The 70048-nt window shown below is 48.9% G+C and overlaps 1 protein-coding gene, 1 long non-coding RNA gene and 1 other non-coding gene across 9 annotated transcripts; 2 read left to right on the forward strand and 1 right to left on the reverse strand.

The window, feature by feature from the left end:
• The first annotated feature begins 4298 nt into the window (after positions 1–4298).
• TRNAM-CAU (transfer RNA methionine (anticodon CAU)) lies at positions 4299–4371 on the forward strand. Its single transcript has one exon. It is a non-coding gene; the product is annotated as a tRNA-Met (tRNA).
• Positions 4372–9805: 5434 nt separating this feature from the next.
• Positions 9806–58473, forward strand: CEP250 (centrosomal protein 250). Of its 7 annotated transcripts, none has more exons than XM_060397028.1 (33): positions 9806–9873; positions 18201–18489; positions 18949–19005; positions 20847–20929; positions 21151–21321; positions 22337–22443; positions 22691–22945; positions 24400–24496; positions 27231–27332; positions 27823–27984; positions 28508–28686; positions 29272–29454; positions 31389–31533; positions 32348–32494; positions 33604–33834; positions 34857–35050; positions 35272–35399; positions 35836–36005; positions 38325–38492; positions 38889–39023; positions 40786–40929; positions 41754–41887; positions 43005–43143; positions 44250–44592; positions 45295–45416; positions 46596–46716; positions 47945–48066; positions 48515–51100; positions 54398–54550; positions 54743–54898; positions 55346–55447; positions 56467–56529; positions 57865–58473. In XM_060397028.1, the coding sequence occupies exons 2-33, from the start codon at positions 18417–18419 to the stop codon at positions 58126–58128; spliced, it is 7236 nt and encodes a 2411-aa protein (XP_060253011.1). In that variant the 5' UTR covers positions 9806–9873; positions 18201–18416; the 3' UTR covers positions 58129–58473. The 7 variants fall into 7 exon arrangements, with proteins under 7 accessions (XP_060253011.1, XP_060253007.1, XP_027832924.1 ...); XM_060397024.1 differs by having other exon boundaries at positions 21156–21321; XM_027977123.2 differs by having other exon boundaries at positions 21156–21321; positions 54437–54550.
• Positions 29140–38659, reverse strand: LOC121816214 (uncharacterized). Its single transcript, XR_006055688.2, has 5 exons — positions 38589–38659; positions 38181–38375; positions 37346–37459; positions 32334–32628; positions 29140–29387 (listed from the first exon to the last, which is right to left on the reverse strand). It is a non-coding gene; the product is annotated as an uncharacterized LOC121816214 (long non-coding RNA).
• Positions 58474–70048: the final 11575 nt, after the last annotated feature.

The raw sequence follows: 70048 nt of genomic DNA on the forward strand, positions 1-70048 counted from the left end.
TGAATCATCAGCATTATCATCATCATCTTTTCCTTTCTTCATACACTTAGCAATTTGCAAAGTTGCTTTGTATTCTTTAAGCAATCTCTCTCTCTCTCTTTTGAGGGGAGGGGAGTATAGTTGCTTTACAACGTTCTATTATTTTCTGCTATACAGCAAAGTGAATCAGCTATGTGTATACATATATCCCCTCTTCCTGGATTTCCTTCCCACTTAGGTCACCGCAGAGCCTTGAGTAGAGATCCTAGTGCTATACAGTCGGTTCTCATTAGTTATCTATTTTATACTAAACTATCTGAATCTCTTATTTCTTGGAGTCAGTCAGTTCAGCACAGCTCAGTGGCTAAAATCTTGGGTTACTGGATCAGATAACTCAGTTTACATCCTGGCTCTGCCATGAACCAATTGGATGACCTTGGGTTTTCATTCATTTATGTACTCCTGGGCCTGAGCACTGGATATTTAACAAAGGACAAGACTACCAAGTCTGTGCTCACATTCTGGTGGAAGAGACAGAAAAACAAGCAAACAAATGTATAGCTGCAGAAAACTCTAGTGCTTTGGAGAAAAATTAGGCAGAGTCAAAGAGATGTCTATTTTATTGTGTTATTATTATTATTTTTGACTGCACTGGGTCTTTGTTGCTGTGAATGGGCTTTCTCTAGCTTCTAATTGTGGTGAATGAGGGCTACTCTCTAGTATTGGTGCATGGGCTTCTCACTGAGGTGGCTTCTCTTGTTGCAGAGCATGGGCTTCAGGCACGTGGGCTTAGCTGTGGTGCCCAGGCTTAGTTGCTCCGCAGTACATGGGATCTTCCTGGACCAGGGATTGAACCCATGTCCCCTGCATTGGCAGGTGGATTCTTAACCACTGGACCACCAGGGAAGTCCGAGAGGTCTATTTTGGGAATGTCTCTTTGAGGGGGTGATATGTGAGCAGAGATCCAGATTTAGTGAGGGAATGAGCAGTACAAAGGGAGATCTTCTGGGAGAAGGTCGTTTCTGGTGGAAAGAACAGCAGATGCAAAGGCCCTGGGGCATGAATATGCTTGGCATATCAGAGGAACCAGGAGAAGCCAGTGCTGCTGAAACAGAGTGCCGAGGTACTGATAGGAGATGAGGTCAGATCACGCCAGGGCCACAATAAGTATGGCCTCACGAGCCAGAGAAAAGAGACTGGATTTTCTTTCTAGTGCAGTGGGGATTTGGGTGCACAGTGTTCAGCAGGAAATTCGTCTAACATAACAATTAAGAGCTGGACTACCTACAATCAAATCCTGGCTCCCTAATTTACCAGCAGTGTAATCTCAAGCCAGTTATTTAATCTTTCTGTGCCTCAGTTTCCTCATATATAAATGAGGCTAATGATAATATACTTGCCTCAGAGTTATTACAGATTTTTGTTGTAAGTTCTTAGAACAGTGTCTCGTGCATAGTAAGCACTACATAAATGTTACCTATAATTACTGTCTTTTTTTAAAAAAAAATCACTTCTTTAAATCTGTTTCTTTGCCTGTAAAAATTAGTATAAAAATATCTTCTTCAGCCTCTCTTGCCTTTCTGAGATGGCCCACACTTTGCGGAGTGTATTTCTCTCTAAATAAATCCACTTCTTACTTTAAAAAAAAAGAAAGTAAAGAAAATCTGCTCCACAGACAGCTTATAAGAACGAAATGTATTTACACATGTAGAGCACCTTTCTTTCAGCCACCTGCATATAGTAGGTGCACCATAAATCATGGTTTAAAAAAAAAAGAGTTGTTAGTATTTTCCTTCTTTACAAAAAAGAAAACTGAGTCTCAGAGGAGTTAAGTAATTGACACAAGGTCACACAGCCCAAAATGATCAACTCAAACTCATGACTCTGAATCCAGTGCTCTTCCCCACAGCAAACAAGAATTGATTTTTCCTGGCATCACTCTACGAGAAAAGGATTGGTTGGGAGAAGGGCCCTGGGCCCCGGGCCCTCCATCTGTGCTTCTTATAGTCTGTGGGACCTGGGTCATCCCCATCCAGGGAGCCCAGAGAGCCCCAGCAGGTGCAGAGCCACTTAATCCTCCCTGCAATCATCATTCTGGTTTGTGTTGTTTCAACTTCCCTGGAGCTGCCACTCCTGTGGGCTCTTCTCCACTGAGTTCTCAATGGCTCCCCCCGCTGAGCTCCTCAGGAACTGCACCTTGTCAGAGTACTGTGGGCCCTTTAGCCAGATCAGTTCATCCCACTCCCTGAAGATACTATAATCTGGAAACAGGTCAGTTCATCCCACTCCCTGCAGGGTGTTAATCTGGGTGTATGCGTATTTTACCTGTTATTGGTGTGGTCCCCAAAATAACCATACACTTTCAATTTTATTCTTTATTTAAAATATTTTATTTTAAAACTTTTATTTTTATTTTTACTTTATTTTACTTTATAATACTGTACTGGTTTTGCCATACATTGACATGAGTCCGCCACGAGTGTACATGACTTCCCAAACATGAACCCCTCTCCCACCTCCCACCCCATATTATCTCTCTGGATCATCCCCGTGCACAAGCCCCAAGCATCCTGTATCCTGCATCACAACATAGATTGGCAATTCGTTTCTTACATGATAGTATACATGTTTCAATGCCATTCTCCCAAATCATCCCACCCTCTCCCTCTCCCTCAGAGTCCAAAAGTCCGCTCTACACATCTATGTCTCTTTTGCTGTCTCACATACAGGGTCATCATTGCCATCTTTCTAAATTCCATATATATGTGTTAGTATACTGTATTGGTGTTTTTCTTTCTGGCTTACTTCACTCTGTATAATAGGCTCCAGTTTCATCCATCTCATTAGAACTGATTCAAATGTATTCTTTTTAATGTCTGAGTAATACTCCGTTGTGTATATGTATCACAGCTTTATTATCCATTCATCTGCTGATGGGCATCTAGGTTGTTTCCATGTCCTGGCTATTATAAACAGTGCTGCGATGAACATTGGGGTACATGTGTCTCTTTCAGTTCTGGTTTCCTCGGTGTGTTTCCTCGGTGTTTCCAGCAGTGGGATTGCTGGGTCATAAGGCAGTTCTATTTGCAATTTTTTAAGGAATCTCCACACTGTTCTCCATACTTTTTAATATTTAAAAATATTTTTAGAAATTTAAAAACTAATGCATAATAGAAAGAAAGGTAACACAAACTCATGATGAAAAAAATTCAAATAGTATGAGGGAGTACACAGGAAGTCCTCCTCCCACCTCAGACCCCCAGTTTTTCATTCCTTCTCGGAAACAACCACTTTTATTATTCTCTTGGATGACTTTGTTTCTTTCTTTTTAAATTAAAAAAAAAAATCTTTATTGAATTTGTTACAATATTGCTTCTGTTTTATGTTTGGGTTTTTTGGCCTCGAGCCACATGGGATTTTATCTCCCTGAACAGAGATCAAATCCATATCCCATGCGTTGGAAGGCAGTCTTAACCACTGGACCACCAGGGAAGTCCCTCCTGGATGACTTTCTGTGCAATATAAGCTTTGAAAAAACCTTTTTATTGAAGAATAACACCTGTACTGAATATATATTTAATTACAAACTTGAATCATGCTCTTTGTAAAAAAAGAAAATTGAGACAACACCAAAGTTTGTTAAATTGAAAGAGGCCGCTCTCCAATCTCTCTGCCTAGAGGTAACCACTATTAATAGTTAGGGACCTGGAAACCCATTGCCATTCTTGAGCTCAGAAACCTTGGATTCTTGCTAGACTCTCCTCACTCCTCCTTCCCTTTGTCTACTTATATCTCCCACTTTTCACTCTAATAGTTAAGTGTTATTATCCCCATTGCCAGCAAAGGAACTTGAGACTCAGAGAGGGAAGGTGGGTTGCTCCAGACACAAGGCAGAGCCCGAAAATTCAAACCCAGGGGAGAGTGTCTGCCTCCAAGTCCGGTGTTCTTCCTGCCGTGTTCCTCTTGGTTCCTGTCCAGATTCTTAGAGTTTTAATTGCTGTATCACCTGAAGCAGCAGATAGAGTCTCAGGTTAGAATATAATTACGGGCTCATTTAAATTTTTATTTATTTACTTTTGGCTGCACTGGGTCTTCACTGCTGTGTGCAAGCTTTCTCTAGTTGTGGCATGTGCGCTCAGTAGATGTGGCACGTGGGCTTGGTCACCCTGTGGCTTGTGGCATCTTCTCGGACCAGGGATTGAACCCATGTCCCCTGCAAAGGACCTATGGGAGCTGTCCCTGCACATGCTTTTACTGCCCAAGCTCTGAATGATGGTGAGCAGATGGCTCTCACATCAAGAAATGTCAAGCTTGGGACTTCCCTGGTGGTCCAGTGGCTAAGACTCTGCACTCATAATGCAGGAGGCCCCGGTTCGAGCCCTGGTCAGGGAAATAGATCCCACATGCTGCAACTAAAGCATTCTGTATGCTGCAAAGAACACTGAAGATCCCACATGCTGCAGTTGAGACCTGGTGCAGCCAAATAAATAAACAAATATTTTTTAAAAAAGAAAGAAACGTCAAGCTTGAGTGAGTGGGTACATAGAGCTTGACTTGGTCAGTGAAAAGGGAAAGGACTGTAGTGAGACCTGCCCACTGAGACAGGGTCAGGACCAAGGGGAAGATCCCCACCTGATGAAGAGGACTGTATTATCTAATTATAAATCCAAGGAGACTCTTAAGATCCAACCTAGTGGCAGAATCAGCCAGAGGCGTGCCCATAGGAAACCCCAGTATTCCCCAATAATCCCATGATCTTGCATGTCACTGTTTCATGCAATTACCTGGAACACCCTTCCTATCTTTGTCTGCTCAGCAGATTTATCCTTCACAATCAAATTACAATGTCACCACCTCTACAAAGTCAGCCACTCCATTTTTGTAGAATTTACCACCCTGTAGGTTGTGAAATATACATTACCCACCAGCCCTCACATGAGTCCGTGGACTGAAGCTTTAGGCAGAGTCTATGTGTGATTATTCTTTCAGTCTCTCCCAGAGTCTAGCATAGGATTTGACACATTGTAGGTGTTTAATCAATATTTTGTTTAATGACAAATGAATGGACTCTGATGAAAAGCAGCAAGTTGTTCACAAGCTACACAAGATGCAATATTCTTCTTTAAAAATTATTTATTTTGGTTCTGCTGGGTCTTCGTTGCTTTGCCCAGGCTTTCTCTGTTGCGGAGAGCAGGGGCTCCTCTTCGTTTCGATGCTCAGGCCTCTCATTGTGGTGGCTTCTCTTGTTGCAGAGCACAGGCTCTGGGCGCATAGGCTCAGTAGATGTGGTGCACAGGCTTAGCTGCTCTGCAGCGTGTGGGATCTTCCTGGACCAGGGATCGAACCTGTGTCCCCTGCATTGGCAGGTGGATTCCAACCCACTGCACCATCGGGGAAGTCCCACAGATGTTATTTTCCTTTGGTGCCCCCAGCGCTGCTTCAGGCAGTTAGGTTGCAGTGAGAAAGAGGGGAATTATTGAGAGTTGGTTAGTTTTTGTTTTATTTTTTAACTTTTCCCCTCTGCTATCCTCAGCCTTAGTCACTCAGGCTGTTGACATGGAGAGGAAAATGGAGAAAGGGGTGGGAAAAGTCTTATTTGAATTAGTGTCGTAGCTGACTTTGTGTTTTCTGGATTTGGCAGATGTTTCCACTCCATGGGGTCACTAAGAGTCGGATATGACTGAGCGACTTCACTTTCACTTTTCACTTTCATGCATTGGAGAAGGAAATGGCAACCCACTCCAGTGTTCTTGCCTAGAGAATCCCAGGGATAGGGGGAGCCTGGTGGGCTGCCGTCTGTGGGGTCGCACAGAGTCGGACATGACTGAAGTGACTTAGCATAGCTATTCCTGTCCATCAACAAAGCATCATGGGGAGCTTTTATGAGTCTTCCAGGGGTTCCCTGCTGGACCCCTCTCCTGCACTCCTCTTAGCAAAGTCATCTCTACCTGTCAGTGGTCATTTGTCTTCCTACGTCTGGAGTCCCTTTATTCCTCTAGGAGGCTCTGCTGAAGAGGACCCAGGATAGGCCTATCGAGGCTCTCTTTTACTTAGTCCACATCTGGCATTCTGGGAGAGCAGGATAACCCCAATATAGCAGCACCCTCCTGGGTCTGCTGCCAAAGCAGTTAGCAGGCTTGTCTCTTGTTGATAGATTTCCTGAGCAGGAGATGGATCCAGTCATTATGCTCCCCAGTTGCAATGGGTTGGATGTGGTATCTCAAACCCTCCTAGAACTCCTCTCTTTCAATCACTTGTTTTGAGCATTACAGCTTCCCTAAGAAGGGTGAGGACTCACAGCCAGAAATGTTTCCACACAAATTCTCTATCCTCCATTCTCTTGACACCTTAGATAAAGGATTTAAGAACTTTGAAACAAGGATTTTTCTGGTAGTCCAGTGGCTAAGACTCTGTGCTCCCAATGCAGAGGTGCTGGGTTTGATCCCTTGTCAAGGAACTTGATCCCACATGCCACAACAAAAATCAAAGATTCAATGTGCCCCACCGAGACCCGGTGCAGCCAAATAAATAAATTTTTTTAAAAAGAACCATAAAATAGATTTTAGACTATTAGAAAAAAAAATATGTATATGGTTTTTTAACTCCTCACTTTGAAAGTTCACAGATATAATTTTAAAAAGAAAGAAAGTCAATCAGTCCAGACAGCCTCTTAGCATGGGGTAGGGGAATATCTATAATTAATGAGCAAGTCTGGGGTTCAGGACCCACATTATGGCCCTGAAAAAGGGTTACATTATAAAGCATGTCCCCAGAGATGGAATTTAGGGCACAAAGGAAGAACCCAGTTCACTTGGAGGGGACCAGAGTTGTTTTTCTTTCTACTGGTTTGTTATCTCTCTGTCCAATCCAGCCTCCTTTGAGGCCTTCCCCCCACTGTAGTTCATCAGACAGGTTTGAACATGGCCAGGCTCTAATTGTGGCTGGATTAAGTCTTTCCCTACAGGGCTCTTGGATCCCAAGCGATTCAGGTGTTGTAGATGAACAGTTTTTGTGGTTTTTTTTCAGTCTTACTCTGCATCTTGTGGGATCCTAGTTCCTTGATCAGCAGAGAAGGCAGTGGCACCTCACTCCAGTACTCTTGCCTGGAAAATCCCATGGATGAAGGAGCCTGGTAGGCTGCTGTCCATGGGGTTGCTAAGAGTCGGACACGACTGAGTGACTTCACTTTCAGTTTTCACTTTCATGCATTGGAGAAGGAAATGGCAACCCACTCCAGTGTTCTTGCCTGGAGAATCCCAGGGATGGGGGCGCCTGGTGGGCTGCCGTCTATGGGGTGGCACAGAGTCGGACACGACTGAAGTGACTTAGCAGCAGCAGCAGCTCCTTGATCAGAGATCAAACCTAGCCCCCCTGCAGTGGAATTGTGGAATACCAACCACTGGACTACCAAGGAATTCCCTGAACACCTGTTTTTCTGTTCCAAACGTTCCTGGCACTTCATAGGATAGTTGAAGGCTGATGTACTCTCAAAGCCTACAGAATCTCTAAGGGGCATGTAATCCACTCTCATACATCAGCTAATTCCACTTTCTGTTCTGGCCCAGATAAAATACCCACTTGTACTATCTTATTATGTTTTAATACAATTTCCAACTTGCTGTTAATACATTGTATTATTATCCAATGCTAGTACAGAATAGATACTCAGAATGTTTACTGGGTGAATGAATAAATGAATAAGAGAATGAACTAAAGAATTTCCTTTTGCAAAGATCAAAGATTACTGTTTGGTTTTAATCCTGTGTGTGCGTGCTAAATTTGTGTCAGTCGTGTCTGACTCTTTGAGACCATGTGGACCACCCCATGGGATTTTCCAGTCAAGAATACTAGAGTGGGTTTCCACGCCCTCCTCCAGGGAATTTTCCCGACCCAGGGATCCAACCCGCATCTCTTATGTCTCCTGCATTGGCAGGCTGGTTCTTTACCGCTAGCACCACCTGGAAAGCTCTGGTTTTAATATTCTTCTACTCCATTTGTCCTTTATTGTTATGTCTGGATAGTCTGAAACCTATGTTTATTCTTCTTGGGTCTTAAAGTGTATCCTGTGGTTTGTTGATGGTTTTTTTGTCATTTACCTTTGTAACACTGAAGCTGACTTCATTCATTCCATGGATGCTTATTTAGACCTACCATGCGTCAGGCTCTTTGTTAAATGCTAAGAATAAGTCAGTCTCCTAACTCTGATGAAGCTTAAACTTTCAAAGGCGTGTGTGCTAAGTTGCTCCAGTCGTGTTGGACTCTTTGCGACCCTATGAACTGTACCCCAACAGGCTCCTCTGTCCAGGTGATTCTCCAGGCAAGAATACCACTGGAGTGGGTTGCCATGCCCTCCTCCAGGGGATCTTCCCCACCCAGGGATGGAACCCTAGCCTCAAAATCTCCTGCATTGGTGGGCGGGTTCTTTACCACTAGGGCCACATGAGAGAGAAAAATAATAGGTAAACCAAAACAAGTAAAAAGTACTGTGAAAAGAGAACTGCGATAGAAAATGATAGGGTATTACTTTAAACAGCATGATCAGGGAAGATCTAGCTGAAGAATTATCCTTTGAGACCCGAAGGAGGAGAAGTTATCAGCTAATCCAAAAGTTTGGGGTAAACTGATCTAGGAGATGGCAAAGTTATGTGCAAAACCCCTGAAGTTAATGTGTGTAACATTCCAAATATTGTAGTGAACACTTGCATACAACCTCTTAGGGGAATATCTCCCCAGTGTTGATTCCCACACAACTGAATCTTTGGATCTTTTTCTCTGTCAAACGTTTGGGATCTCTTCTTCCCTCACAACACTGACTCTAGTGGTAGAATCTGAGTCTGCATTTGAAGAATTTCCCGTCATTTTTTTAAACTCCAACTAAAAATTTCCAAGTCCTGGTGGCTGAGATGGTAAAGAATCTGCCTGCAATGCGGGAGACCTGGGTTCGATCCCCGGGTAGGGAAGATCTCCTGAAGAAGAGAATGGCAACCCCCCTCCAGTATTCTTGCCTGGAGAATCCCATGATCAGAGGATCCTGGTGGGCTACCACGATTCAGAGTAGGACACGACTGAATTACTAACACACACACACACACACACACACATTTAGAACCACTGAATAGAGAAGAGAGACAAGTAAATGGAATTTTACATTGCTAGAAAAGTGCACTGATTATGCACAAAACTTATGGGAATAACGCTTCTAGAGTCTTCTACAAACTCAGGCTCAGGCAGAAAATCTGCATTTTTCCGAACGGATGCACGATATTCCGGCAAAAAGAAAACCCTATGCAATGCCATGCGTGTTCAAATCACACTGAGCAACTACGGTGTGAATGTTGTGTTGCCTGAAGCTGCTTGGCGCTTCAGGTTCTTAAGGTAAGGTTTCATAGCGACGCAGCAGCGGGTTCGCTTATACTTCACGCACTTGTTAATTACACTCGGGTTCGTGGGAGGAGCAGTGCGCAGGCGCACCTAGAACCGGCGATCTTACACATGCGCACTGTGTACCCCGAAGCCAAAAGGGGTATGATTGAGGGCAAGTTTATTTCTGTTACCAAAACTTCCCTTGCTGGAATCCAGAAACCCTAACTGTCCCCATTTAGGGCGAGGGAATCTTAACATCATCGCTTAATAGGCTCTCCTTTTTCCTTTTGGGCCACTCTTGTAAATCGGCTGCCAGTACTCAACATGGCGGAGGCCCCGACGCGGCTCAGTCCGCTCGTAGGCACGCTTCCCGGCGGGGCGGGGCCCTCCGAAAGGGCGGGAGTTTGGGGGGCGGGGCCTACGCCCCAGCCCCTCGGTGGGCCCCCGCCCCCGGCCCGGCCTTAGCTGAGGCTTCGGCGGCTCCGACGCTGAGAAGCACCTTGGGAATCTGCAGGAACCGAGCGTGGTGAGGTGGGGGCCTCAAGGGCAGGCGGGAGGTACCGGGTTAACGGTCCGAGGCCCACTGATCGGCCTGCGCAGGGCGCCTTAAGGAATCTCGTTTGGCCAGCGGCCTCCGATTACCCGGGAGGAACCTGAGGGCCCACAGAGGGGCTGGGACCTGTCCTAGGCGGGTGCGTCCGCGTCCTGTTGCCGCCACCACTTTGGGCTCCAGTGCGCGCAGAAAGGGATCTTCCCGAGCCCGAAGTGGTCAGACAAGGCGCTGCGCTCTCCTGCGCTTCCCGCTGGCGGATCCCAGAATTTCGCGGCTTCCTCTGCACTTGGGCTTTGCATGTGATCTGTCCGAAAGTCCAGTCCTACCTGGCAGCTCCACTCTGGAACTCTCATTCTTAGCGACCCAACTTAAATACCACTTCCCTGGAAATCTTTCTAACCGCTTTCTGCAGTCGCAGTAAGCTCGCTGCTGGGTTCTTGGACACATCGCACCGAGTTAGCTTTTCCTGGTCCTCTTTCACAGCCGTTCACTTGGGGCGTTTTGCCTTGCCTTTTTCAGCTGTATCCTAGGGTCTAGCACGTGATGATCATAATAATAGCTAATATTTACCGAATAGTCACAAAGGTGCTACTAAATGTATTACCTGTAAAGGCCCATTCAATCGTCAGAGCAATTCCATAAGGTGGGTTCTATAGCTTCACATCTTATGCATGACGAAACCAAGGTCCTGTTACATCAATTTGCCTAGAATCCCACAAAGAATAAAGTGAATGTAGCTGGGATATGAATTCTAGGCTATCCCTACCCAGAGCATGTGATAATTCCTAGACTGTGTTTGGGTTTGGTAAATGTCTGTCAAATTGGTGTTTACATTAGGCCCATGAATTATGGAGACCAGAGTTATGATGCACATGAGAAGACTTAGAAAGAAGAATTGACTGAGTTCATGACCAAACCAATGCCAGAAACTGCTGCTGGACTTTCTGCCTTTCGTTGGTCCTTTTCCATCAAAGAGCTGAAGGCCTAAGACTCATTGTTTCACATCCTTTAGAAAGTGTCCCTCACAGAATTGTGATTTCATATTTCATGACTTAGGGGAAGCATGGTGTAAGGGAAGGGCATAGAGTTGGAAGCAGATTGCCTGCATGCGTGCGTGCTCAGTTGTGCCTGACTCTTTGCCACCCCATGGACTGTAGCCCGCCAGGCTCCTCTGCCCATGGAATTCTCCAGGCAAGAATACTGGAGTGGGTTGCCATTTCCTCCTCCAAGGGATCTTCCTGACCCAGGGATCAAACCTGTGTCTCTTCCGTGTCCTGTCTTGGCAGTGGATCCTTTACTGCTCCACCTGGGAAGCCTATGGAAGAGGATTGGGGTTCAATATCTCCTCTGTCACTGACCAGTTATATTCCTTCTGTGTTTCAAGCCTAGTTTTCTTGTCCATAAAATGAAGGCACTAATTTCTTCTCAAAGGGTTTCTTTTTTTATGAAGATTACAAACAATTGTTGTGAGGGAGTAAAGTGCTATACAAACTACATGATCTCTTTCTTTTTTGTTGTTCATTTTTTCCTTTTAGAAGGTTATAGAACTATCAGCATTTTGAAAGACCTTTGATATGAATCGTGTTGCCTAGAGTTCCTATATTCATTCATTTGGTCAAATGCTTAAAGAGTACCTGCTATATACCAGGAGCTGAGAATATAGCAATCAATAAAACAATATTCTTGCTCTTGGGAAATTTGCATTGTGTTAGCTATATTACACATAATACTCAGATAGGGACACGTAAAGCACGGTAAGCTAAGTAGAAAAATACCAGGGACTTTCCTGATAGTCCAGTGTTCAAGACTCCGAGTTTTCACTGAAGGGGCCACAGGTTCCTTTACCTGATCCGGGTACTAAGAGATTCCCACATGGCACATAGTATGACAATTTAAAAGAAAGAAAAACACCTGTGTGTGTGTGTGTGGAGGAGTGGTGGTATTTTATATTGGGCGGCTAGGGAATACCTTCCTGAGAAGGTGACATTTGAACAGAGACCTGAAGGTGCAAAGGAGCCAATCATGAGAATAACGAGAAGACGCCCCAGATGAGTGTGTGGCTTGGTGTGTTCCAAGCAGGTACAGCAAGGAGGGCTGTGTGGCTGGAGGGATGTGAGCAAAGGGGAGAGGAGTAAGAAATGGAATTAAAACAATTGGAGGCAGGGATCAAATACTTAGGATGAGGTAAGCCGATATAATGATTGCGGTTTTTACTCTTGATTAGCCACTGGAGGGTTCTGAATGGCCTAATCAGTCACTATGTCAGTTTTTATTTGTTTATTTATTTTGTTTCACTTTTTTGGCCATGCCACATGGCATGTGGCCTCCAGCCTTTAGATAGTGGGGAGATGAGGAGGAACCAGCAGAAGAGACTAAAGGAAAAGCCTTAGAGGTGGGAAGAGGACAGAGAGAGAGCCCCCACATATGCGATTTATATAAGGAGCTGTATGCTAATTTTCTTTTTCTGGGATAAGAAACAAATTGTCTGTGCAGACAAATATATATCGTTTATTTGCTCAGGAAATAAAACGTCCATGCCTCAAGTGTTTTTACTTTTTTGCTCTAAGTGACAAATCCTGTTTAATACCAGTCCTCAACTTAGTCCTCCTAACATTTACATCTGTATTCCAAGTTTAGGTGGCACTGCCTCTATTTCAAGTTTATTTAAATCACTTTTTGAAAGAATCTAGATGAGAGAAGACAAAATATAATTTATGTTACTCTTCACCCTAGGTTCAGAGGTCACTGCCCTTCCCCGTCTGGTTCCTAGCAAAAGTTGGAAGTTAGCCATATTTATTTCTGTATCACTGTGGCCAGTTATCTGATACTAAGCTGGAATTCATGAGTGTTTATAGGATAACTTAATTTATGAAAGAAGGGAATCTTTCCTTTACCTACAGTAATGATAACATCATTTACAGTTTACAAAGCACACTGACATCCATTGTCTCATTGAATGCAATTTAGCCAACTACTGACCTTTTCCTTTCCTGAGGGACATTGAAACCTACCTTTTTTTTGGAGCTATGCTAGTTTTCTTACTCACTGGCTGATCTGGCAGTGTGTTAATGAAACGTGCTGAACTGTGTCTTGAGGAAGCTCTGAACTAAATCTCAATTTCAGAAAAATTCCTGATGTAGTTTTTCTCTGTTCCCTCCATCTTTTTACTCTTGTTTTAGTGGGGGAAAAAAATTGGTGGTGGTGGAGTTAATCATAAAATTGTTCATTTTTAAAATAAACTTTATTTGGGGGAAACAGTTTTATTTATTTGTGTGTGTGTGTGTATTCCAATAAGTCTTTATTTGTAAAAGCCGACAGTGAGCTGAATTTAACCAACTCCCAATATAATACATTATCCATGACCCACAAGAAGCCTGGGCAGTACTTGAGTCTTTTTTTTTTTTTTTTTAACTTGACAATATTGTATTGGTTTTGCCATACATCAACATGAATCCGCCATGGGTGTACACCTGTTCCTCATCCTGAACCACCCTCCCATCTCCCTCCCCATCCCATCCCTTTGGGTCATCCCAGTGCACCAGCCCTGAGCATCCTGTATCATGCATCGAACCTAGACTGGCGATTCGTTTCACATGTGATAATATACATGTTTCAATGGCATTCTCCCTAATCATCCCACCCTCGCCCTCTCCCACAGAGTCCGAAAGACTGTTCTATATGTCTGTGTCTCTTTTGCTATCTCGTATACAAGGTTATTGTTAACCATCTTTCTAAATTCCATATATATGTGTTAGTATACTGTATTGGTGTTTTTCTTTCTGGCTTACTTCACTCTGTATAATAGGCTCCAGTTTCATCCACCTCATTAGAACTGATTCAAATGTGTTCTTTTTAATGGCTGAGTAATACTCCATTGTGTGTATGTATCACAGCTTTCTTATCCATTCATCTGCTGGTGGACATCTAGGTTGCTTCCATGTCCTGGCTATTATAAACAGTGCTACGATGAACATTGGGGTACACGTGTCTCTTTCAATTCTGGTTTCCTCGGTGTGTATGCCCAGCAGTGGGATTGCTGGGTCATATGGCAGTTCTATTTCCAGTTTTTTAAGGAATCTCCACACTGTTCTCCATAGTGGCTGTACTAGTTTGCATTCCCACCAACAGTGTAAGAGGGTTCCCTTTTCTCCACACCCTCTCCAGCATTTATTGCTTGTAGACTTTTGGATCGCAGCCATTCTGACTGGCGTGAAATGGTACCTCATTGTGATTTGATTTGCATTTCTCTGATAATGAATGATGTTGAGCATCTTTTCATGTGTTTGTTAGCCATCTGTATGTCTTTTTTGGAGAAATGTCTGTTTAGGTCTTTGGCCCATTTTTTGATTGGGCCGTTTATTTTTCTGGAATTGAGCTGCAGGAGTTGCTTGTATATTTTTGAGATTAATTCTTTGTCAGTTGCTTCATTTGCTATTATTTTCTCCCATTCTGAAGGCTGTCTTTTCACCTTGCTTATAGTTTCCTTTGTTGTGCAGATGCTTTTGATTTTAATTAGGTCCTGTTTGTTTATTTTTGCTTTTATTTCCAATATTCTGGGAGGTGGGTCATAGAGGATCCTGCTGTGATTTATGTCAGAGAGTGTTTTGCCTATGTTCTCCTCTAAGAGTTTTATAGTTTCTGGCCTTATGTTTAGATCTTTAATCCATTTTGAGTTTGTTTTTGTGTATGGTGTTAGAAAGTGTTCTAGTTTAATTCTTTTACAAGTGGTTGAGGGAAACAATTTTAGATTTACAGAAAAATTGCATAGTACAGCAAGTTCCTATATACCTTGCACCCAATTTCCTTCATTAGTAACATCTTACATTGGTATGGTATATTTGCTACAATGTCAAGTCATTTTTTGAGGTAAATGGGGCATATAAAGTATGATCAAAAATGAAATCACTTCATCTCCATAAGCCTTAGTTTCCTTATCTGTAAAAGGAGAGGATGGGACTAAATTTTTAAATAGCTGTAAATTTTTAAATTATCTGCTAAAGTAAAATAATCATATAATTCTAATATAATTCCATTTCTTTATTGAAGTGTTACTGTCATTTTCTAAAATAGTGTATATACTTTAACAATAGCCTTATTCTAAAAGAAGATTTAATAGAATTCCAGAAACAATGGGAGGGCTGCTTATAGATTAGGCTTGTATAATATACATAAATATATGATTATAAATATATACAACATAAAATATCACTAGGTTGAATTACATGAAATTATCTTTTATAGGTTAGAAGAGGGCAAATGTTGGCAATTTCATATGGATAAGCTTAATGCTTTGAGGGAAGGGATTCAAAGGAGGAGGGTAAGGGAGTCTTGAGGGCCTCTGAGACTCTGCAGAAGCCTGGCCAAGCCCCCGCAGTGTTAGGAGAGAAAAGGCTCTTCCAGTCCCTTGAAGCAACTCAGAGCTACTCTTGTTGTTGGTAGTGTTGGCAGTAAGAGCTGTTCCCAACAGCTTTGTGCCTCCAACCAGAAGAGACAGGTTGAGTCAGCTTTTCACAGCCATGGTGGGTTGGCAGAAGGGAAGAGCAGAAAGGGAGGACTCAGCTTCCCTGGTGGCTCAGATAGTAAAGAATCTGCCCGCAGTGCAGGAGACCTGGGTTCTATCCCTGGGTTGGGAGGATCCCCTGGAGGAAGGCTTGGCAACCCACTGCAGTATTCTTGCCTGGAGAATCCCCCTGGAGAATCCCCATGTAGCCTGGCGGGCCACAGTCCAGGAGGTTGCTAAGAGTCAGACACGACTGAGAGACTAAGCACAGCACAGCGACCGAGTTGGTCATCCAGGAAGAGGCAGCCTGGGGTGCTGGTGCCCCTAAGCTGTTATTGGTACCACTCTGCTCTTCCTACGTTATGCTGTTTCCTTGCTGTCTAGTAGAATCTCTACAAACTCAGCTGTCTGCAGTAGCTCAGGAGGTGATGTAAATTAGGAAGCTGAGTATTCCTAACTCTGCTGTAAGAAAAACAATAGCACAAGTAGAATGGCATGACAACTGAAATCTGCTATCAGTATATGAGAGAGAGGCAAAGCCAGGCAGGGGCCCAGGACTGAGGAGAACTGAAGAGCATGCCTTATCTAAAGGGGACAGATGCTGTCTCACTGCAACTGGCTGTGGCCTTGTAGGAATGAGAGTCAAGGTTCACTGGATACTCTGATTTTCCAAAGGAACCAGAAATATTAACTTTTGGGTGTATTTTCCCACTGGTAAATGTTGGCATCTAATTTGAATTCTTAAAAATCATTGTACAGGCCACACAGTGATTGAAAAGAACCAACAGTCCACTTTGTAACCTCTAGCTAAGGGTTTAGATCTTCCGGGAGTGAAGCCCACATGCATTTCTTCATTGTGCATTGTTGACAACCTATGTTCGTGCTAAGTCGCTTCAGTAGTATCTGCCTCGGTGTGGCCCTGTTGACTAGCCCGCCAGGCTCCTCTGTCCATGGGGTTCTCCAGGCAACAATACCGAATTCAGTTGCCATGCCCTCCTCCAGAGGATCTTCCCTGGCCCAGGGATTGAACCCATGTCTCTTTTGTCTCCTGCAGTGGCAGGCAGTATTTTTTTACCGCTGGCACTACATGGGGAGCCCTGGTGGCTAAGGACCAAAATGAACTGGTCAGCTCTTGGCTTATCAGGAACTCACAAATTAGTGGAAAAGATAGACAGACAATAAGATATAACATCGATATTCTCTCTGTGTGTTAAATATAAACTTTAAAACGTATAGAAGTGATTAACTATTCCTGAATAAATCTGGAAGGACCTGATAGAAGGTCGCATGTAGGAAATCAGCAGCTTGGGGCATTAAAGGGGCATGGGGCCCTGAAACTCCCACTGTATGTGTGAGTGTTGCATCCGAATTTGCTGTATATGCCATTGTTTTCAGATTAGGAGACTGATGCTGCCAAAAAGGCAGCTCTGATAGGCCTTTTTCTTGATAGGCAGTTAGAAATAGAGATATTCCTCAGCCCTGCTGATGGGTATCTCAGGGCTGATAAAATGAGAGAACTCTATAACCTCCCCGCCAGCCCTAGGTGTTTTAGAGGACTAAGAAACTCCGAGGTCATGGAGCGGGGTGCCTCTTTTTTTCTTTTTTTTTTTTTGCCCTCATTTTTTGATGAGGAACCTTAAAGGGAGCTAGCCTGCTCCAGGTCACAGAGCTCTTTAGAGACAGAACTTGGATGAGCACCCTGGACTCTTCTTGACCATCTTGCCTTCCCCTCTCCTGGCTCTCTCTGAAGTCACTGGTTAGGCTGGCCTCCCCTGCTGGCCCCCATTGCCTGGTCCTGGCCCAGCTCCTGGTGAGTGAGGTGAGTTTGCTCCTCCTCCATCCTCCTGAGGCTGGTTCCTTCTTCCCTCTCTATTTTGGATCTCCTGCCCGAAATGCCTGCTATTCTGTATCAGAGAGTCAGAATTCTTGTTCAAATCCCTAGTCAACCAAACATCAAGTGTACGAAATAGGACAAATTGTTTAATCTTTCTAGTTTCTTAACTAAGGCTTAACCTTTATAAGCCTCAGTGTCCTCATCCACGTATGAAGAGTTAAAGTAGTACCAATGTTTAAGTGTCATAGGAATGTTTTGAGATTCTTGTGATGCCAAAATGACATAGTGTGTGTAAGGCACTTAACAAAGTGACTGACCCATAGAAGCACTTAACAAGTATTAACAATGACTGGGAAGATCTCCTGGAAGAGGGCCTGGCAACCCACTACAGTATTCTTACCTAGAGAATCCCATGGATAGAGGAGTCTGGAGGGCTACAGTCCATGGGGTTGCAAGGAGTCAGACATGATTGAAGTGACTTAGCAGGTACAAAACAATGATGATGATATTCACACCTTCACAGTCCCACCTAGGTTGGGTCACATGCCCATCTGTTGTCTTCCCATACTACCCTGTGATCTATTATTACTGCACAGACCACACTGTATTGTAATTATACCCATCCCCTAAGAGCACCTTTCGTGATTCATTCAGCAAATGTTTATTAGGCACTGCGCCAGGCACAAGGGATGCACTGATAAACTAGGAGCTCTTGGTCGGATGCAGACTTTTGGAAGGCATGCCAGGAAACATGGGTCCCAGTGTCGTGGTCCAATAACTTTGGGGAATGGCCACTCATCCCTGTAGAGATTAGGTCCATCTTAGTATTTTAAAAGCTCTGAGGAGTGCTGTAGTAAAAGAACCTATTTACTTCGTCCAATCCAAGTCTGCCAGACTTAACGAGTATTTGCTGAATACATGTGAGTCGTCTAGACAGTTCTCTCAACTCCAGTGTATGCTTTGGTCCCCAGCTCAAGAGGAGGTCCAAGTGACCCAGCGATGCTCAGAGACTGCTCTGGGAATAAACAGCCTCTGGCTGCTTAGGGGCCGTTGGGCTTGCTTTCGGGGGCCCCCATGGAGACAGGGGGCCCTGGGTTGAACAATATGAAGCCCCGGTCCCTGCAGCTGGTGCTGGAGGAGCAAGTGCTGGCGCTGCAGCAGCAGATGGCCGAGAACCAGGCAGCCTCATGGAGGAAGCTGAAGAGCTCCCAGGAGGCCCAGCAGAGGCAAGCAGCTCTCGTGAGGAAGCTGCAGGCCAAGGTAAGGCGGCCGCTCTCTTAGGAAGGGGAAGGGGAGGACCCCTGGGGCTGGGGGCTGAGATGGACGAGGTTGGCCGGAGCCCAGAGCCACATGGTGGCAACACCTAAACAGCTCTCCTGTGATGCTCCCAACTCCTCCTCCAGCTGCTGACTGTGTCCTTTCAAAGATGCCCTTCACGGGGCTTCCGTCAGCCATCTAGCTTTGCTCTCCTAGAATCGGACCTGACCTTAGGTTTGCCAGTTCCCAAGCCCACAAACTTGTTGCTTCTCCATAACAAAAGCTGCAGAGAATGTATTATTAAATGACCAAACGGAAGCTGTAAGATGTTACGGCCTTACCTCACTCCTGTCACCCAGCCCCTTATTCACCGAGAGGTTTGCCCACGACCCCAAGGGGACCTCTGCTTTGGGCCATGGGTACCAGCCGGCCCATTGCCCGGTCCTGCTGCATTTGCCTCAGGTGTTACAGTACCGGAGCTGGTGCCAGGAGCTGGAGAAGCGGCTGGAAGCCACTGGGGTGAGTAAGGCTGTTTTGTGTTCCTCATGGGCCCTCGGGGAGTATGGTTAGGCCCTGTTTGCTGACTGAAGGAGGCTGGGGAGAGGTAAGGCAGTGTTTGGTAGAAGTGGCTCTTTCAGCAGCTCCTGAGAGCTTTTTTTTGCCTTTTTTTAATATTTAGAAAAAATTTTTAATATTTAATATTTTAATAATAAAAATGTTTTTTAGTATTTATTTGGCTGCACTGGGTTTTAATTGTGGCACATAGGATCTTTTTCTTTTGTTTTTTTAGTTGCAGCGTGGGGAATCTTTAGTTACAGCATGCAGGATCTTTCAGTTGTGGCATGCGAACTCTTAGTTGAGGCATGTGGGATCTAGTTCCCAGAACAGGGATCAAACCTGGGCCCCCTGCATTGGGAGCGTGGAGGCTTAGCCACTGGGCCGCCAGGGAAGTCCCCTGAGAGCTTTATCGGATACCTTCATGGGACCTGGCTATTCCTGCCTCAACAGACTCCAGCCCAGGGCTCGCTAAGAGCAAAACACAGCTTTAAGAAATTTAAGGTTATCAGATTGGAAGTTAAATAAAGTGAAAGTCACTCAGTCGTCTCCGACTCTTTGTGACCCCATGGACTGTAGCCCGCCAGGCTTTTCTGTTCTTGGAATTCTCCAGGCAAGAATACTGGGGCAGGTAGCCATTCCCAGAGGATCTTCCTGATCCAGGGATTAAACCCAGGTTTCCTGCACTGCAGGCGGATTCTTTACCATCTGAACCAGATTGGAAGGAGGGTGGAATCCGAAAGAAGAGATGCATTTTTCCTCCAGAAGGTGTCAGTGTTTATCTGTTGTGGAGAGATGTGTGCCTCAGACTTGGAGGGGTAGCGGGGGAAGATGTGTTTGTGGCAGATGGATTTATTTGTGCTGTGGGCAGGATAGAATTGCCTTTCAAAAACCCAACCTGCCTTTGTTCTAGCTCCCCTCAGCACCATCTTAATGTTACCCTCAGAAGAGGAGAGAAAGGACCCTTAACGTTACCCTTCAGAGGAGAGAAAGGACCGAGACTTAGTATCTACCGATCTGTAGGCATTGTGTAGGCACCCTTAGGCATTGTCGTAGAATTATGTCATTTTACCTGCAAAGCAGTTTTCTCAGGGGAACGATATCACCTTCACTTTGGAGCTGAAAACCTGTGGATCAGAGAAGTTATAACTTCCCAAAGTCTGAAGATTAGTGTAATAGAAGCCAAGGCCATTAGTGAAAGATGTATTTTGTTTATTTTTTTTTAAAGATTAGAAAAAAATTTTTTTAAATCTTTATTGATGTTGTTACAATATTGCTTCCATTTTTAGTTTTTTGGCTGTGAGGTATATGGGATCTTAGCTCCCCAGCCAGAGATTGAACCTGCACCCCCAGCAGTGGAAGGCAAAATCTTAATCACCGGACTGCCAGGGAAATCCCTGGAAGCTGTATCTTATGCTTCTTAACTCAAAAGTTCTTTTCACTACCAAATGCTGTCTTTCATAAGAAGTCAGTGGTTCACATTTGGAGAGAGATATACAGTGGATTTACTTGCAGGATGCAGTGATTGAGAAAAGAGACATATCGCTAACAAAGGGGAGAAAGGATAAAAAGAAAGCAGGGGGATTCCCTGGCAGTCCAGGGGCTAGGATTCCACACTTTCACTACTAAGGGCCCAGATTCTACCCCTAATCTGGGAATTAAGATCCTGCAAGCTGCACGGCACAGCCAAAAGTAAAAATAAAAGTGAGAATTTAGGAAAGTGGGCTGCTGTAGAAGAGGGCATCAGAGACTTGGTCAGGATGTTCTCTGTGGAGGTGAATAAGGCTTGCTTTTATCTGGCTAAGGGACCGATCCCTCAAAGGTGGGAAAGCGTGGAAGAGCCAAACCTGGAACAGCTGCTAATCCGATTGGAAGCGGAACAACAGAGGTGATGGGCCCCAACTTTCTGGCCTGGGTGGTTGGCTGGCGGGCGGAGAAGGCTGATGGAAAACCTCTGTCTCGAGGGCTGACATGGTTTAGAACCAAGGACTTCAGCCTTAGCCCTCCAGCTCCTGGCAGTGGAAAGTTCCAGTGGTTGTCGTCTTACTCCAAGAGGTCCAGGGGTTTGGCTCAGACCTTTGTTTAGTAGTTGCTCCTACCCCTCCCCAGTGCAGGTGTGAGAGTCTAGCAGAGGTGAACACCCAGCTTCGGCTGCACATGGAAAAAGCTGACGTGGTGAATAAAGCGCTTCGGGAAGATGTGGAAAAATTGACAGTCGACTGGAGCCGGGCCCGGGATGAGCTAATGAGGAAGGAGAGCCAGTGGCAGATGGAGCAGGAGGTAAGAGAAACGGGGCAGGAACAGTGAGAGGAGTGCATGTTGGGCACTGCCTGGTCGGTACCAGGAGGAACGGGTTAACTTCAGGACCAGGATGGGAACCCGGCTGTAGTTTAAGTCTCTGGGCGTGTTTAGCACTCATGCTGGCAGCTCAGCCCTGCTCAGGCTGTCAGCTTCATTCTGTCCTTACCTGCCCAGTCCAGGTTTTGCTGGCAGGTAGCGTGGCACCCCACTCCAGTACTCTTGCCTGGAAAATCCCATGGATGGAGGAGCCCGGTGGGCTGCAGTCCATGGGGTCGCTGAGGTGGACACGACTGAGCGACTTCACTTTCACTTTTAACTTTCATGCACTGGAGAAGGAAATGGCAACCCACTCCAGTGTTCTTGCCTGGAGAATCCCAGGGACAGGGGAGCCTGGTGGGCTGCTGTCTATGGGGTCGCACAGAGTCGGACACGACTGCAGCGTCTTAGCAGCAGCAGCAGCAGCAGCATGACACTCAGAGCAGCTCTGTCCCTGCATTAGTGCCTCGGTCAGATTTTAGATGGATCTCAAAGTTTAGACTCCCCTCGTCTGGAAGTCTGCAAGCTAGATGCCAAGGAGGCAGCTATTGAAATTGAATGGGAAGACATTTTCAGATCCTAGTTAAAGGAAACTAATGTTGCCTGAGCTATTGCTCTGTGCCAGGCTTTGTATTAGGTGATTTATATATGTTGTATCATTTAATCCTCATTATAAATCTGTGCAGATGATGGTAATAGCTCTCATTGGTTGAGCAGCTACTGTTTATCACCTTCTAATCTAGCTCAGGGAAGGCTATAGCATCCCAGGCCCTCTTGAATCCCTCTGCTAATTTTATTAAACACCTCAGCATCACCTGAACATAGATACCCATTCGTAAGCTGTCTCCTTTAAGTCCCTCCTTCCCTTCCCTGCAGTGGTCGGGAGGGATCCAGGACTCCTGTGTTGACAAATGATGTCCTCTGCCCTTTGATATGACCTGGGTTTCTGAACACACAGTTCTTCAAGGGCTACCTGAAAGGGGAGCACGGTCGCCTTCTGGGTCTATGGCGGGAGGTGGTGACTTTCCGACGCCACTTCCTGGAAATGAAGTCAGCCACTGACAGGTCAGTGTGGGGATAAGATGGGAGAAGGTTTGCCCCTGCCGACTCCAGATTTGTGACAGTGGGCTGCTTTAGAAGGGAGGGGTCAGGTTGTGGGGGGAGGGCAGGGGTGGAGAGTTGGTGGGGAGGGATGAAATTGTTGGATTCAGATGGTTTTTCCCAGATCCGCTCTTCCTGGGGCCTGACCTCTACCTGCCCATTCCTATCCCTGGTCCCTACCGGAGTCTGCTCTTTCCTTCCTTGGACTCAGAGACCTGACGGAGCTCAAGGCTGAGCACGCAAGGCTTTCGGGGTCCCTGTTGACCTCTTGCCTGAGCCTGACTGTGGGAGTACCACCGTCTCGGGAGTCTGATGGATCTGGGAGACTGAATGGAAACGAGCCATCCCAGTTGATGCTGCTACTAGCCAAGACCCAGGAACTGGAAAGGGAAGCCCATGAAAGGAGCCAGGAGTTAATACAGCTGAAGAGTCAAGGGGATCTGGAGAAGGCGGAGCTTCAGGATCGGTGAGATGGGCTGGGTCCTAAGAGGGGATCGCTTGGGGAAAGTAAGTCGACTGCTTTGGGGAGTCAAGCAGGTGGGGGAGACCTGAAGAGCCCTCCTCCCACGAGAGGGGAAGGAGATGTGCCAGAGGAGGGTCTAGAGTGAAACCCAGGGCCACAGCTGGGGCTATGTCGCTGCCCTCTGCCCTCAGACTATCTCACAGCTCAGTTTCCCTCCTGTTGACTCACAGAGCTGGCGGTGACTCTATACCAAACTACTTGCCATTCCCAGAACAGCCAAGTCCCTCCACGTCCCCTGCCTTTGTAGATGCTGAGCTCGGCCTGGAATGCCTCCCTCCCTCCTCTCTCTGCCTTATCCTTTAAGGCATAGTTCAAATGTCACCTCTTCGATTACCTCAATAGCCTGTTACATTACTGTACCCCACTGTGGTCTTTAGAACTGCTTGTTAGAACACTGATTATTTATTAATAGTTTTTTTACTTTCATTGATTATTTAGTTTTTCTTTTCTTTTGTTTTGGCTATGCTCTTTTATTTTTGGATTATAATAAAATCGATATTAAAAAAAATGAGAAGAGCAGGGACATAAGCAAACAACTCTATTTGAGTCATCTCAGGACAGAGTTCCGTTTATACCCCGTGGCTAGGGTAGTGTCACCATCTATTGGTGGCATATGTAAATTGCAGTTTGTTTTCTTGGGTTGTGAAGGCACTGGAAAGCACAGAGAATATCTTAGTCAAGTTGTGTGACCGAGTGCTTTGCACTTCACCTGCCATATAGTAGACACTCAATAAATGCTTATTTAGTGATACAGTAACTAAATGAGTGACTGTACAGTGAGTTCAGGCTCTTAAAGATGATACAGAATCAAATTATGAAGACTTTGAAACAAAAATTAAACTCCTGGATGAGTTCATTCAAGAAATATTTGTTAAGCTACCCATATAATACCAAGTACTGCACTGCAGGATAAAGGTGATAAAGAGGGCTGGTGATTTCCCTGAACTTTGAGGTTAAGATCAGGGAGGTTGACTGTAATCTCTCCCAAACTGCCCCTCCTTTTTCTCTATCAGAGTTAGAACCTTGGGATGGAGGGACCGTGGAACTATCCCATGTGGCAATTCTGATGTTCTCATTGGCTTCAGGGTGCTTGACCTCAAGATCAAGTGGGGCCTGGAGGGGCCTGGGCCAGGGCTTTCCTTCAGCTCTCGGGCCCCCAGACACGTGTTCCAGCCTTGAGATGTGGTAAATCCCTGCATGTGTCTGAGCGGCATTTGGCTTCCCCTGCTGAGTTCAAGGCTATAGTATCATGTGTTCAGGGAGTACAGGGGCTGGGGGTGCCCAAGGGACTCTGGGGAGCCTGTAGGCGGGGTGTCTCTATTGGATTGGGGGTGTGCTGCATAGCTCTGTCCACATCCATGGATGCCCAGGCGACAGTGCTATGATCTTCTCATCAGGGTGACCGAGCTCTCTGCTCTGCTGACCCAGTCTCAGAAGCAAAATGAAGATTATGAAAAGATGGTGAAGGCTCTGAGAGCGACGATGGAGATCCTGGTATGTGATCTTTTGTTCTGGGAAGGAATTGGGAGTGGGCCTGTGGGTTCCTGTCCTTTATGGACAAGAAGTGCAGGATACCAGTTAAATGTTCCTTGATGAAATCCCCTGAAGCTACAAAATTAATTTTGGTTCCATTTGAAAATTAATTAATTCATTTACCTATTAATAAACATTAGCTCTCTACTCTTTCTACTATGGGCTTCCCAAGTGGCTCAGTGGTAAAGAATCTTCCTGGCAATGCAGGCAGGAGATGTGGGTTTGATCCCGGGGTTAGGAAGATCCCCCTGGAGAAGGAAATGGCAGCCCACTCCAATATCCTTGCTTGGAAAATTCCATGGACGGAGGAGACTGGTGGCTACTGTCCATGAAGTCACAAATAGGTCCTAGACATGACCTAGGAACTTAACAGCAACAGCATCATCAATATTACTTTCTTAGGGGAGCTTTGCAGTGTGTCCTCTTCTGAGAGAGTGGGACACACGTGAAGAGGCACAGTGGCCAAGTAGGAGAGGGTGGAGGGAAATGTGTAGAGAGATTCAAAACCTACTCATTCAAGAAACACCTGAGGAGCACGGCAGTGTGTAGCCTGGCGGAGAAGGGCTTGAAGAAGACATGATGACTGCCTTCACATAGCTGAAGGACTGACACCAGGGAAGAGAGCTGGTTTGTTTTAATATATGCCAGGGGGCCACAAGCCCTGCCAGACTAGAAGTTACCGGGAGGTAGACCTCGGCTGCAGCTAGAGCTGCTCGATAGTTGAACAGTCCGCTTTGGGAAGGAGTGAAGTCCATGATAACATCTGCCAAGGATGTTATCAAAGGGATTCTCTTAAGTTGGACGTCAGAACCTCTGGCTTGGTTCCATGTTTTCTTCCATCTCTAATTTTTGTATCTCTGACTCTAGGCGAATCCTGAACCACCATCGCTATGCATATCCCTAGTCTTCTCATCTAAACTGAGATCAGCTGGGAAGCAAACTTGCTTACGCCTTTTTGCTTCCATTGTGTTCAGGAATGTCCAAATTCAGATGTCCTCATGGCCCAAATACTATAAATGAGTCAAGCAGTTTCAGCTGTAAGAATTCTGATTTTTCTGATACGGTCATATTTAGTACAACAGGGGATACTTGATCTCAGTACACAGGAAAAAAAAGAGGAGAAGTGGGGACTGCAGGACCCTGAGACACATTTGTCCTGTCTGGAGGAGGCATCCACTGTTCAACTTTAAGAAATAATTGCCATGTAGGAATGAGGCCTTAGGTCCATCTTGTCAAAGCTATGGTCTTTCCAATAGTCATGTATGGATGTGAGAGTTGGACCATAAAGAAGGCTGAGCGCTGAAGAATTGATGCTTTTGAACTGTGATGTTGGAGAAGACTCCTGAGAGTCCCTTGAACTGCAAGGAGAGCAAACCAGTCCATCCTAAAGGAAATCAGTCCTGAATATTTATTGAAAGGACTGATACTGAAGCTGAAGCTCCAGTCCTGATCCAAAGAGCCAGCTCATTGGAAAAGACCCTGATGCTGGGAAAGACTGAAGGCAGGAGGAGACGAGAGCAAAAGAGGATGAGATGTTTGGCTGGCATCATTGACTCGATAGACATGAGTTTGAGCAAACTCCAGGAGATAGTGAAGGACAGGGAAGGCTGACCTGCTGCAGTCCATGGGGTCACAGAGTTGGACATGACTGAGCAACTGAACAATAATAGCAACAGGGATGGGGCTGGTGTGGCCCATTTGTTAACTTTTTGAGAGATGCCGGAAATGTAGATTTTTATGAATTTCTCAGCTTATAAAAATCTCCCAATTTACAAATGTTGGTTCAGATTTTGCATAGGCCCCCCCAAAAAAACCCCAAAAAGCCCATAGTTGCAAATCTTTGTCTCTAAGGTCTTCACTAGCACAATAAGGTCAGAGAAGGCAATGGCACCCCACTCCAGTACTCTTGCCTGGAAAATCCCATGGGTGGAGGAGCCTGGTAGGCTGCAGTCCATGGGGTTGCTAAGAGTCGGACACGACTGAGTGACTTCACTTTCACTTTTCACCGCATTGGAGAAGGAAATGGCAACCCACTCCAGTGTTCTTGCCTGGAGAATCCCAGGGACGGGGGAGCCTGGTGGGCTGCCGTCTATGGGGTCGCACAGAGTCGGACACGACTGAAGCGACTTAGCAGCAGCACAATAAGGTAGGAAGAAGGAGGGAAATTTGGAGAGTTCAGATTTACTACTGGCCTTCCTTGGGGCTAGAGGCTCCCCTGGCCCTAGGTCTCACCCGTCCATTTGCTGTCCAGAGACAGCAGCCATCCTTCATCCAATGATGGCTCACGTTTAATGAACATTTGCCTTGTGACAGGTGCTATGTTGAATAACTTACATGCAGTTTTTTCGTTCAAGTCTGGGAACAAATCTATGAAGTAGTTGCTGTTAATTATTCCCGTTTTAAAGAGAAGGAAGCTCAAAGAAGGAGTTGCCTAAGGTTACCAGGCTAGAAAGTGACAGAGAAAGAATGCTAATCTGGACAGCCTACTTCGGAGCCCTTAATCCCTTAATCTGAACCCTTAATCACCACATCACATTGTCCACCGAGTCCTAAGACAGCGTTAGCATTCCAGTGTGGTCAGGGGAAAAGTATGGTTGCAGAAGAGACAGAGGAGACTGGTTGATTTTGGGGGCCTGAAACGATAAATCCTCCTCTGAAAGTTTGGCTCAGAGGCTCCATTTTGTTCCCTGTTCAGGAGGCAAATCATGCAGAATTAATGGAACACGAGGCATCTCTTAGTAGGAACGCCCAAGAGGAGAAGTTGTCTTTACAGCAAGTGATCCAGGATATAACCCAGGTACCAGTCAGCCTCCTGTTCACGATGACATGTCCAGCCTGCCCTTACCCAGGCCTCCCTGTCCTTTCAGGTGCGCCTAGGGGAGTTTGGACTGAGGGTCTTGTGGGGATGAATTCTCTGGGTATGTTTGAAAACTGGAACCCTAAGCTAAGCTTTTGTGGGCTGGCCCTGCCTGCTGAAACAGGCCCGTGTTCTTACTGCCGGCTACAGTTCTCAGACAGCGGCGGGATTCAATAACCTCTTCTTTCATTTATTCATGGAGTGTTCAAGGGGTGCTCCAGGCCTGATGCTCATCCTGGGTTTGGGTGACCAATGGTAAACAGTTGATTTGAAGAATTGAAGGAACCCACCCTTTTTTGCTCTTAGATGCCCTCCTCCCACCCCCCCAGGAGAGAGAAAACATCAGGTTTGTCCAGCTGGAATATGAGTTCTCTGCATGGACTCTAGGCCTTGGTCAGTGGGATGGTGACCCTGCTGTGTTGGGTTTCAGGCCATGGTAGAAGACGAGGACAGTATGGCCCAAGGTTCTAGTCACGAGAGCTCCTTGCAGTTGGACCCTGGTGCCTTCTCCTCCCAGTTTGATTCCCAGCAGCCAGACAAGGCTGTCTCTCTGGTGCGTTCTGTACTGACTCAGAGACGCCAGGCTGTGCAGGTAAGAACCCCACACTCTTCCTCAGCTGTGGGGACTGGTATCTAAACTGATTTGGGCCCCGGGTACCCTCCTAGCCCAGACTGCCCCTTTCTCTACATTGCCCTGAGATGAGGAGTTTTGTCAACACCCCGAAGTGCTCCCCAACATCCCAGCTGTGCTAATGGGAGCCAGCACGCTCCCCATGCCACTGGCATGCTCTGCTTTGATGCACTTTACACTGCACCCTGCAAAGTGGAGCCCTGGGGAGTGGGGGTAAGTGTCCTCCAGTTCTAAGAGTCCCAGCCCTACTCACTGCTGACCCCACCTTCCACATGGTACATTTGAAGATGATGCACTCAGACGCTGAGAGCCACAGAACCCGGTCACCTCTGATGCTCTGTCTCCTCGACTGGTCTCATCTTTATTCACAACTTACCTTGGTCGCACCAGTCCCCACCCCCTTGCCCAGCCCTGCTTCCAGGCTTCTGACATCCGTCTCTACCCTGCCCTCTTGCTCCTCCCTTCTGTCCCTCTCCCTCCGCAGGACCTAAGGCAGCAGCTGTCAGGCTGTCAGGAAGCTGTGAGCTCCTGGCAACAGCAGCATCACCAGTGGGAGGAAGAGGGTGAAGCCCTGAGACAGCGGCTGCAGCAGCTCACGGGGGAGCGGGACACCCTGGCGGGGCAGACGGTGGACCTGCAGGGAGAGGTGGACTCTCTCAGCAGGTGAGTGGGGGCTGTTTGTCCCCCCACTTCCTCCCGGGCTCCGTCCTCACCCGGCCTTTTCCCACTCCCATCTTGTGGTTGGCAGAGCCAGGGCTGTTCAGGACCGCCTGGCCTTGCATTCTGCTGGCTCCTGCTCACTCAGTTTTGGGTCTTTGTGATGATTTAGGAAAGAAAAAAAAAAAACAGTTTTGAGACTTCCCTGGTGGTCCAGTGGTTAAGAATCCACCTTGCAGTGTAAGGGACCAGAGTTTGATCCCTGGTCGGGGAACTAAGATCCCGTATGTTGCAGAGCAACTAAGCCCAAGCACCGAAACTAGAGAACCCACACGCAGCAACCAGAGAGTCCGTGTGCCCCAACAAAAGATCCACATGACACAACAAAGATCCCGTGTGCCACAGCTAAGACCTGTCAGAGCCAAATAAATAGATATTTAAAAAACACAAACAAACCAGTTTCCTTCTCTAAAGGGAAGATGAGATATTTAAAGGAAGAAGATACCCCTCTCCTTTGACCTTCTGCTGTCTGCTTCCAGGAGGGTTTTTAGGTTCCAGGGTTTCTGCTCACGTCTGGCCTCCTTCTTCCAGGGAGCGAGAGCTCCTGCAGAAGACCAGGGAGGAGCTGCAGCAGCAGCTGGAGGTGCTGGAGCAGGAGGCGTGGCGACTGCGGAGGACCAACATGGAGCTCCAGCTGCAGGGCGACTCTGCTCAGGGCGAGAAGGAGGAACAGCAGGAGGAGCTGCACCTGGCCGTCCGAGAGAGGGAGCGTCTGTGCGTGTGACAGTCCCCTCCCTCCCCGGCCCCGTCCCTCCCCACCCTGAGAAAGCAGAGTTAATGGAAGCCTGGCGTGCGGTGGGTTCAGCTTAGCTTACCGCTCCACCCTTGGCAGAAGGATGAATGCAAGAGTTCATCCAGACTTCGCTGAGCACCCAGAGGAACTGAGGCCGTGTGGGGGGAAACAAATAAAGACGCTGACCTCAAGCAGTTTGCAGTGTAATGGGGAAGTCAGACAAGTAAACCGTGGCCAGGTGAAGCATGAGCTAAAAAGAGCTTCAAGCTAGATCCTCTGGGAGAATAGGGGTAACAGTTTGTTACTGAGAGCTGCACAGAGAAGAGGGTCGCTGCTGAGCTGGGCCTTAATGTATTATCATTGGCAGAGAGCAGGACAAGGCCTAAAGGAATAGATTAGCAAAGAAAAGGATTTGGGAAGGTACAATGAATGTTCAGAGGAGACTGGGCTGGCCAAAGAGTAGGACTGATCCTAGGAAGTAATGGGAAATGAGCTGGTCAAGAGAGGGAATTCCAAGGACATTCCTGGTGATCCAGTGGCTAAGACTCCAAGCTCCCAGTGCAGGAGACCCAGTTTGATCCCTGGTCAGAGAACTAGATCCCTCAGCCTGCAACTAAGGATCCAGCATGCTGCAACTAAGACCTGGTACACCCAAATAAATAAATATTGTTTTTTAAAAAAGGACATTCTAGAGTAAAGGGACCCAGCTTCTCTGTGAATTCCCAAATATGATATCATAGAAAAAGCAAGGACTTTAGAGCTGGGCAGAAGCTTGGTTTAAATAATTGCTCTGACCACTTGGATGGATTAATTTATTTGTAAAATAGGAGTGGTAATATTTCCCTTGAAGGATCATTGGGAGGATTAAAACTGTGTTTTACGAAATGCCAGCACAGAGCGTGGCCTGTGGTAGGTCTTCAGTACCTGGTAACGGGTTGGATCGTCTTCATCTTTGGTAGCCCCTCTCCTTTCCTGTTCCCCAGCTCCTTGCGCCTAATGGTCACAAACGATGGAATCCTGAAGGACTACTCTAAGCATCATGACTGGTGCAAGGAAGGGTCTCTCCATACCAAGGCAAAGAACCAACAATCCACAAAGATAGTTTTATGTTTTAAAATTTAAATTGTTTGACTCAGTAATACATTTATTAATATTTCTGTGATTCAAGGGGCTTCCCTGTGGGTCTAGTGTTTAAGAGTCCACGCTGGTACTGCAAGGGGCACAGGTTCGATCTCTGGTTGGGGGGGTAAAGACCATGTATGCCACATAGTGTGGCTAAAAAGAAAATTTTGTATAATTCAAAAGGCAAAACTATTTTAAAAGGTATACACAGAGAGAGTATTTGTCCCTTCTACTTCATCCATCCCATATCTCTTCCTTTTGTGTGTAATCACTTAAATTAATTTCTTATTCATATTTCTAGTGGTGTGTTATGCAAATGTGTGCATATATTTGTATTTCCCCCAGTTTCTTGCATAAAAGACAGTACGCCACATATACTGTTCTGCACCTTGCTTTTTTTCACATTATGTCTTGGAGATCTCTCCTTATCAGTTTTTAGAGACCACCTTCATTCCTTTGTATCACAAAGGCAAATCAGTTCAGTTCAGTCACTCAGTCATGTCCAACTCTTTGCGACCCCATGCACTGCAGCACGCCAGGCCTCCCTCTCTATCACCAACTCCTGGAGTTTACTCAAACTCATGTCCATTGAGTCGGTGATGCCGTCCAACCATCTCACCCTCTGTTGTCCCCTTCTCCTCCCGCCTTCAATCTTTCCCAGCATCAGTGTCTTTTCAAATGAGTCAGTTCTTTGCATCAGGTGGCCAAAGTATTGGAGTTTCAGCTTCAACATCTTTCAGATTACAGCCACTCCCTAAGATTTCCTCTAGCCCTCTTCTCTTTTTCATCTTAGTCAGGAGACACTGGCGGTCCTGGAAGCCAAACAGTCCGAGTCCCTGAGTGAACTGATCTCCCTTCGGGAAGCCCTGGAGTCCAGTCGCCTGGAAGGGGAGCTGCTGAGGCAGGAGCAAACAGAAGTGACTGCCGCGCTGGCCAGAGTGCGTGGGCCTCCCCCTCACCGGCGGGGTGGGGCGGGCGGCTTGGAAAGTTGATTGTCTCTAGGAAAAGGGTGTGCAACCTGCGTCATTCTTCACTTTGTAAGCCATGGCCCTTCCTATTTTGTGCCTCAATTCCTAGTTTCTGTCCCCCCAACAGACTATTGGACTTAGAATGGTTTTCTAAAGTATAAACCTGGTCATGTCAGTCTCTTTTGTAAAACCGTTCAGTGTCTCCCCAGCTCCTTGGTGTCACACTCACAGCCCTCTGCCCCCTGCCATCTTTTCTAGCCTCCTTTTCACCCGAGATCCCTGTCCTCACTTCTCCTATGCCTGTGCTCTACTAAGTGTGTTCTCCGTGGTACCCATTCCCTTGTGACTCTAACTCTGTATGAATTCTTCCCTTTGCCTGAACTGCTTCTTTCCTTCCCCTTTACCTGCAAACGATTCCTCATCTCTCAATGTCCAGCTTCACTGTGAACTCTTCAACCAAGCATTTTCTGACTCTTTCAAATTGAATTAATGTTTCCTTTGAGGTCCCAGAGCACTTTGGGTTTCCATTGTCTGTGGTGTCATCACAGTTGTGGTTGTTTATATGTCCTGATGTCTGTGCCCCTGTTGTGTGAGTTCCTCTTTCACTCTTCAATGAATGCATGGGAGAGTGAATGAATGAATGAAGGGAAAAGTTTAGAAGGTAAGGGAGGGAATGAAGTGTTAACTGCTTTCTGTCCACGGGAAGCAGCAGGTGTTGGGGATGTGAGCTGTTCACTGTTGCAGGAAAACTGGGGGAGAAAGCTCTTTACCTGTCTGTTTTTAGGCAGAACAGTCAATCGTGGAGCTGTCGAGTTCTGAGAACAGCTTGAAGGCTGAGGTCGCTGATCTCCGGGCTGCAGCTGTCAAACTCAGTGCCTTAAACGAGGCTTTGGCCTTAGATAAAGTTGGACTGAACCAGCAGCTTCTCCAGGTGAGCAAAGATCTCTGACATATGGGGTAGGACTGGGCCCCAACCGAGGGCAAGAGACAGACACAGCTGATGGCCAGTGACAAGGAACAGTTCTCGAATGGATCAGCCCAAGACAGATCAGCTCCCTTGTAGTCCTGGAATGAGCAAAAGGAACACTTACAGTGCAGAGGAAAGCAAAGATTATAAGGCCCGGGCTCAACCGTTAAAAGTAGACCCCTCCCACGTCTAGAGCAGGACCACCTTTGGGCTTTACAGTGAAATCACCAGGGCCAGGAAGGAAGTCTGTGCCCTCTAGAAGGAAGACTAGGCTTTAATCCTGTTGTTTGAGATAACAGCAACCACCACAAAAGGATCTGCTGAAGAGCCCAAGCCTCAGAATCTTCTCTAGAGGTTAAAAATTTAACATGTCTCAGACTTCCCTGGTGGTCCAGTGGTTAAGACTCTGAGCTTCCACTGCAGGGGGCATGGGTTCAATCCCTGGTGGAGGTATTAAGATCCTGCATGCTTCATGGTGCTAGAAAAATAAACAGAACAGATTTAACTGTCTCTTCAATCACTCTTGTTCCCTTGAGCCCCAGAAATATTCTGTTCCCTTATTCTGAATTCTTCAAGAGCAGAATTTTGCTTTTTGTTTTTTATTTTGTCTGTTCATTTTTTTTGGCTGTGCTAGGTCTTTGTTGCTGCCCAGGCTTTTCTCTAGCTGCTCTGCAGGGCTTCTGTGGCTTCTGTTGCAGCATGACATGTGAGCTTCGGTAGTTGCAGCTCACGGACACTAGAGCATAAGTTCAATAGTCTTGGCACACAAGCTTAGTTGCTCCAAGACGTGTGGGATCTTCCTGGACCAGGGATCGAACCCATTGGCAGGCGGATTCTTCACTGAGCCGCCAGGGAAGTCCAGGATTTTGCCTTTTTTGTCTCTGTCCCAACATCTAGTACCTGGAGTAAAGGCTCTAGACCCCAAACGTGTGCTTAGTCCTCCTCTCCCATAAGCACTCCTGTGTCCTTCTGTGGAGAAGAGAGTCATATATTTCATGTAGACGTCTGTCTCACCTCTTCACCTCTAAACCATAACCCTTTGTCTCTGATGCCCTTCCCTTTTTGGCCAGTAGTTAGAACAGGAGAACCAGTCTGTGTGCAGACGGATGGAGGCAGCAGAGCAGGCGAGAAGCACTTTGCAGGTGGACCTGGCCGAGGCTGAGAGGAGCAGGGAAGCCCTGTGGGAAAAGAACACCCGCCTGGAGGCCCAGCTGCAGAAAACAGAGGAGACCAGGGCAGAGCTGCAAGCGGACCTCAGGGGCATCCAGGAAGAGAAGGAAGAAATGCAAGAGAAGCTAAGCGAGGTGAGAAGACAAAACTGCTACCATCTCACGAGAGTATATAATACATGCTCACTGTAAAAAAACGAAAACACTACAGAAACTTCAGGAAGGGAAAATCTCATTTCCTAGAAATGACCAGCATTACTATTAATAGTTTGGGGTACATCTTCCAGTTTCTTAAAAGAATTCCTAAAGGAATCCTTCGCTTATGCCCCATTGCTTCACATCCATCGATTTGAGTTAGATGCCTCTCCTGTGTTCTCTGATAATACGTCACGTTTATTCAACCACCACAGCCTTCATACTGTATTATAATAATCTGTTTATGTATCTCCACCAAAAGCTCCTTGAAGCAAGGCTATGTCTTATTTGCTTTTAATCCCTCCAGCTTTTAGCACAGTGTCTAACACATGGCAAGGGGCTCCATTAGTTTTTTCTGAACCAATGACCCAACTCAAAGGTGATCTTTCTTCCCTACCAAACATCTCATTGACCTAATGTGTAATCTCCCCTCTCAGAGGACTTCCCTGGTGGCTCTGATGGTAAAGAATCTACCTGCAATGCAGGAGACGGGGGCTTGATCCCTGGGTCAGGAAGATCCTCTGGAGAGGGGCATGGCAACCCACTCTAGAATTCTTGATGGAAAATCCCATGAACAGAGGAGCCTGGCAGACTACAGTCCGTGGGGTCACAAAGAGTCTGACACAGCTGAGCGACTAACACTTTCGCTTTCCCTTCTCCCTTCTCAGAGTCTCTTTCTCGGGGCGTTGATCACCTTCTTCATGGTAATGTGTGTGTCTTACTTCTTAAGACTAAAAGCTCCTTAGAAGTAGATCTCTTGCTGCCCTAGCACAAGGTCTTACTCAAAGGAGAGCATGTTTCCTGGTCTAGGCACTCTGGGGAGATCAGGGAGATAGATTTATGGCCCTTGGTGTGAGAGGGCACAGCTCACAGAGGTGGGTCCAGTGACCCTAATCTGGTGATAGCAGCCTGGAGTAGGGGGTCCTGCCTCTGCGCCTGTCTCATCAGTTCTGTCCCCCCAGACATATCACCAGCAGGAGGCAGCCTCAGCTCAGCTGGAACAGCTAAAGCAAGAGACAAAGCGCCAGGAGGAAATGCTCGCCCGAGAAGTCCAGGAGAAGGAGGCTCTGGCACGGGAGAAGGCGGCTCTCGAGGTGCGGCTGCAGGCCGTGGAGCGAGACCGGCAGGAGCTCACAGAACAGCTGCTGGGGCTCAGGTAGGGCCCACCCCCAGTTCTACCAGGGGCAGAGAGCTTTGCAAAGCAAGGCGTAGCCAAACTGAATTCCTTGCCCAAAGTGTATGAGGGTTTCAATGAGTTATGAGTTTGTAGTTGCCCCTCTAGCTTCTCTAGGTGGCCAGTAGTTAGAACCCGACTCCTCTTAAGGAAGGGTAAGGGGCTTAATGGGTAAGAACTCTCCTGATTCCTAAACCTGACAGCTCAGCCAAGGAGGTACTGGAGAGCAGTCTCTTTGAGGCCCAGCAACAACATTCTCTGACAGAGGTCACCAAAGGGCAGCTGGAGGTCCAGATTCAAACTGTCACTCAAGCCAAGGAAGTAATCCAAGGTGAGAACCCAGCTGGGGTGGGCGCACTTCAGTCCACGGGGATGTTAAAAGCCAGGAAGACAGTGGGAAGCTATTAGAGCCAGACCCACGGCCTCTGAGGGGGGTTCCCTGGTGGCTCAGATGGTAACGAATCTGCCTGCAATGCAGGAGACCCAAGTTCAATCCCTGGGTCAGGCAGATCTCCTGGAGAAGGGAATGACCACCCACTCCAGTATTCTTGCCTGGAGAATCCCATGGACCGAGGAGTCTGGCGGCCTACAGTCCATGGAGTTGCAAAGAGTTGGACACGACTGAGTGACTAACACACAGACACACACACACACCCTATCCCCCCCACCCTCTGAGATGGGAATTCCTCATGAGGCCTGGGGAGGAGGGTGAAAGATGGGAGGGCAGAGGCTCAGAGACCAGACAGATCCTGTCCCTGGCATCCTAGGGGAAGTGAAGTGCCTGCAGCTGGAACTGGACACTGAACGGAGCCGGGCAGAGCAGGCACGGGACACAGCAGCCAGGCAGCTGGCCCAGGCTGAGCAAGAAGGGCAGGCTGCCCTGCAGCAGCTGAAGTCAGCCCATGAGGAGGAGGTGAATCAGCTCCAGGAGAAGTGGGTAGGTGGTGGATGTGCCCAGGGGATGGGAGGGCCAGACCTGGTCTCCAGGGTGTCAAGGGAGCAGAGGAATACCTTGAATAATTCTTGCCCAATTCAGAACTGTGTTTCCTTTGCTTTTTAATTATATAATTCAGTCCATTTGCTTTTATTGTGATTATAGGTATATTTGGATTTATTTCTGTCATCTTTTGCTATTCATCTTGTCTTTTTACCTTTTGGGACGGGGAGATCACCTTAACTTCTTTTAGAGGATTGTACTGAATGATTAAGCTGTATTCTTTTCTTACCTTTTTTCTCTCTCTGCTACTTTGGATGATATGTACTGTGTTTTTTATTCTTTTAGTTATTCTTTAATATTTTAAAATACATACTGAATAGAATCTCAAGTTAATTGATCTATTCACTCTTTTTCCTGAATGACACAGGATCACAGATCATTTTGCCTGCTTTCTCTCCTCCTCACCTATCAGTTGTGTTAGTGTGTTTAGTTATTACTAGTTTGTTAACACCATATGTTATGCCTTTTGATTATTTTATACAGTCAATCATTGTTGGATATCCTGAAAATTTTACAAGGTTTGTTTTTGCTCACCATTCCTTCTTGCATGTTGGGTTTTCTGTTTGGATTTATTTTCCTTCTTGAAGTAAGATAACCTTTGGTGAGGGTATGTTGGTATTTAATTGTCTGAAAATGTCTGTTTTACTTTTACTCTTTTTGTTATTGTTTAGTCACTAAGTCGTATCCAACTCTTTTATGGTGCCATGGACTGTAGCCCACCAGGCTTCTCCGTCCATGGGATTTCCCAGGCCAGAACACTGGAGTGGTTTGCCATTTCCTTCCCAGGAGATGTTCCTCACCCAGGGATCAAACCCTGCTGTCCTGCATTGCAGGCAGATTCTTTACCGTCTGAGCCACCAGGGAAGTCCTTAGTTCTGGAAGATCCCCTGGAGAAGGAAATGGCAACCAACTCCAGTATTCTTGCCTGGGAAATCCCATGGATAGAGGAGCCTGGTAGACTACAGTCCATGAGGTCGCAAAGAGTCTGGGCACAACTGAGCGACTAACATTTATTTTTTGACCCAGAATTTATTTATTTATATTTTGGCCATGCTATGCAGCTTGCGAGATCTTAGTTCCCAGACTAAGGATTGAACCTGCGCCCTCAGTTAGTGAAAACACAGAGTCCTAACCGCTGGACCGCCAGGGAATTCCCTATCCTCATTTTTACAGATGAGGAAACGGAGGCACAGAGATGTGATAGAAATTAACTGAGGTCATACTAGCAGTGCTGGAGTAAATACTGCAACCCAGGCCAGCCTGGCTCCAGAGCCCCTCACCACCATCCGGAGATCCTGGCCGAGGGGCTGGATTCATCTAGGAAATCAGAGAAGTCGTTGGTCACTGGTGGACTCTGGGAGGACTGGGATGCTCCATCCTGACAGTCTTGGATCCTGTAGAGGACATCATAGCTAGACATGTTCTCTGCCACTCTGAGCAGGGGAAAGGGGCAGCAGAGAATGAGCCCACCACTTCAGTTTGCTGTTATAAACACCAAGCATGATGTGGTTGCTTTAAAATAAGATATTTGTAGCTTATGTGAGGGACATTTTTACTTTAGAAAACACTGTTACATGTATTATATCTTTTTTTTTTTTTGGTGGTATGGTATGGCATGCAGGATCTTAGTTCCCTGACCAAGGGTCAAACCTGTACCCCCGGCATTGGGAACACAGCGTCTTAACGACTGGACCACCGGGATGTCCGCGCTTTTTTTAAATCTTAATTTATGTGGGGTTTTTTTGGTTGTGTTGAGTCTTCATTGTTGCGCGCAGGCCTTCTCTATTTGCGACAGGCAGTGGCTACTCTTCATTGCATTGCGGTGGCTTCTCTTGTTGCAGAGCACAGGCTCTGGGTGCACAGGCTCCAGTCGCCGCAGCACGTGGGCTCTGTAGCTGTGGCTCACAGGCTCAGGGGTTGTGGTGCATGGCCTTGGTTGCCCCACGGCACATGGGATCTTCCCAGACCAGGGATGGAACCCATGCCCCCTATGTTGGGAGTCTAGAGCCTTAACCACTGAACCGCCAAGGACACCCCTGATTTCTTTTTTTAATAAATCTCACTTGATTCTCATAAAACTTGGTGAGATAGGCAAAGCAGGATAATTAGCCTCACCTCACAGATGAGAAAACAGGCTTGGTAAGGAAGACACCGAGGTCACACAGCTGGTGAGCAGTAGACTTCTTACTCTCATCTGGTACTTCTCTGCCTCTGCGCCTCACCCTCTCAGCTCCATCGGTGTTTCCTTCCTATGACCAGGAAGAAGAGCGCTCCCGGCACCGGCAGGAACTGGAGAAGGTTCTGGAGAGCCTGGAGAGGGAGAAGACAGAGCTAGAAGCGAGACTAAGGGAACAGCAGGCAGAAATGGAGGCTATGCGGGTGCAGAGGGAGGAAGAGCGGGCTGAGGCCGAGAGCGCCCTGTGCCAGGTGGGCAGCTGGGAGGGCTGCTTGTTCCCTGTGACCCCCTGCCTCGGACCACTTCCTTCCAGCTCCCCAGGAGTGGGGCTACAGGGGCTTCCAGACCTCCCACTCTGCCCCCGTGAGCAGGCGATCGGCACCGTTAGCTGCAGGGTTGGCCGTATGTCCTACTTCCTGAGGGAGGGCCGCCGTTTACCACATCCTGTCAGCTTGCAAACCAGTGGCAATGTTCACACTTCCTGGTTCTCAGTCAGTGGTCCCAACCTTCCTCTGCCCTCAGCAACCCCCACCCTCCCAACCCCATTTGCCAGAAGAAGCTAGAGCACCTGGCGTGTGCTTGTGGCTTCGTGGATGAGCATGGTGACCCCTGACCCAACAAGCCCTGGCCCTCCTGCCCCTTCGCAGATGCAGCTCGAGACAGAGAAGGAGAGGGTGTCCCTCCTGGAGACGCTGCTGCAGACCCAGAAAGAGCTGGCAGAAGCCAGCCAGCAGCTGGAGCGGCTGAGGCAGGACATGAAGGTTCAGCAGTTAAAGGAGCAGGTATGGAGGGTGGTCCCAGGCAGGGAGGAAAGGGAGCAGTGATTCACTCCTTCATACCGTTTTGTTTTTCTTTTTTAAATATTTCTTTACTGGGCTGTGTCAGGTCTTAGCTGCGGCACACGGGATCTTTCGTTGCAGTGTGCAGGCTTCTCTCTAGTTGTGGCGTGCAGGCTCCGTACTTGCAGCAGGTGGGCTTAGCTGCCCTGTTATATGGGATCTTAGTTCCCCAACCAGGGATCAAACACATGTCCCCTGCGTAGGCAGGTGGATTCTTTTTTTAATATTTGTTTATTTACTTTTGTCTGCACTGGGTCTTGGTTTCTCTGTGCAGGCTTTCTGTAGTTGAGGTGAGTGGGGGCTACTCTTCAGGGTAGTGCTCGGGCTTCTCATTGGGGTGGCTGCTCTAGAGCCCAGGCTCTAGAGCACGGGCTCAGTAGTTGGGACCCACGGGCTTAGTTGCCCTGCAGCATGTCCAGCAGTCTTCCTGGACCAGGGATCGAACCCATGTCCCCTGCATTAGCAGGCAGATTCCTAGCCACTGGACCACATTGGCCTGCCCTTTGGCACTTCTTTGCATCGGGCCCCGGGCTAGCTGCTGACACTCAACCAACAGAAAGGTGTGGCACAATGGTGAACTGACAGTCGTGGTGTTTAATACAGTGGCAGAGAGGACGCAGAATGAGTGAGATAATTGTGGGTCGCGATAAGGGCCGTACAGGAAGTGAACAGGCCGAGGTAACTGAGACGGATTCAGAGGAGGCTTCTTTGGACAAAGGTGGTCAGTGGGGCCCTCACTGAGAAAGTGACGTTTGAGCTGAGCCATGAAGGCTGAAAAGAGTCAGGCCCTTAGAACACTAAGGGTGAACCTCGAAAGCATTTTGCTAAGTAAAAGAAGCCAGTTACAAGAGACCACATGGGATATTATTCCACTTGTAGGCAGTAGCCCAAACAGGCAAATCTATAAAGACAGAGAGTAGATGAGTGCTTGGAAGTGGGGATGGGGATGGGGGATGGGGAGGGTATGCAGTTTGTTTCTGTAGCTGATAAAAATGGTGAGAAATGATCACAGTAACCGTGGCACAACCCTGTGAATATGCTAACTACCATTGAATTATCTGCTTTAAATGGGTCAGTTGCAAGATATATGAACTCAATCTCAATAAAACCATTAAAAAGAGAAGAAGCCAGCCATTTGAAGAACAGTTCAGGCAGTAGAAATAGCTGTCGTAAGGACCCGGGACAGGCAGAAAGGACCCGGGACAAGTCCCTTGATAAGCCTGGGGGCAGGAGCCCTTTGTCAGCCGTGGAAGGAGGTTGGATTTTGTTCTAAGGGCAGTGGGAACGTGTTGGATGGTATCGAAAAAGCAGAGTGGAACATGATTTACTGTATGTATTTTTTAAATACTTAGCCGCTGAGGGGAGAACTGTGTGTGTGTTTGTGTGTGTGTACACGTGTGCGTGTGGGTGCGGCAGCACGAAGTGGAAGTTGGGCCACCTGGCAGGAGCTGCTGCAGTGGTCAGAGTGAGGTGCCCTGGCCGAGAAGGCCTGGGCGAGCAATGCGCTGGCGGGGGAGGAGCAGGAGAAGGAGGTGAGGACTTGAGGTGACAAGGTATCATGGAAGCAGCACGACTCAGCTGGGCCCCACCTCGGCTTTTGCCAACCCAACCTAAAAACCAGTATTCATACGACACAGTCTCTGCAGCACAGATTTCGTGACCAAGGAATCTTTCTTCCCCTCCCTGCTCTCTTCTCCCCTTGCAGGAGACCACTGGGATGCTGCAGACCCAGCTCCAGGAGGCTCAGCAGGCGCTGGAGCACGCAGCCCAGCAGCACAGAGACAGCCTGGTGACCCTCCAGGAGGAGGGCCGTGTCCTGCTGCAGGATAAGACAGAGCTGCAGAAGCAGGTCCCTGCTCCTCTCTCGCAGCCCCGCAACCCTTCCCCAGCACAGCCAGGCCCTCCCACTCCCCCTGGCAGGATGGGGAAACCTTGGCCCTGCTGCCTGAGCTTGGGGTGGGGAGGGGAGGCCCCAGTATTAAGTGAGAAGTGAAGGGTGCTCAGAACTGAGCGTGTGCCTCCCAGGCCCCTGGGATAATTAGTAACCTCTCTCAGTGGGGACCATGTCGTTATTGTTTAGTCACTGAGTCGTGTCCGATCCTTCGTGATCCCATGAACTTTAGTCCCCCAGGCTCCTCTGTCCTTGGGATTTCCCAGACAAGAATACTGGAGTGGGTTGCCATTTCCTTCTCCAGGGGATCTTCCCAACCTGGGGATTGAACCTGCGTCTCTTCCATTGGCAGGCGGATTCTTTACTGTCTTCGCCACCAGGGAAACCCAAACCTCACATTTTTTTGGCAGTCTCCTTGATCCAACCTCCCCCACAGAGCCAGTGTTTTTATACCAGGTTGCTTTTCCTTCTCAGGATCCTGTATCATATGGTATTCAGATTGTTAATTTTTTTAAAATATAATCACCTGGCCTTTGGACAGAGTTTTTCCTTGTGCCTCCTTTATACACCACACATGAGGCTGGGGAGACAGGCGATGAGGCTGAACGGTAGGGAGGGGCTTATGAATGGCTGGCGGAAGGAGGTAGTTAAGAACAGCACCTAAGGGTTGGCAGGCCCTCCAGGGCATTGGGAATGGGCTGCTTGAAGGACCCTAAGTCTTAGATAAGAAGCATCCTTCCACTGACCACCTATCCCCGGTCCTCACACTCTTGACATTCCAGGTGGAGGACTTGAAGTCTCAGCTGCTTTCCAAAGAAGCCTCCCAGAGGTTCGTGGACCAGGAGATTCAGGAAAAGCTGAGAGAGGCCCAGGAGTGTAGCCGAATTCAGAAGGAGCTGGAGAGAGAAAAAGCCAGGTATCTCAACAGGCCATGGAGTTGGCTTTGGCCCGTCTGGATCCAGGGGTCACAGTGAGGTTGACGGTTCTTTGCTCAGGTCCCCTAAACACTCATGTCTCCATCTCTGGGCTCTACAGGTAACTGTGTAGAGAGGGCATGGTCCCTGTCTCCGAAGCTCGCACTTCATTCATTTAGTGGAGAACGTGTCTCACACACCAGACACTATGCCAGAGGTTGGGGATATAGCTTAAATAAGACAATATGGTCTCTGTCACAATAGAATTGAAGGTTTTGTGGAGAAGACATTAATCACATCATCTCCAAGGGAAGGTATTGGCAGATTATGTTACCTGGAGTCTGAGTGGGGAGAAACCCTTTTGTTGATGAAACTAGAGATAGGAAGCTGGTACAGATGTCCAGATAAGAGATACCAAAGCTGGAACCCTGGTGAGGGGGTAAGGAAGAGGAGGAGGGAAGGGGTTTAAGGGACGTTAGGGGAGTTGGGATCGGTTTATATGTAGTCTTGGAGTGGACACAGGCAGGGTGAGGGAAGAATGCTGTGATGTGGTCAGGACTTCTAAGGGTGGATGGAGAGGCCATTCTGAGCTGGGGAATGTAGCAGGGGTGACTGCGGGGCGGGGAGGTGCAGAGGAGACGGGAAGAATTGGACGTGTTGAATTTGAGGTACTATGTAGGTATTTCTGGAATTTGCCAAAGAGTAAATTGTGAAGTTGAAGAACCTCGGAGCAATCAGTAGGTACTCAATAAACGCAGGCTTTTATTCTTAGCCTGAAATCATGATCGTTACTGTTTCTGTGCTAATTATCCATGCTGTGTTAGAGCACTCAGATGAGAAGGTAGTTGTTAGTTGCCTGAGAGAATGACCTGGCCCTCTGACCCCTCTCTTTAAAAAAAATTAATTTATTAATTTTAATTGGAGGATAATTACTTTACAGTATTGTGGTGGTTTTTGCCATACATTGACATGAATCAGTCACGGGTGCACATGTATCCCCCCATCCTGAACCCCCCTCTCATGTCCCTCCCCACCCCATTCCTCTGGGTTGTCCTGGAGTACTGGCTTTGAGTGCCCTGCTTCATGCATCGAACTTGCACTTGACCCCTCTCTTTTTAGCCTGACTCTGTCACTGGTGGAAAAGGAACAGAGACTCCTTGTTCTGCAAGAGGCTGACTCTGTTCAACAGCAAGAGCTAAGCTCCCTGCGCCAGGACATGCAGGAGGCCCAGGCCGGGCAGAAAGAGCTCAGCGCCCAGGTATCTCCCACCCCAGCAGGAAATCTCTTCCCTGGTGGAAGCCGGCCTCTGGAGTCGGCGGGTGCTTGCTCAGTCATGCTGGGGCCTTGGCAGCCCCGGTGGGAGAGGGAAGCCAGGACTGGGTAGGGTGGAGCATGGGAACCTGACCCAGAGTCAAGAACAGACTGCTGATGACCGGAACATGGTGCCCAGAGGATAGGGCTCACGCAGGCCTGTTCAAGCCTGGCCAGTGCCGAGTGCACCTTGTCTGCCCGGCAAGACACAGCAAGGGGAATAAATATTACTTCCCTCGGGTCTGCGGCAGCAAGAGGCCTTCCATGGACTTGGTCTGTTCACAGCAGGACCCCAGACCTGTGCACGGTGGGAAGATGGAACTGGAGGGAAAGCATGAAGGGAGTAAGAGCTAGACGTAGACTGTGGTAGAGCAGAACCCAGGTCTGCTTGTTAGATCCCTGGGTGTGATCCCTGCTCTACTGCTTCTTGGTTGTATGCATATCGCTTTATTCATCCATAAAACAAGGGTGATAATTCTTAATCACTATAGGAATGTAGAAAGTGTCAGGAGCACAGTAAGCATTCAGTAAATGGTAGCCATTATTATTGTGACTGGTCTTCTTTTGGCTCAGTATCAGGGTTTCAAGAAGAATTCTTTTTTTTTTTCCGGCTGCCCCAGATCTTAGTTGGCACCTTTGTTGTGACATGCAAAATATTTTTAGTTGCAGCATGTGGGATCTAGTTCCCTGACCAGGGATTGAACCCAGGCCCCCTGCATTGGGAGCACAGAGTCTTAGACACTAGACTACCAGGGAGGTCTCTCAGGCAGATTTCTAATCATAGCAGGAAGCTGGCATAGTTGCCAAGGGGACCAGGGCCAGAGCCCATGACCATATAGCCCAGGCCCACGTGTCAGGAGTCCTTAGGTAGCTCAGATCTGGGGTGACACTCATTCCAGATCCTCCCTTCCTGCTGGAGAGCTGAGCCTCTTGAAATCCTCCCAGCCCCAGACAACCCCAAGACCCTGGGGATCGAGTGGGATTGGGCCCGGGAGGGTCCAGGGAGAGGGTGTCCACTCCCTGCTTGGAGTGACCATACTTCTTCTCTGGCAGGTGGAATTACTGAAGCAGGAGGTGAAGGAAAAGGAGGCTGACTTCCTGGCTCAGGAGACTCAGCTGCTGGAGGAGCTCGAGGCGTCTCGAGTCACCGAACAGCAGCTCCGAGCTTCCTTGTGGGCCCAGGAGACCAAGGCGGCCCAACTACAGCTGCGTCTGCGCAGCACAGAGAGCCGGCTGGAGGCGCTGGTGGCGGAGCAGCAGCCTGGGCACCAGGCCCAGGTCCAGCTGGCCAGCCTCTATTCTGTCCTGCAGCAGGCCCTGGGGTCTGCCTGGGAGAGCAGGCTGGAGCTGAATGGCGGGGGAGACTCAGCACCCTCCCTCTGGGGCCCAGAGCCAGGTGAGGAGCCACCCAGGAGCTCAGGCCTTTGGGCAAAGCCAGGCTTAGCTCCTGGGGTGGAGGAGAGGGGTGCAGTTCTCCAGGCAGTACTGCATCAAGGCCAAGGCCACAGCCTCTGGGATGGATTCAGTCAGAGTGTGAACCCCAGCTCTGCCATTTGCTAGACATGTGTCCTTGGGCAAGTGACCTCTCCTGTCTGAGCTTGATTTTCTCAACTGTAGAATGAGGGTGTTATAAGTACCCACCTCTCGGGTTTTTTCTGAGGAGTTAATGAAATGACAGAAATAAAATCACCCACACAGTCCCTGGCACTTGTTCACATGCTCAGTCGTGTCCGACTCTTTGCGACCCCATGGACTGCGGCACGCCAGGCTTTCCTGTCCTGCTGCTGCTGCTGCTGCTGCTAAGTTGCTTCAGTCATGTCCGACTCTGTGCGACCCCATAGACGGCAGGCCACCAGGCTCCCCTGTCCCTGGGTTGGCACTTATTAAATGCCTAACAAATGATAGCTGGCATTTTCTAGTGCCCATCAACGCGTCTGGCATATAGGTATACAGACCAGGGCACGATGAACAAACTGCTGAGGGGGATTCTTTGAAGAGAGGGGTGGATAGGAAGGCCAGGGCCATGTCTGGGTGGTGTGGTGTGGCTATTTCATTTCATAGTGCAGCCAGGTCAGGAGGTGTTTCCTCGTTTTTTCAGACCAGAATGGCACTAGGATCCTCTTTAAGAGAGGGCCCCTCCTGACGGCTCTCTCAGTTGAGGCAGTGGCGGCCGCCCTCCAGAAGCTTCACCAAGACCTGTGGAAGACGCAGCAAGCCCGGGTATGTGTCTCTGTTCTCCTTCCTCAAGCTCTTCACCTTCCCTGAAAAAGGCTCATGGCGTAGTTTGACCTGTGTTATTTCTTCTTTAAAAAAAAAAACTATGTATTTGATTGTGCTGAGTCTTAGTAGTTGCAGCCTGTGGGATCTAGTTCCCTGACTGGGGACTGAACCTAGGCATCTTGAATTGGGAACGTGGAGACTTAGCCACGCTAACCCCCTGGTGGTTCCTTGGACCACCAGGGAAGTCCCTGACCTGTTTTATTTCTGACATCGAGTTGGAATGAGTTCTGCCTCTATTGCTTACTACCTGGCAGCCGTGAATAAAGCATTCAGCTTCCTGGACCTTGGTTTCTTTAGTAAATTAGGGCACCCTGTGCCCGCTTCACCAGGTTTTGAGGATTAAATGAGTGAGGGACTCAAGTGAGCCCTGTAAACCGTGATACTCTGTGTAGATCTGGGATATTGTTTTACATCATTTTCCTCTCAGCCACGAATTGTTCTTGGTGCCAACACCTCCAAGAAGAAACCAACAAAAGGGGATCACTGAGATCTGAGGATGCTGTTTATAGGAACATTCTAGGCCCAAGACAATATGAAATGTCCTCCAAATCCCACCTTATGGTGACCCTATCGGTCAGTGAAAATTGAGTTGTCAGTATACCAGCCACTCTGAGCTAGGGATACAGAAAGGAGAAGCACCTGCTCTCTGCCCTCAGGAAGGCTCATGACAGGGCTGAGCAACCCAGCTTCATCCTGAGATAAAGCCGAGCGCTAGAATTGGCTAGATCAGTAACAGGTGCACATTCTGATAATAGGAGGCAGGGACAGTGCAGTCTGACTTGAGAAGGTCAGAAGAAAGGAAGCAGTGACCTTTGAGCTAAAGTGTGAAGTGGTTCAGGGAGAGGAGAAGGATCCTGAGCTAAGACTTCAGTAGGAGTTCTGTTTCAAAGATAGATGGGTCAGAAGGGGAAGCCAGGCTCCAGCCAGTTGGGGCAGAGCCTGTCATCACTTCTGGGAGCCAGATGCACGTGACTTCAGAGGTAAATAACCCAGCAATCTGAGAGCAGGTCCTCGATGGCAAACCCTGACAGAAGCTGAGGGACTAGAGGGCTCAGGCTCTGGACTGGGGTGATGTCATGGAAGACGTGGAGCTTGAGTTCCACGTGCTTCCTTTCCCAGGATGATCTGCGGGATCAAGCCCAGAAGCTGGAACAGCGTCTCAGTGATATGGAAGCTGAGAAGAGCCAGGTGCACACAGAGTTTCAGGCTCTGCAGAGACAGCTCTCCCAGAACGAGGAAGGTGAGAAGCTCAAGGCAGGAGGGTTTTGAGGTGAAGAGAGGAATGGCAGGCTTCACAGGTGGCACTAGTGGTAAAGAATCCGCCTGCAATGCAGGAGACCTGGGTTTGATCCCTGGGTTGGGAAGATCCCTGGGTTGAAAAGATCCCCTGGAGGAGGAAAGGGCAACCTACTCCAGTATTCTTGTCTGGTGGATCCCATGGACAGAGGAGCCTGGTGGGCTATGGTCCATAGGGTTGCGAAGAGTCAGACACGACTAAATTGTGAGGAAAGGCAGAGAGCCCAGAGGGGTGAGATTGGCCTGGGAACCACTCTTTACTGCTTGCCCACAACTGCGAGAAGATATCCAGAGGCCTCTCCAAAGGGGTGGTGAACCCAATGAACTACTTTTCATGCTTTGCTTGGCCTTTGAGGGCCATCCTGGCAGAAAGGATTAGGAGGAACAGATTTTGTGAGCTGAGGGAAGTTGCTGGCTAGGCTTCCATTTTCTCTGTCTGCAGGTTTAAAAACTGGCTACCTAAGGCCTAGTCTGGAAAAACACCTTAAAATTCTGTCATTAATCATTTACCAGTGTTACTTATTTTGTCATCCCCAACTGTTCTCAAAGTGATTAGCAGGGATCCTGAGCTTGTTTGGGAAATAGAAAAGGGGGGAACCTGGGGAGAATGTATCTGTGCTACAACACAAGGCTGGGAAGGGTGTTGACCACCAGGAAAAGAATGAGGAGGGTCTTCAGGCTCAAGGCTCAACTACAGAAGAGAAGAAGACAACGTGGGGAGTGGATCTGGGTCTTAAAATGTCCCACTGGGCTCCATGAGAGCCATACACAGAACTGGGTTCTGGAGCTTTTGCAGAAATGGAGGGCCCCCAGCAGAGCCGCCCTGGTCTCTAGGAACCTCTGCAAAATCCTTGAATTACTGGCTGAAAAGGACATCCCATGTCATGAAGCTCAACCCTGTCTGGAATCCAGGGTTGAGAAGCTATGTGATTGGGATGAGACGTGTTGGCACAACTGTCAGGCAGCAGATGCAGACCAGGGGTCTGGAAGCAGCAGGGAGCCTAGACAAGCAGAGCAGTGGGCAGAAGGGTCATGTCTCTATGAAACTGGATGTAATTCTCTTCTTCTTGGCCTTTTCCTCCTTTGTTTCTCTGTTCCCCTTCTCCCATCTACCTGTACATCCATCTTTTCCTCCACCCCAATCATGGGCCTTCCTCCATCTCTTCCCAAAGAGAAATCCAAGTGGGAAGGCAAACAGAACTCCCTAGAATCTGAGCTGATGGAACTGCGTGAAACTGTGGCATCCTTACAGAGTCGCCTCCAGCAAGCAGAGCTGCAAGGAGTGGAAGCCCAGGTAAGGTGGTACTGAACTGGGGAGGGGCCAAGGCTCGGGCTCCCTTCCTAGCCCCTGGTCAAACCCCATGCATATATAGTGCCCAGCTTTCTTCAATGGTGGCTCCGTTTCTCTGGCTGTCCCCACAGCCCTGAGGACCATTATGAAGGCCTCAGTGAATCCTCCTTTAATTACTCTTTCTGAATTGAGGTTGAGATCTATATCCCTTGACCTGAAGGACTAGAGTCTAGGATGGCTGATTTGCACCAGACTTTTTTTGAGCAGAGCAGAGCCTGGAAGTGTGGTTGGGATGTTCTTTTACAGCATCAGCCTAACTAGAACATTCAGTTCCTTTTGCTCACATCCTTGACAAGGCTGATGCCACAGAGGAAGGAAAGGAAAGGCCCTTGTTGGAGTGACACTTTGAGGGAAGCACAGCTTTAAGGCGGTTTTGTATCTCGTTTTCCAGAATGAGCGCAAGTTACTGCAGGCAGCCAAGGAGAGCCTGACTGCCCAGGTGGAACATCTCCAAGCCTCTGTCACAGAAGCCAGGGCTCAGGCAAGTGCTGCTGTGGCCCTGGAGGAAGATCTGCGGATGGCGCGCTCAGCGCTGAAACTGAAAAATGAGGAGGTGGCGAGTGAGCGCCAGCGAGCCCAGGCCCTGCAGGAGCAGGGTGAGCTGAAGGTGGCCCAGGGGAAGGCTCTGCAGGAGAATCTGGCTCGCCTGGCCCAGGCCCTGTCGGAAAAAGAAGGGGAGGTGGAGACTCTGCAGGGGAAGATCGAGGAACTGGAGAAGCAACGGGAAATGCAGAAGGCTGTGTTGGAAGTGCTGTCTCTGGACCTGAAGAGAAGGAACCAAGAGGTGGATCTACAGCAGGGACAGATCCAGGAGCTGGAGGAGTGTAGGTCTGTGTTAGAGCATCTCCCCGTGGCCGTCCAGGAGCGAGAGCAGCAGCTGGCCCTGCAGAGAGAGCGGATCCGGGAGCTTGAGAAGGACCAGGAGACGCAGACGAGCATCCTAGAGCATCATCTCCTGGAACTTGAGAAGAAGGCCCAAGTGATTGAGTCCCAGAAAGGGCAGATTCAGGACCTGAAGAAGCAGCTGGTCACAATGGAATGCCTGGCCCTGGAGCTCGAGGAGAAGCGTCATAAAACAGAGAGCCAGCGAAAGGCGATAGAGGAGCTGGAGGGCCAGAGGGAAGCGCAGAGGGTGGCTCTGACCCACCTAACACTGGACCTGGAGGAAAGGAGCCAGGAACTGCTGGCACAGGGCAGCCAGATCCAGGAGCTGGAGGGCCACAGCACTCTTCTGGCTAGTGAGCTCCAGGAGAAGGAGCAGGAGGCTATGGCCCAACGAGACCAGATCCGGGATCTGCAGAGGCAGAAAGAGCGTCTGAGTCAAGACCTGGAGAGGAAGGAGCAGGAGCTGGTGCTGCTGAAGGAGAGGACGCAGGCCCTGGAAGATCAGAGGAGCCGGCAGAACAAGATCCTGGAGGAAGACCTGGAGCAGATCAAGCTGGCCCTGAAAGAGCGGGGCCGGGAGCTGGTCTCGCAGCGGCAGCTGAGGCAGGAGCGGGCGGAGGAAGGGAAGGGCCAGAGCAAAGCTCAGCGTGGAAGCCTGGAGCACCTGAAGCTGATCCTGCGAGATAAGGAGAAAGAGGTGGAGTGCCAGCAGGAGCACATCCAGGAGCTTCAGGAACACAGGGACCAGCTGGAACAGGAGCTCCAGGGCCTCCACAGGAAGGTGGGTGAGACCAGCCTCCTACTGACCCAGCGGGAGCAGGAGATCACAGTCCTGCAGCAGCACCTGCAGGAAGCCCGGGACCAGGGGGCGCTGAAAGAGCAGGAGCTTCAGGGGCGGCTGGAAGAGACCCAGAGGGTCCTGGTGCAGAGGACCCAGGAGCTCCAGGCCTTGCAGCAGCAAGAGGCCCAGGGCCAGGAGGAGAACGTGAAGGAGCAGGCGGACTCACTGCAGACCGCCCTGGAGCAGGCGCATGCCGCCCTGGAGGAGCGCCGGGCCGAGCTCGAGGAGCACAGGGAACACGCGCGGAGGCTCCAGGAAGAGTTGGCGGTGGAGGGGCGGCGGAGCCAGGCCCTGGAGGAGGTGCTGGGTGACCTTCGGGCAGAGGCCCGGGAGCAGGAGAAGGCGCTGCGGGCCCTCCAGCAGCAGTGTGCCGAGCAGGCCCAGGAGCACGAGGTGGAGGCCCGGGCCCTGCGGGACAGCTGGCTGCAGGCAGAGGCACTGCTCGAGGCCCGAGACAGGGAGCTGGAGGCCCTTCGGGCCAAGGGCCAGGCCTCCCAACAGCAGGAGGAGGCTGCCCGGGGCCAGGCTGAGGCTCTGCAGGAGGCCCTTGGCCAGGCTCAGGCCGCCCTGCGGGAGAAAGAGCAGCATCTCCACGGGCAGGCCGAACTGAGCCGCAACCTGGAGGCCAGCATGGCCACCTTGCAGGGCGCCCTGGACTCCTGCCAGGCCCAAGCCCGACAGCTCGAAGAGACCCTGAGGAAGCGGGAAGGTGAGATCCAAGATGGGGACCTCCGGCACCAGGAGGCCATGCGGCAGCTCCAGCAGGTGCTTGCCCAGAGGGACAAAGAGCTGAGAGAGCTGAGGAGGCAGGGGCAGCTGCTGGAGAAGTCTTTGGCCCAAGAGAAGCAGGAGCGCAGGCACGAAAGAGAAGGTGAAGAGGTCAGGGGCCTTCGGGAGAGCCTAAGGGAGCTACAGCGGACCCTGGCTCAAAAGGAAGATGAGCTCCTGGAGCTGCGAGAGGCCCAGCAAAGGAAGGATCTGGAGGACTTGCCCCGCAGCCACAAAGCCTCGCCCAGGGAGGAGCCGTCTCCCCAGCTCGATTCCTCAGGGCCCAGGCTGCAGCGGGAGCTGGAGCGACTGCAGGCAGCCCTGAGGCAGACGGAGGCCAGGGAGATCGAGTGGAGGGAGAAAGCCCAGCACCTGGCGCTGTCCCTGGCCCAGAGCAAGGCCAGCGTGAGCAGTCTGCAGGAGGCAGCCCTGCTCCTACAGGCCTCCGTTCTGGAGCAGGACTCGGAGCAGCAGAGGCTGCAGGTGAGTCACATCGTGGCGGGTAAGACTCTGGGGCCATCTGCACCTCAGGATGTGAGAAAAGGTGAGGTCACGGACACCTCAACACAGTGGAATCCCGGTTAGTGTGCTAGTGTGGGGTGGAAGGGGCAAGGCGACACCCACAGACTCTGCCCTCCCAGAGTTAACGGTCTAGTGGAAGAGCGATTATTGTGCAATGCAGTGCAGCTCTTGGGGTTAGTGCTTAATTAGGATTAGTTTAGTGTGCTCTGAGCAAACTAGAGGGATGCCCCGCCTTTCCTGGGTCCCAAAAGGCTTCCTGGTAAAAGTGATGTTTGAGATTAGATCTGAAGGGACCAGTAAGGAAGTAGCCCAGCACAGGTTATTGTCGGGGGAGAGGAGAGAAGGAGGGGAGAGAGAACGTAGAATGTCAGTCAGGGAGTTGAGGCTGCCTGGGACATAGAGCAGGAGGCTGGCAAGAGTAGAGGACAGCAGGGGCCCATCGTTCAGCGCTTGTCAGCATGTTGAGGACCTGGGTGACCAGTGGGAAGCGGATGAAGAGTTTGGGCCTAGGCAGTGACAGAATCAGATATATAATAGTTCATAAAGATGGCTCAGGCTGCCGTGTGGAACAGCTGGAGATCTGGGGAGACCGAGTAGGAGGCTGTAAGTGGGAGTCGGCGGGGAGATGGTGACCTGAGATCGGAAGTATGGATGGAGACACGGAGAAATGACAAAGTAAAGACAGGGCCCAGGTTTCTGCTCACTGAGATAAAGGTGGGTTTGGGGAAAAGGAGGGAAATAGTGCTGTCAGTTTGGAAACGAGGGACGTACCTGTGGGACCTGCAAGGGGACAGGTCCAGTGGGCGGGTCTGTAAAGTGAGCTGAAGGTAAAGGATGAGATTGAGGCCAGCAGTAGAGACTTCGGAGGTATCAACAGTTAGAAAAAGTGGGCTCCTCTAGGCAGGATGTTGAATGGCAGAGGAAGTGACCTTAGAGTATGACCTTTACCCTCAGGTCAGGGCCATGTCTTAATCATGTTTCACGATGCACTGAGCACAAGGTCTGCACACAGTGGGCCATCCGGAGAGCTGGGTTTACTGCTGGACATAGGGAGGTATTATCTCTTTTACCAAGAGGAGCCCAGCCCATTTTTCCTGAGAAGTCAACTCTATATCCTGGTCCCTTGACTGGATGTGAGCACTGGAGAACCTCCTCCCCGACCTCAGACACACAACCCTGCAGGGACTAGCCTTCCCGGAGCCCCAAAATCTCTGTTCTGGTTAAAATACAATATGCACACAAGGGGTTTCATTTATGAACTTTGGAGTCAAGTTCTTGGATTTTAAATACAGTTCTGCAGTTTAGTAGCTGTGTGACCTGGGGTAAGTGCTTTTTCTTCTCTGACTCATTTTTCTCATTGATAAAATATGAAATAATAATATCAGCCCCATACAGCCATTTTGAGTCCAAAAAGCAATATAAATAAGAGCACAAGAAAGAAGCATTCAGTAAGTGGGACTCCTTTCCTATTTCTAGGCCTATTCTTACCGGCACAGAAAAAGTCAGATACGTAGGTGGGCAGGAAGGCACTCTCTATACTTGTGAATTACTGAGCCATATTTACTCATTAATGGAGTTCAGGTTGGTACCCCCATTCCCAAAATACTCAAGGACATTTTTCGGAAGTAGCCCTCTTCATAGTAGCATCACTTTAAAAAAAAGCATTTATTTGGCTGTGCCAGGCCTTAGTTGTGGCATGTGGGATCTAGTTCCCCCGACCAGGGATTGAACCTGAGATCCCTGCATTGGGAGCGAGGTGTCTTAGCCACTGGACCACCAGGGAAGTCCCAATAGCATTATTTAAAATTGAAGTATAGTTGATTTATAATGTTTCAGGTACATGGCAGAGTATATATATATATATATATATATATGTATATACATATAGAATATATATATAACTGAATATACCTATATTCTTTTTCAGATTCTTTTCCCTTGTATTAATAGGTAATTAGAAGATAGTGAATATAGTTTGCTTATTTGTGCAATACAAGCAGATTCTTGTTGTTTATCTATTTTATATATAATAGTGTAGTGTAGATCTGTTAATCTCAAATTCCTAATTTATCTCTCTTCCCCCTTTCCTCTTTGGTAACCATAAGTGTGCTTTCTGTATCTGCCAGTCTGTTTCTGTTTTGTAAATAAATTCACTTGTATCATTTTTTTTTAGATTCTAAGTATAAGTGATATCATGTTATTTGTTTTTACCTGTCTGACTTGCTTTACTTACTAAGGCTGTCCATGTTGCTGCAAATGACATTGTTTCATTCTTTTTATGGCTGAGTAACATTCCATTGTATGTATTTACCATCTCTTTATCCATTCATCTGTCGATGGACATTTACACAGTAGCATCAGTTTTTATTTTAAGCATTTGACATGCCAGGCACTGTTACTCTCACTTTCTTTTTCTACAACAACCCTGAGACGCAGGAACAGTTAATATCTTCATTTTATAGTTGAGGAATAACCCATAAAAGAGGTTAAGTAACCTGTCGGTGATCATCCAGCTCATGAAGGGCAGAACTCGGATTAGACCTAAGCAGGCTGACTTTCAAGCGTGGTCTCATACTCCTGAGCTTCTCCTCCCTCCCAGACAGCCACTACCCACAAGTAGACCATCTGTTTCTCTTCTCTGTCTCCCCTCTTCACCTTTGCCGTTTATGAATGCTTGAGTGTCTAGAAAATAATCTAAACACTAGTCTTCCCATTTATCCAAAGAAGTTTAACCCCAGAGGCTTGATCTACGCTTCGTATTTTACAAAGGTGGTTGTGGTTTGGAGAGAGCTCCTATCTTGACCCAAGTCACATGGCCGGTAAGTGATGACACAGTACCCGCCTCTATGTGACTCCTGAGTCCACGCTCTTTGCACCACACCTAGTGCTCCCAGTTGTCGCTTAGCTTAGGCAAGATCTAAAATGAAACAGGTCCAGGGAGTTCCCTGGTGGTTTAGTGGTTGGGATTTCACTGCCATGGCCCAGGTTCAACCCCTGATTGGGGAGCTAAGATCATGCAAGCCATGCAACATGGCCAAAAAATGAAAATAAAGGGAGACAGATTTTAGTCCTAAACCACCGTGTATCCTTGGGGAGATCCTTCTCTGTTCCTTTGTTTTATCCGTCTGTAAAATGAAGGTTCTGGACTAGAATAGCTGAGAGGTGCCAAGAAAAATAAGACTATAAACCTGATGAGACTGTTGAGGATGGAGGGTGGAGTGGATGTATGGATGTTACTCTCACTTTCTGAATGTGCAGTCACCATGGTGTGACTTGCTCTGCACCTTGATGTCCCAGGACGAACTAGAGCTCACCAGACAAGCTCTGGAGAAGGAGCGACTCCACAGCCTGGGCCTGACCAGCCGAGCAGAACAGGGGCCTGGAGGAGAGCCCGGCATCCGGCTGGGAGAGGTGAGCTGGGGGCCTGGTGAGAGCAGGTGGCCCAGGAGGGAGTGCCTGTCCAGGGGCTTGTCCCCTTCCCCTGAGAATTGGGTCCCTAAAGTGCACACCTGCCTGGTTCATCCTTTGCCCTCTGTCTAGCTCCCCCGCCTCCCCCTGTCTCAGGGGCTGCCCTGGTGAGCTTGACAGGTCTCTCTCCTTCAGGTCTCAGAGGTGAAGATGGAGCCAAGTCCTGAGGCGGAGGAGAGGCAGCGCTGGGAGCAGAGGCTTGAACACCTGCAACGAGCAGTGGCGCAGCTGGAGGTTGACCGGAGCCGGCTGCAGCAGCACAACACCCAGCTGCGGACCACCCTGGAGCAGGTGGGTGACTCCGGTCCTCAGCTCCTGCCCGCAGTCCGAAGAAAGGCGCGCATCTCCACTTCTCCTGCAGCCCCCAGGGCAGGGGGTTTGGAAACAATAGCCCGGGACCAGATTTGGCCTGCTCTCCATTTCTGAAAATAAAGTTAAGTGGGGATGCACCAGTATTTGTGACGAAGACTGAATGGCCCACAATGCCTGAAGTTCTACAGAAAAGACTTGCTGGCCCCGCTTAGAAGCCCGGGAGGCTGGCCCCACGCCCTCTGTTGCAGCAGCACTGTGCACTCAGGCCTGTCCCAGCACAGGCTCTCCTCTGCACAGTTCAGCTTCTCACGACCCTTATGTTCGCACCACACCCCTCACACCAGCCTGCTCCCCAAAAAGGCAGCTCGGCTGCAGCCCAGAGCCAAGCCCAAGCCCTGGGCTCTTACTCACACCCAGTCTCTGCAGGTGGAGCGAGAGCGGAGGAAACTGAAGAGGGAGTCCATGCGTGCATCGAGGACAGGGGTCCTAGAGAGCAGTGGAGCCACAACACCATCCCCCACACCCCAGGTTTGTCCATTTTCATTGGGTGCAACTTCCGGAAAGCCCAAGCCCAACCACCAGAAACAGTCCTCTGCAATGTGTATCCAAGGCAAGAAGCCGATTCAGCCAGTCCAGAGGGCCCCTCCTGACCTGGCTCTGTCCCGCCCAGCACTGCCTCTGACCCAGGAAAGAGGCCCAACATCAGTGAGTGGGCCTTGAATCAAGGCTGGCAGCCCTGCCTTCTGAGCAGCCTTTGCTGATGTTAAGTCCACCTGCCCCCAGACCAGTGCTTCAGGCTCCTAGGAGCAGAGATCATGGGCTTCTGGTCTCTCCCAGTGTGTGGTGCTTGCCACACCCTGATGTACCTAGGGACTCGATAGCAGCTTTGTGGACCTCTTAGACTTCCTTGCCCTTTGCAATACTGAATTTGCAAGATATGGGTCCAAGGTGTTTTCTGGTGGTCGTTCAGTCACTAAGTCGTGTCCGACTCTGCAACCCCATGGACTGCAGCACGCCAGGCTTCCCCATTGAGTCAGTGATGCCATTCAACCATCTTATCTTCGGTTAACCCCTTCTCCTCCTGCCCTCAATTTTTTCTGTGGCCAGACAGATTTAGGGGAAGACACCACAAACCATTCTTTCGACTGAGTTATGACCATCAGTCGACAGTCCTGGATCCTGGCAGGCAGGGACGATCTCTGGTGGCTGAGCACGTCCCAGCCCTCCATCCCCCTTCCTTTAAGGAGAGTTTCCCAAGGGCAGGGCCCTTGTCTCACTTCCCCTCTGCATCCTTTGCGTGCTGCCTGGGACCAGCACGAGGCAGATGTGCAGTGTACTTTAAATGAGGAGGTGCCTTGAAGAAGCCAGTCCCATCCAGACCTCTGGGACATTTGGCATCAGGTTTCCACAGGCGTTGCCCACTGGTTTGGTTTAGGCCCTCTGAGGCCTCTCCTGCCCCCGGGCCCTGGTGCCCCAGGATTATGGGAGGCCTGCACAAACCCCCGATGGAAGGCCTGTTCCCCTGGAACAATATTTTTCTCCCCCAGGATGGAAGAGGAGGACAGAAGGTCTCCTCGGATGCCACACACATGGCTGAGCTGCAGAAAGAGGTACGTTCCAGAAGGTTCCATCTTCTAAGGCTCTTATCCCCCCCTGGTACTCGGACAGCAAGGCTTTGGTGTCTGCTATGTGCTTGGTCCCTTGTGCATCTCCAGCAGGGAGAGGGAAGATAGTTCGTGCCTCAAAGAACTGCAGACCCCATGGGAGGCAAGCAGAGCCCAGTCCCAGCTCCACCTGCTGCACTGAGTGCATTTAACCTCTCCTATGCTTAGGGTGGGAGCGGGGAATAAAGTACACTCCAGGCCCCAGACTGCCTACCGAGAAAGGGAAGGGAAGAAGGCCGAGGAGCAGACAGAAGATTCTAAGAGGACGGCCTGAACCAAGCAGAAGCACCCGGGCCTCCTCTGCCCTCACATGCATGCTTGCCGGCAGGACTGTCCCCAGCACACCAGGCAGAGCAGCCTGGTACAGGCGCCAGGATCCACACCCCAAGCTCAGGTCAACCTCTGGGAACCTGTTTCAAATACCTTCTTGCCTCTGAGGCCTCACCTGAAGGTTCACCCTGTCTTGCAAATCCCAGGAGTAATTAAAACTATGAAATTCTGATTTCAGAATCTGTGCCAGAAGTCAATAGTCACTACTGGAAGGGCCTGACTATATAGCTAGACCTCAAGCTCTCACTTTGAATTCTGTTAGACTCATATAAAGTGATCGCTGAGACAGGCCCAGACTAGGGTGAGGCAGGGCAGGCCTCCCTGTGGACCTGGAGCTCCTCCTGAAGTTTTGCACTCGATGAGGAGCCTCTCTTGCCCCACCCTCATCCTGAATGTGCCCTGAGCTCCCAATAACTCCACCTCGGTATACCCATCTGAAAAATGGATCAGTCAGTGATTCTCAACCCTTATGCACATTAGAATCATCTGGGGAGCTTTGAAAAAAATACTGATGCTCAGGTCTCATCTTGTCTAGTTAAGTCAGAATGTTTCTTAAAATCTCCCAAAGGGGCATGATGGAGCTTTCTATAGTAATTAAAGCATTCTGTATCTTGACTGAGATAGTGGTTATACATGGGTATGTATGTTAGGAAATATGTTAAAATGTACTTAAAATCTGGGCATTTTATTACATGTAAAAACATGAATAGTTTTTTTTTCCAAGCTCCCTCTTTGAGCCTCCTGTGCAGCCACGGTTGACAATCACTGGATTCTCTGATTCCCAGCAGCCCTTCCCCTATGCACTGTAAAGCCTAATCCTGAGATTCATGGGCGTGGAGTTGATTCAAAGGCTGGTCTGACAAGAGCCACAGGAGCCAAGCAAGGAGAGGGGCGGGGGGCAGCTTCACGGTCCTCCACGGCTCTTGCCCTCTTGGTTTTCCTGCCCCCCAGGTGGCCCTCCTGCGAGCCCAGCTGGCCCTGGAGCGGAAGCAGAAGCAGGACTACATCGCCCGCTCGGTGCAGACGAGCCGCGAGCTGGCGGGCCTGCACCACAGCCTCTCTCACTCCCTCCTGGCCGTGGCCCAGGCCCCCGAGGCCACCGTCCTGGAGGCTGAGACCCGCAAGCTGGATGAGTCCCTGACTCAAAGCCTGACATCCCCCGGGCCCATCCTGCTGTGCCCGAGCCCCAGCCCTGCTCAAGGCACCTCCAGGTAGCAGCCACAGCCCGGGAGCTCACAGACAGACAAGATGGCGCTACTGTGGGCTGTGGCCGCTCCACACAGTTGCAGTGGGAAAGAACAAGTTCTGGCTCTGTGACCCAGCCTGGGCGCCCCAGGTCAGCGGACATTCCCAGGAAGAGGGGAGGAAACCCACAAGGCTGAGGGGGCAGGCCCCGACTCACACGGGAATGAGAACACAACACTTGTTGCCAACCTGCAGTCACCTCGAGAGTGCCTTGCCCTGGCCAAGTGGGTATCTGCAGCCTCTCGCGAGAACTTGTTATCCAGCCCCTCACCCTCTGTCACCTCCCCCTTCAGTAATAAACCCTGGGTCTTGGCATTTGTTCTCGGCTGCTGTCTTTACAGTATAGCTGAGTACATCAAGAGCATCTATTAAGGAAGGCTTCACCAAAGATATCCTGTCAGGCGGCATGCATTTATCATCTGCCTGCATTCTGACAGAGACAGGCTGCAGAAGGCACACAAGACAGAGCCCCTGTCCACAGGGAGCTTGAGCCCAGTTGACAGGACCAGGCAGACGCCCATCCCTGAGTCAGAGACAGTTCTGTGTGCTGCCTAGAAGTGCCGTAGAAATGCCCGGGCCTGAGGCAAAAGGTATGAACTGGCCCTCGGAGGCTGGAGAGGACTCGGGTGGGTGGCCAAGCACTCTGGTGAGAAGACTGGTCTGCCCTGTGGCATGGGCAGCGAGGGAGATGAGGGAGGGCCTTGGGGATCTAGGTTTGAACTCTGGGGTAATGAGGAACCATCATATGTTCTTGACTTAAACTTGTTCTGGGCTTCAGAAACACTGAATGGGCTTTTGGCTAAAGTCAGTCTCATGTTCAGAAGTTCTATCTGGCCTCATTCCCCGTCTGTGCTGGCTGAGTGTCCTCAGGGTGTCCCTTTCGGGGCATATCAGATGCATCCGACTCTGGTCCTCTGTAGTCCAGCCATGCGTCAAACCAGGAAGGAGGATGGACAATGGCAGGACTCACCACTTGTGGCCTGACCTTGGTGGAGGCAGTGCGTAGGCTGAAGGCCTAATATAGGCAGCTTCATCAAAGCCTAAGAGAGAACAGTTTTCTTCAGAGAAGCAGGCATGACCTTCCTCTGGCCCTCCAACCGTAATCTTACCTAAGCCTGGGAATGGAGCTAAGGCCAGCTAAGAGTAGGGAGGTTTGCGATCAGCACCACAGTACCCCAGACCTATTTACCCAAGGCTCAGGCCCTATTACATCCCATCGCACCACACAGAGTGTGAAGGAGGATGTTTGCCACTGCTGGAGCTTGGTTTCAAAGCCCATGCGTGGGATTCAGCACAGATGCTTAGTAAAAAGTTACAATTTAACCACCCCTTCCCCCGCTGCAAAGCTAAATCTGGAGCCCCCAAGATGCTGGCTGGTCCCCACCTCTAGCCAGATTCCTGGTGCCTTAGGCTCCTTACCTGGTCTTTCCTAGGAGTTCTCAGGGACAAGCTTGATTTCTCTAGGTTCCTTAACTTTGTTTGGTCACCAACTCTGGTTCTCTAGCTTCGAGGCTCACAGAGGGACCCTGTTGTCTACCTTGGAGTTTCTTAGTTCCATTATCTGTAGGTTGTAAGCCGAGGCCTTAAGCCCCATACACCTTCTGGGACGAGGAAGAGGGTTTCCAACAGATGAAGGGCATTTTGGAGGCAGCCAAGCTAAGTCTTCATCCAGCAAATAGCTAATCTATACCTGCTTCTGCCTCCCCATCCAATCCTCAATGGCTCCTCACCCGACTCTGGATGTCAGGCCTGGGGCTCCCCTCTCCAGCAGATATTCCATCAGGCTTAGTCCTCTGTTCAGTTATTAACTGTCATCTTGCTTTCACCTTCTTAGCTTGTGTATGCTTTTCTGCTCCAACTTCCTAGAACACATTTTTCTTTTTAATATCTATTTATTTGATTGTGTTGGGTCTTAGTTGCAACACATGGGATTTTCCTCTCTAGTTGTAGCTCCAGAGCTCAAGCTCAGTAGTTGTAGAGTATGGGCTTAGTTGCCCCAGGGCATGTGGGATCTTGATTCCCCAACCAGAGATCCAAGCTGAGTCCCCTGCTCTGGAAGGTGGTTTCTTTACCACTGTAACATTGGTGAAGTCCCTAAAATACACTTTGTTTAACCAACAGTAGGATCATCTGTTTGGAGAGTTCTACCAGTCATGGAGCCAATTGCTCTTCTCATCAACTCCAAACCCAGAGACCCGATCTGGAGAAGCATGGAGGAAAGAGTATAGGTCTTTGGGGCAGCACCCCACCTTGCTCCAGGGCATCAGGCCCGAGGTCCCATTCCCTTGTCACATGCAACAGGGCATAACAAGTGCAGTGAATCCGGCAGATGGGAATTCACTGTCTTATCATTCCAGCCGGTTCTCCTGGGGCACTTGAGGATGGTGTGATTGATCTCCAGAACCTAGGGGAATGGAGATCAGAGCTGAGCATGTGGGTCTTCTCCATCCACAAATCCCACCCTCCATCCTGCCTTCTCCTTTTCTGCTTTGATAGCAGCTGCTCGAGGCCCCAAAGTCCCGAGAGCAGAGGGCACGAGAGCTGAGTCAGTCTGGGCAATGTTCTTGTTTCCAGGGTGCGCTGGGTCTGGTGAGTGCTGCGCCCTCTTCTCTTAAGGCGCTTCATTCATTCTTTGCATGTAAGAGCAACAGTCACCACGTCGGAAGCTAATTACCTTTGCTCATCTGCTTCCCCACGTGGAACTAGCAGCAACTTAAAGGCTGAAGAAGCTGGCATGAAGTAGGGAAGGGAAAGCTGGTAGTATACATTGAGGGTGAAGACAATGGGGAGAGTCCAGTCAGACTGCAGAGTGAGGACAAGATCAACATTTACACCTAAAGGCTGAGGGCTGTCTGCTCCAACTCTGAGTCTCCAGCTGAGGAAAGGAGCCCTTTCATCTTGGCTCACACCCACTGCCGCCCACACTAGCTCCGGAGGCTTCAGCTCCAGGAGAACATGGGCATTCCTCCAGGTGGAGGGCATTCTCAGGTGTGTTATGTGCAGGGAGGTTCTATTGCCCACACTGTTCTCAGAGCCTAGACATGCAGCCTGGTTCATTCTGCAGAGATAGGAAAGGATAATGTCAGGGAGGTGCTGGGGTTCAGCCTCACACTGCTTACCACCCTGCCCCCTGCCCTCCCAGAGTGCATTGCAGTGCTCATCAATGGTAATCCCGAATTCCCTGCTGTACAGCCCAGGACAGGCATGAACAGGACTCGGTATGGCTGTGACCTGTATATCAGCTGGAATAGTTCCTTCTTGGCCGGCTGTACTTGGGTTAGCATTGATACCCATGGAGAAGAGACAAACCACTCACCACTTCACCCCTGTGTGCCAGCACAGAGAGGAGGCTGGGCCCCATTGGTGTAAAGAAAGGGTCCGGGGAGAGGATGCAGCCCAGAGCCCGGGCCTCTGGAGACAGGGTGGTCTCGGATTCCACCAGGAGTTTCAGGGCCTATGTGAAGTATGAAGCAAACCAGGCAGACACCCTGTTAGTGGAGGCAGGCTATGCACTCTGGGGCCAGCAGCTGAACTTCTAGAAGTATCTGTGGAAGTAGGGGAACCTCACCCACAAAAGCAGCAGGGCAACCCCCAGCCGAAGACTGCATCAGGCCTCATTCCTGGTAGCTCAGGCAGTAAAGAATCCGCTTGCAATGCAGGAGACCCGGCTTCGATCCCTGGGTCAGGAAGATCCCCTGGAAAAGGACATAGCAACGCACTCTAGTATTCTTTCCTGGAGAATCCCCATGGACAGAGGAGCCTGGCAGGCTACAGTCTGTGGGGTCACAAAGAGTCGGACGTGACTGAGCAGCTAACGGTTTTTCACTTTCATCTCAGCTCATGGAACCGGGCCCTGGGGCAGCTAGTTGGTTTAGTTGTTTGATCTTAGGACACATGAGGCCTTTAGCTGTTCCCCCCAACACCTCACCTCCTACTTCCTGTCCCACTGACCACCTACTCATTCCCAGGGCTGAGGAAGGGACTACCTGAGCAATATGGAAATGCTGAGTCCTGAAGAGCCTAGGGGATGGTGAACAGAGGCAGGGAGGAGGAAGGAGCAGGGGCCATCAGGGTTCTCTGAGCCATGAGATCCCTCCCCCGACCCCTCGATCCTAGGGTGCAGGCTTAGCTCTGCTCAGGAAGCTGAGAAAGCAGGCAAGGGAGAAGAAAAGACAAGAACAAGGAGTCTCAAGACCCTGACCCCCTGCAGTTTACTCCCCTATGCTCCTGGGACCAGAGAGGTTTGCCTAGACCCTGACGGGGTCTAGGAGGTGAGGAGTGAGGCTTCTCCAGATAAAAAAGGGCTGTGTTCCCTAGCCCCCCTGAAGGGTCTCACCTGACACACTGGCAGCCCAGTATGGAGTGGACATTATGACCTCTTTTTTCCTTCTTTTTTCTTTTTGGCCCCAAGGCACGTGGGGTCCTAGCTTCCCAACCAGGGATCAAACCCACACCTCTGCATTGAGGGTTCGAACCCACAGCCCCTGCACTGGAAAGCGAAGTCTTAACCACTGGACCCCCAGAGAAGCCCTATGACATCTTCTTAGTCCTTTGTCATTAACGTCCCCAGCCCTTTATATGCCTTCATAGCACCTAAAGCTTGGCACAGGTGGAAGGACATGGAAGCAAAGAGTTGACCCCCTTGAATGGATCACGGGTCAGAGAAATGAGTGAAGGCAATCATGTTTCCATCTGAGTATGGGCACTCTCTGTTCCCAGCTAGTGGCCATTTGTGTGGAGGAAGGAGAGGGTAAGAATGTGTGTTTAAATTTAGTTCTTCCTTAGTTATTTACTGCTACTAGTTGGGGTGCAGGAGTCAGGGGAAGCTCTTATTCAGGGCTTGATAACCCGTACATTGTTCCTGCACCCCGTCTTGGTTCCCTGTCATTCCCTCTCCTGTATCTTCATATTCCAGTCCTACCAAGAGTCTGAGGCTGGTCGCTGGCTAAGAGTCGTCTCATACACGAGCTGGTGGAATCTCTCGGCTTCTGCCATTGCAAAGTGCTTTGCAAGCCATGCAGGGGTCTTTGGCGCTAGCTCTCCTCCCTGTATACAGGGCCACCTCTTCAGCTAGTCCGCCCAAGCCCAAACGGGAAAATCCAATGGACAAGATGAAACGGGCTGCTTGCTTCCCCTCTGCTCCTAATCCAACTTTTCATTCATTTGGCAAATACTCATCAAACCTGTGTGTCACAGAACTTCACAACACACACTGAGAGGAGGAGCTCATCTCCAGGGCCTGGAGGCAGAGAAAGAGCACGACCTGGGTGCCAGGAAGAGCATCCCAGAACGTGGAGGAAGGGAGGGCTTCAGGGCCCTTTCAAAGTGTTTGCCAAGCCAGTCGGGTACACTGGGTATGTGGCATCAAGGACTGCACCTGTGGGTCCTGGGACCAATGGCCGCTCCAGGAGTCGTACCAGCTAGCCCGTCAGGTGAGACTTTTCTGACTAAAGAGCAGAAGCACCGGGCACAGGTGAGCCATCGAGGCAGCACAGCAACCTAGAGCCCATCATGAAGGCTTCCTTCCTATCCATGGGACAGCTCACAGGCCAAGAGGCAGGCTGACTCAGACAGCAGGCACTGGAAAAGGAGGAAGCTGTGGCCACAGACACTGCCCATGGCCTCCATCATTTCCTCAACCCTGTTTGCCACACCTCCTTATAACGAGTCACCTCTCACCGCCCCCAGCCACCTGCTGAGCCCTGCAGGGTGCTCTGCTGGAGGCTGAGAGGAGGGAGGGGAGAGGTGCTTTTGGTGTATCCTGTGACCTCCCCAGAGGAGAAGGGGTTGATGCCCAGCAGGATCCTTCATGCCAGCCCAATAGTATCAGGGACCCCCCCCCATCACCCCCCTTGCCGCTCAGGTCACACTCTGAGCTTTTGCATGTAGGCTTTGTGGGTAAGACTGCCTTCACCTTGGCAGTCAGCCCAGGGTCCAGCTGACGAGGGAGGGCATGGAAATCAAGTACAATGGGCACAGGAACGAAAAAGGCAAGAAAGGCTGGTGTGGTGTCCTCTCTGAGGGGGTGCTGGCTACTCCCAAAGTGAACTTATTAAGGATAGGCAGAGAGGGGAAAGAAGGGCCTTTGTTTCCTCTTGAGCAAAGAACCTACGAGAAAATGTAATGTGGTTAAAGCAAATTTCTATCCAATCAAACTTTGGGGGTGGGGGTAGTTTTTCTGTTTGCTTTCACTTTTTTGTCATGAGTTTTGTGGAATCTTAGTTCCTTGATCGGGGATTGAACCCAGGTCTGCAGCAGTAAAAGCGTGGTGTCCTAACCATGTAGTGAAGTCGCTCAGTCGTGTTCAACTCTTTGCAGCCCCATGGACTGTAGACTGCCTGGCTCCTCCATCCATGAGATTTTTCCAGGCAAGAATACTGGAGTGGGTTGCCATTTCCTTCTCCAGGGGATCTTCCTGACCCAGGGATCAAACCCAGGTCTCCTGCATTGCAGGCAGACTCTTTACTATCTGAGCCATCAGGGAATCCCTGGACCCAGGGAATACCCTTGATTTCATTTATTTTCAAGGAAACAACTGCACACACATGGTTAAAAATGAAATAGAAAAGAAGACAGCAGTTTCCTACTCCATTCTTTTCTAACCACTTTCCAGGAGGGCAACCAGTTTTTTAAACTCTGCTTTCATAGTGGATAACTTTATTCCTCTAAATGATGATTATACAATGCCATATGGGTCCAGTTATCTGCAACAAGATGGTGACAAGGGCACTGCCCACACCTTTGGGAATTCTTCAGCTCTATCTCTGAGCCAGACACCGAGCACACCTCTGTGCCCTTAGGGAAGCAGGTAAATATGCTCTCAGCTGTGCCAGGGATGTTTTCATTTTGTCAGGTTATGTGTGGTTGGTTGTTGGGCGGCCAAAGTAAAAATGGAGTAGATGTGTTTTGGATACCCAGTGACTGAAAACCCTCATTGACTGAGGTTCTTGGCTCACCTTGAATACTGTTTCTACCAAAAAGGCAAGATAAATGCTTCTCACCCACAATGGTTTCCTCTGATTGTTTTGATTTTTTTTTGAGTGTCAATATGGACTCAAGGATTTTTTATATATCCACTGTGACTCATTTGTGACAGTTGCTATTTCTGATACATCAAATATTGTCCCATATTTGATGTCCCGGGTTTTCTTTGTACCTTTCTTGTCCAGGCCTGAAACTTTTAGAAAGATTAGAGGGAAAAAGTATTTAGAAAATGAAATCCACATTCCAGGGCTGATCATTGTCTCTGGGATGTTAGTGTGGCTTTTGGACTCACAGACAACGTATTTTGAAAATTGTGAGTTTGAGATGCGAGCGGTGGCACACGATGTGAATATACTTAATGCCACTGAACTGTATACCTTCAAATGACAATTTTTATGTATATTTTACCATAAAATTGAGCTCATAGTGATATTTTCCGTTTGAATTTATAATGTCCCAGGGGTTTTACTCTCCCTGTCTGATTTTGTATTTGGTTCCTAATAATATTAATCAAATTACTTGTTTACTTTATTCTATGATATTTATTATATAGTTTATAATATTATAATAAATTAAAATATTACAGTATTATAATAAAAGTCTACTGAGTAAAATTTAAAATTTCTTTGTGGTTCTTTTTGTCCGCAGAATCTATGCTACAAAGGATATACAGTGTATTGAATTTTAAAGGAACTTTACCTCTTTCCCTGGTGATTATGTTAGCAATTTGCTGTATAGTTGGGTTCACTTAATGTGTTTTCAACTTTAGGCTTTGGTTTTTCCTCTTTTTCATTTAATTTTATTTTTTGATAAGGTAAAAATATATATGTGACATAATGAAATGTTCACTGTTGAGGATCTAGAAGAGAAAGTAGTCCTTTAATGTCACCATGTGGGGTTTTATAGCAGAGTGATCTTCATCCAGGGTACTTTTGAAGCCCTTATCCCTCTCTGACACTCCAAGGTCAATCTTGACCACCTGTCAGCCTCCGGGGGCCTCCAGTGGGCTGAACGCTGGCTGGAGGCCATCTCAGTTGTAAATAGCAACCTTCCCCTCGCACTGGAGCTTAAGGATGACCTATTGCTCTTCTTTAAAACTATGCATGTTGGTCTTGACCCAATATTTATCATCCCAATAATGGGACCACCTCATGAGCTGGTCTGTCCCCTAACCAAACAAGGATACCTGGGAGATGGGGTAAGAGAGAAGAGGGCTCTGGGGTAGCAGGCTGGATCCCAGCCTGCCTCCACGCCCACAGAGCATTCCTTCAGCAAACATTCACTTAACATGAAGGGCAACAGGCTGTTTCCTGGAGCTGGGAGAAGAACAGAGCTCACCTTCCCCAGGGAAGACTCTGAACACGCAGAGCAACCCCCAGAGCCCAGGAAAGAGAGTTGATTCTCATCATGTTGAAGCAAGAGAGAGGATTCCCTGGGGAGACAAGAGGGGCAGTGCAGGCAGGGGATCAGCATGTGAAAGGCCCAACAGATGGCAGTTTGGGGAACCGAGAAGCCCGTAGAGAGTGCTGGTAGAGATGAGGGCAGTGGAAGGGTCAGACCCCGCAGGATCCTGAAAACCAGCCAGACAACTTTGGACTTAACCTGAAGGCCCTAGGAAAACAGACACTTTTAGTGGCAAAGGGCTGAAGTTCTATGAGTTGCAGACTGTGTCTTACCTGGTCACAGGTGTGCAAGGCATACAACAGAGTTATGAACCCCAGAGACGGAAAGTGACCATGTTTTCCCAGCCATCTCTGCTGCACGTACTGGAGGAAGCTCAGGCTGATCACTGAGACCTGGGGAAATGGAGGAGGGTGGTGACCTGATGTCCATCCAGTGGCCACCCAACCCAACCCACTGCATTTTATTCCTTCCCCTTTTCCCTCCTGGGTCCCTCACCTTGTCTTTCTTTTCATTACTTCCATGGGTGACTTGGACTATCTGAAATCTAAAACAAGATTGAGGTGGGGGAGTTTCAGCATCATTTGACACAGCCGTCCCCAAACTTAGGTAAGCCTGGAGGGTGCCCTGATAGATAGCATGGGTCTCTCCGGAGTTCCCACTGTCCTCCTTACAATGTCCTACCCTCCACCACCATACCCAGGATTTTCTGCCTTCTGAATGATGCTGTCTTTCTGCACTATGTCCATGACCCACTTCAGACCAGATGAATTCAGAGGAAGCAGCAGCAGCTGAGCACCAGGATCCTGAGGGCTGTCTATCGTGGGGTACGTAATGCGCACAGTGGTCCTTTTTCCCACATCTGCCTCAAAGCCTTGGACAGGCACCTGGTTCATCCTGGAAAGAAAAGCAGGATAGACGTTTTGGGGAGGAGGAGGATTTGTCGTGACCTTCCTAGTCTCCACCTTTCACCCTGCACTCACCTGAGGACCACATCATGTTGGTCAATCTTTAGGCCAAAGCCAGAGCCCCGTAGGAACTTTGAGTTTCCAACCCCTGCACAAGTCCAGCACCCCACACGGTCTAGTGGGTGTGTGGAAGGCCCTTCAGGTGGCTACTGATTCTGATTCCCAGACTCCTCTGACTCCATGCCCTAAAGTTCATAGGAATGCAGGAGGGAGATATATAGGGGCTTTTCCCAGGCTCCCACCACTGATAGAAGGTTAGAGCCTGAGGCCATGGAGGGAGAGATGGCCGGGGCCTGGGGTTGCTGCGGGTGGGGACTGGACAGAGACCAAGAATGTGCATTGACCAACCACAACAGCAAAACATCAGAGGACATGGGCACTTCTGACCTCATCAGGGGCTCAACGTCCATCTCAAAGTGTTCGTCAAGCCAGACAGACTCTCCAGGAATGCCGAGGCAGGTGGAGTCCTCACGGACCTCAGATGAACAGATACACTTTCTTAAAGAGTTCTGGGGGTAGTCGCAGGTCTTTGAGCTATTTCTGGGCATCTTACAAAGGTCATTCTGGCTAGACTTCTGGTCCAGAAGGAAGACCTTCAGCCACAAGGTAAGCACACAGGTGGCCAGCAGATGCAGCTTCAAATATTGAACCCTCATCTCTGGCCCAGACGCTGGTGCCTCAGCAGGCAGTAGATTGGCTGTGACACCATGTACTGGGAAGGAGGAAGGGCTGGGGTCATCAGACATCCCCAGCGTCCCTTGTCCTAGAAGCTTCCATTCCTTCTCCAGCCCTTCACACCACACACCCTCCCAACACCTTACCTCTCACCTCCTCAGCCACCTGCTAAGCACTGGAAGGAACCCTGCCAAGGCCTGGGCTAGAGGCAGAGAGGACAGAAGAGGTGTCAACTGGTGAGCCCGGTGGTCTCCCAGGGAGACTGGTGTCCAATGAGGTCTTTCACACTGGCCCAGTTATACCTGGGGCGTCATCACAGAGAATGCATTGTGACCTCCTCTGTACAGGCCTCTTGACAATCACTCCACCCCCACCAACACACACTTTGGCGTTCAGCCTAGAGTCAGGCTGACAAAGGAGGTACGGATTTAAGCTCAAGGGGACAGGAGGGTGAGGGAGCAGTGGCCATGTGCCAAGTCTGCTGTGGAGGAACAGGAGATGCAGAAGGCAAAGAAGGGGCCATTTGTGACCGCTTGTGTGTGTGTTAGTCACTCAGTTGTGTCCAATTCTTTCTGAACCCATGGACTGTAGCCCACCAGGCTCCTCTGTCCGTGGGAGGCAAGAATACTGTAGTGGGTAGCTGTTCCCTTCTCCAGAGGGATCTTCCCAACCCAGGGGTTGAAACTGGGTCTCCTGCAATGCAGGCAGATTCTACCGTCTGAGCCACCAGGGAAGGCCTGGGACTTTTTTTGGTCAGAATTTACCATTTTGACAAAAGTGAATATTTGGTGTAGTCACCCCTTGAAACCTCTCAGGAGTTGAATTTCTTTTTTTTTTTTTCCTTTAAGGTTGTTACCAAGCTAAGTATCTGAAAACTTTTTCCCAGAAAAATTGCAGAATTCAGAAAGACTTTTAATGTGGAGCAGCAGCCTCCCAGCCTCGCTGACTCCTTACCCTGAGGCCCCACCTCAGAGGCCTCCTCTTCTAACTATTCTTCAGCCATTTGTTTCCATATATCTAAATAATATGCTTACATAACCGTATCATGATATTACATACAGACTACCTGCTGTATATAATCATATCATTATGTTTAGTAATAACCACCTGCTCACTTCGTGACTTTACACATTGGACTCTTTGTTTCTCATTCTGTCATTTCAAGACAAGGTTTCTTAAAGCCTTGTTCTCTGAGATGAGGATATTGTGTCTGTACACTTCTCTTTTTTAGTGCTTATTTATTTATTTCCCTGTGCCAGGTCTTAGATGCAGTATGTGGGATCCAGTTCCCTGACCAGGGATTGAACCCAGGCTTCCTGCATTAGGAACGTAAAGTCTTAGCCACGGGACAACCAGGGAAGCCCCATGTCTGTATACTTCTATTCGCCAATTTTTTCCTTTTTGTACTTCCCAACATTGGCATGTGAAATTTTACATCATCAAGGATGACGTTCAGATTCTGTTGTGTAAGCAATCTGCTGTATCATTACTTTTCACATGCTTTGTTTATAGCAATGCCATCCAAAAGAAATATTCAAGCCACATGTATAATTTTCTAGTGGCCATAGTTTAATAAAAAAAAATAAAAGGAAGTGGAGGAAATAAATTTGAATGATATATTTAAACCAGTATGTCTACATAGTATCATTTCAACATGTTCCCGATACAAAACATTAAAATTTTGCATTCTTTATTGAAACTAAGTCTTCTAAATAAGAATTGTATTTTACACTCACAGTATTCACAGTATATCTAAATCTGAACATTCAGTTTTCATCAAAAATACATGATCTATTTAAAAAAATTTTACAATCTGAAAAGTAGATCTGCATACTCCGGTTAAAACAAGTATACTTGGAAAT

The sequence above is a fragment of the Ovis aries genome, chromosome 13, assembly GCF_016772045.2.
Source record: "Ovis aries strain OAR_USU_Benz2616 breed Rambouillet chromosome 13, ARS-UI_Ramb_v3.0, whole genome shotgun sequence".
Taxonomy (NCBI): domain Eukaryota; kingdom Metazoa; phylum Chordata; class Mammalia; order Artiodactyla; family Bovidae; genus Ovis; species Ovis aries.

What these genes read in the sequence shown, in the direction of transcription:
- CEP250 (XM_060397024.1), top strand. Translation starts at nt 18,304, where the DNA reads ATGGAGACAGGGGGCCCTGGGTTGAACAATATGAAGCCCCGGTCCCTG. An exon ending in TGAACCAGCAGCTTCTCCAG is followed by an intron (nt 32,495 to 33,603) that starts GTGAGCAAAGAT and finishes TTTGGCCAGTAG; the next exon opens with TTAGAACAGGAGAACCAGTC. An exon ending in CGGAGCAGCAGAGGCTGCAG is followed by an intron (nt 51,101 to 54,397) that starts GTGAGTCACATC and finishes CTGAATGTGCAG; the next exon opens with TCACCATGGTGTGACTTGCT.